Source organism: Pungitius pungitius, chromosome 9 (assembly GCF_949316345.1).
Source record: "Pungitius pungitius chromosome 9, fPunPun2.1, whole genome shotgun sequence".
Classification (NCBI taxonomy): Eukaryota; Metazoa; Chordata; class Actinopteri; order Perciformes; family Gasterosteidae; genus Pungitius; species Pungitius pungitius.
In genome coordinates, this window is record NC_084908.1 from 804,051 (window position 1) to 875,843 (window position 71,793).

Sequence of the window (71,793 nt, forward strand, 5' to 3'; positions counted from 1 at the left end):
TGGTAACGGGGTCAGCCTCCGACCATGGGAGAAGGAGAGGTGCCAAGTTTTGGGCCAATGAGCTTTGGAGGCAGACAGCGGCTCCTTTTGATCCCAGCAGTCGTGTCTCTCTGCGAGGGTCAGGCCTTTCAGATCATGAACGTTCCAAGCTGACGTGGGAATGTGGACATAAACTGCTTTTAATCATCTGTAGTTTTCAAGAATGATGAGACCGTATATGTGGTATCTCACTTGATGCAACGGTTATTACATTTGAATGAACCGGGACACTTTCATTCTGTCCTTGTGATTTTAGATTTATAAAGTCCTGACTCTTTATTCAATTTTCGATCTTAATCATCATTTTTATAGTCGATGCCCCATGTTCTGCTGCCACTGGGAGCAGAGAATGCCAATAAGTTGCTCTTGTTTGTGCAGCCACCGTTGGACCAGTGACGGGGGGGCGTCCCGTCCCCCCCGTCACTGGTCCCCAGAGGGTCTGCATTAATATGTAAATTAGATTAGAAATCTTCCAGGTCACTTGATTCATGCAATTAACAGACTGTAATTTTGCATATTTGCTGACTAAAAAAAATGAAATGAATGTGATGCCACAAGAGATTTGCAAAGCAAGTGTCAATTAATTCCTCGGTGTGTGTGTGTGTGTGTGTGTGTGTGTGTGTGTGTGTGTGTGTGTGTGTGTGTGTGTGTGTGTGTGTGTGTGTGTGTGTGTGTGTGTGTGTGTGTGTGTGTGTGTGTGTGTGTGTGTGTGTGTGGCCTCTGCAGATGCCCTCATTACGAGTGTTGATCCCCTCGCTGCTGTGTGTGATGGATTTGGACAGGATGCACTGTCACTATTCTGAGTGTGTTGGAAAGGTGTGTGTGTGTGTGTGTGTGGGGGGGGGGGGGGGGGGCTTTTGTATATCCCTGGTCCTTTCTTCTCTCTGTTCAGCCCTGCTTCTCTGTTGCCTTTATTGTTATAAAAGTCCCACTGAGCAACATAACTCTTGTATAAGCACTCACACACACACACACACACCGTCTCAGCCCTGAATCCTGCAGTGACCTTCAGCTCTGCTCCTTTCATTCTGAGGGACTCGACCTGAGTGCACCATCGCGGTGACCTTCTGTGTATGTGTATTTCTAAAGGGACACTCAGTGGATTTTGAATTCTACTGTCCTCTATTGTCCTCCCGTGTCCTCTGTTGTAGCTTGCAACTGTGCTGTGTTCTAAGAGACGATACTCCCCCGCCTTGCCTTGCATCTGTTTGCTCTCCTTGTTCATGGTTCCGTTAATGTCGAGTGCTCTATTTGGACGTGTGCTGTGCTAGTAGGACGGGCCTGGGGCGGGACACGAGGCTAAAAGTCACCGTACCACACGATGGGGACGTTTACAGGGCAGGCGATGGCTTCCCAGGAATCACACGTCAATTAGTGGTGTGTTTGTTTGCATGCGTCTGTTTTTAGCACGGCGGGCACAGCCCTGGCACAGCGGCGCTGGTGGTGGAGCGTGAGCTGAGTGGTGACACTGGGTCCACCGTGGTGCCGATCCACAGTTTGCTTATGTCTACTCTGGCTGGGCCACAAATAGTCCCGTGTCTCCTGCTATTGGTTTATGGGTTTGCATATTTGTCAAAACGACCCCAAAATACCACCCGGGACACGTCGATCCCAGTGTACTCCATTGGTCCTGGGGGGTTTGTGTGCAGGTAGAACACCAATCGTCCCCAGCGTCTCAACCCGTCACATGTGACTGGTTTCAGTTACTCGAGGAGCATTTCAGAACGTAACCCTAAAGGAAAGAGCTTTGAGAGGAAATGAAACGCAAGTTGTCGAACAACATTAATACATGTAACTTCTCAGGGGTCATCGATATAAACAATGGGACATTTGGATTTCATTGAAAACCTTTTTAAACATCACTCTAAAACTAAATTAAGTCATAAAAGAACTCTCAGTGCACAGATGTAATGGGCATAAGTCTTCTTTACGTTTAAGTTTAGTCCTTCCAGCGCTTGCTTCCATAGTTCCTCTAACACAATAACTATTTGTGATCTGATTTTCCCCTTAGCATTTGAAAACTGACTCTCACGGCAAACACCCTTTCCGCCTTATCATTTTTACCTCCTGACGGATGGCTGCACACACACGCACACACACACACAGACTTTCCACAGAGGATGTGTCTGGTCGGAGTCGGGGAGAGATACGGTGTCAGATGGGCCTGGTGTCGTGTCACATTGTCTCTCTGCATGGGAAGGTTGTGGAGGCTGTGTTTCCTTTACCTCAGCAGGGATCCATCTTTTGTTTGGTCCCCCAGACGCTCGGGGTGGGAGGTCTCAACATGCAGGACAAGGCCATGTCGCATGTACGTGCACAACGGGCCTCCTGGCCCTTTATGGGCCGGCACGAGCTCGGTAGGTGATGTCACCCATTTTGTGGTCCAAGGGACTGAGTCCTAAAGACGATGTCATCGGTTTGAGCTTCGTTCTGGTGTTTCGTGGCTTCTGGGACACTTTGTGGACTGGATGACAAATAGGCCTGTTGGTCTGTTTAACTCGACATTTTGTGGGTTGGATACCTACGAGGCAACGTTTATAGAAACATCAGGTCGACGTTGGAATTATTCTGCTGCTTGAATCATCTGCTACAGTATGGCTAGAGCAGCCTCTTTAGCTATGCTAGCTGCTAAGCTATTAGCTAACTACCATATGACCCATGAAAGCCTTTTGACCTGGAATTAGTGACTCATTGTGTTTATGTGAAGTGTTATTAAGAAATCTCTCCGTTTATTTGTTCTCTCCAGCTGTTTTTGGGAAGCTGGGTCCGGCCGCAGCACCCTCCGACCGCACGGCCCACGTCACCACACACCGACCCGGTTGGAATGCCTTTGAGCAAAGCACCGATAGGGTATCGGCTCCGGAGGTGCCGCAGCACGGCCGAACGTGACCCCTGACCTCCCGCGGGAGGATTGTTTGCCTGCTTACGTTAGTAGGACACATGTTGTGGTCTTAAAGAAAACGAAGGAAAAGGGAGTGTTTAACGGGCCCGGGTCCAGGAGCACGGCGCCGGAGCTCATCCTTCTGCAGGGCTTTACTTCCTGTCAACACAGCTGTCTGCGCGATCGCTTCAGCAAAGGCCGCGTAAAAGAGCGGCGGGCGGCCAGTATGCGACCTGAACAGCCTGTGAGGTTACCCCCCCCCCCCCCCCCCCCCTTTTATTATACCTGTCACTTATTCAGTGTCCCTGCCGACTGATTTAAGAAGACTCTCCAGCGCTGAACTTGAGTCTGAGAGCTGCAGAAGTCAATAGAAAAGGGTTGACTGCTCTCACCGGGTGCCGCGTTTCTATCTACATCCAATGAATATCTCTGAGTGCTCCGGAGACATTTGTCCATGCAGACAAAAGCCAGATGTTAATAAGTGGTGGAAGTTTTCCTCTTTTTTTATTTTGGCCATTTGGAAAAGTTTTGCTGTGTTGGATCATTTTCTAAAAAAGTTTTATTCAAGGTTTCTACATTTTCCATTTATACACTTTTCACCTTTACCTCACATCTTCTAATATGGCGTTTTCCGTCTCCAATGCTGTGAATAAGTGAAGTTAAATGTTATACAGTGGAACATTGTGTATGTTTATAGGTAGGGTCCCCCTCGTGAAACGAGGTCAGCAGAATGAAGTAAGTTCCTTGTGTTGGGGTGAAACAGCACGGATGTTTCCTCAAAAAGGATCTCACAAAGATGCACATGTGTTTATTGCAGAGGAAATGTGTGTGTGCACACTGCACTTCTCATACTTTACTAAATTATTATCATGTCCTTGGTTCGTCTGTTCTTTCCAGTGAGTCGTTGCAAGATGACATCCGACATGCAGGCATCTTCCTCCCTTCACACGGGCAGAAAACCCCACCCGCCAGGTTATTTTCAGCCAAACAGGTGCAGCAGGAATAAATTGAAGCCCAAACAATCAATCTCATGCTAAATGTTAATTAGTTTGTTCACTCTACATAGTAAAATCAACTTGGCATCTTTTTCTGGGTGAGGTGAGCTGTAGTTAAAAGGAAGTAATTTCAGGGAGAGCGGGGCGCCCCCCTGTTCTAATGATAGGGGAAACACCGCATGTAGGAGTCCTGCCTTTTGATGCCATGTGCTTCTCAGCAAGGCCGGCACGCTGCATCCAATTCAACAGTTAAAGCCGAAGCGAAGCAGTTATTACCTCGTTAAGCCACACCATCACGACGCCATGCTGTCATGGGTGTGTTTACTCTGATTTATTGGGTTTATTTTCACACCTCGGCAACCTCGTAAAAAAATCTCCGCTTCCTTGTGAGCTTCCTGGTGAAGGATCGCGGTGCCGACGGGCCGTCCCACCCTGCATCTGTTCTGCCTCTGACGAGAAGACACATCAACCTAACCGCCTTGTCCGTGCGACGTGAGGTGCTGCCTCACGTGTTCCGTGAATCAGGCTCAAACAGCAGCCCCCCCCCCCCCCCCCCCTCATTCCTCCGGATTAGGTGTCCAACCAGTGAAGAGATCGACTGGGCCGAACCACGTTTTTTCTCACTAAAGAGAAACGGGTTGTGGGGGTTGTTGCGCAACTGTGGCAGGTCCAAGGAGACGGGAAAGCGGCGTCGACTGTCACCTGGTCCTGCGGCGGTGCCTCTCCGAGCCGGCGCTCCCTTGTTGGAGGCCAGCGAGTGCTTACTGTTTACCAGAAGTGGCCTCACCTCACCCCAGTGTGGATTGCGCAACCATTAGTTACAATACCATTTGTCTTGGTTTTATATAATGAGGCCCGGGGGGGGGGGGGGGGTGGATGCTGTGTGGGGCGGACAGTCACATCCACTAAATCACTGTGGCCACTGCAGCGGTCAGCAAGGGTGTTACGTAACTGTGCTGGTTTGTCCTTGTCTCTCTGCATTTCGCCCGAAGAAAAGATGATTGGATGATATGATTTCTTTTTTTTTTTTTAGGTACGGTGCCGGTTTAGTTGATGACCTGAAGCAGAGTTATTTGTTGGGAGTTAACAACGCCGCTAACTGAGAGGCTTGAGCCCAGCTGGGTCAGCTGTTATTTACAAATGCGTAGCAATCAAGCGGAGACCACATTTCCATTTATATAGTTAGAAGTAAAAACACTGTGTATAGAAAGTACCACGAGGCAGCCTTTATAGCAAGGCCCAGTGATGGAGGATTATCCAATTGTGCGCTTCTATCTTAACATGCTTAGCGCTTCACAGAACGCATGCAGATATTTCACACGATCCTTTTATAGTATCACAACCGAAGGGTATCGATGAAGACTCCATCTCGTCACATGAAAACGGACAGCATTTCCCCAACGAGCTTTAGGGTTTGTAGCTCATCCAACCATTCGAGCACTGAGCATCAAACCCTCATCCCTGTGGTTGTTAAACACGACCCACATCTCTCAAATAAGCTGAGATCAGCTCTGCTGACTGTAATGCATCCGTCCGTCTGTCCTTCAGGTTCCACTGATAAGCTTCCTCCTCGGATTTTATGAACAACTGAAGGAAAAACATGCGCGTGGTTTTAATTCTGGTTCACTCAGCCAACCTGTCAGTTTCCACCAAGCCCAGAACATCTGGGGGCATTTTCACATTTCAGGTGCTTTGCAACCTCTCACCCGACTACCCCCCCCCCCCTCCAGTGCCTAACTATTGGCTTTCCTACCAAATATCTGATGTCACATTTTTGGGGATTCACACACTGTTCTTCCCTTTTAACATTTTATTATTTAGGCGCTATTTTGGACCAATCCCAAATTCCCGGTAGCCCGTTATCATCATGATGGAATGCAGGCGCAGCACCCTCGACAATAACAAGTCTCACATGCTATCAATAGCGCTCAGGCTCTCCTACGCGCTCCCTGCTGTTGACACAGTTGGTGTTTTTGCAGATGACATACATGACGGACAAGGGCACAGCCCCCCCTCTCTGCGAAGCGGGAAGCGCTGGGTGAAAACCTGTGTCCATGGGCAGTGACTGGGCCGGACCCAGACGTGGTGCAGGGAGCGTGATGGAAATGCATGCATACAGCTTGGAGCACATGTTTTATTTATCACACCTCCCTTGTGTAGATGAGTCAAACAGGAGAGAAACACAGGCAGAAAAAACATGGATACATTATTACAGGTTCATGCCCACATTAGATAAATGTTTTATTAAATTAAAGAATGTTAAATTTGCTGAGTTACGGAGCACAAGGAGTTTGCAAGCGTAATGCACAGGTTGTTGGAGCCGTGGGACTTTGAAGTCGTGTTTTTGTGTCCCGACTTCAAAAAAGCCAACGAGTCAACAATGTTCTGACCGATTTCTTCACCTCAATTTGTGACGATGTGGACGGATGCAGAAAGCAATAACATTTCTGTGTCTGTTTCTGTCGTAGCTGGCGAGACGTGGTGGAGGTAAGAATGTCACCATGCACCCTCCCTAACTTCTAACTTCTCCAACGCCAAAAAGGTTCATCTGCAATGAGGCTCAACGTGTTTTTTTTCTTGTTTTTGCTGCTCCCTCCTCTCGTGGTTTCCCAAGGACACCGGAGCTTATAGCCAGGCTCCTTTTCTTTCACTGCCCTGGATAAATGGCACCGACTTGGTCAGCGGTGAGCTTACAGACTGCTTCAGGCCAGATGTTTAACTCTGTAGGAGACGAACAGAGCAACAGGTCCAACCGCGACGTTTGTCTCACAGCGACTCGACCAATCACAGACGTGCGATGACACAATGGCGCGGGAAACCCTGCTGTGGAAGGACAACACCCCTTTGGGCTGGACGTTTTCGTACTTAACTTGTCCGTCCAGTTGTCTCTTTGTCCCTCACCCGTCGGTTTGTCCCTTGGACTGTCTCGCTCCCACTCCGTCTTATCTCCGCCTCTGCGTCCCCCTTTTTCTCCGTCACCTTCTATAAGCGTCTCTCTCGTCCTCTTGGTCAGCGCTTGGCCGATGTAAATGGGGGGAGGGGGGGCAGACAGACAATGCAGCACTGCTTGCTGACACGTCTCCTTATGAGCTGGACTCTCTCTCTCTCTCTCTCTCTTTCTCTCTCTTTCACACAGACTTCAATTCAAAAACCTCAATTTGTTACACCAAACATTAAATATAGAAGTGCACCCCCCTAAATACATACAGAGGTGCTAGTGGTGAGGTGCTTAAACATTTTCTAAACTTTGAGGTGCTGATCAGGCAGCAAACGGGGATGCAACAGTAAAGATGAGGACCGTGACGCTGACGGATTGTACTGGAATGCTCCGTAAAAAAGGGTAACTGGTAATTAACACGACTCATGGCCATGATGGAGGTCGACAGCGAGGAAGCACAGAACATTCTGCACCACCTCGGGTAGTCGAGGTGTCCCATGTAACCACGAAACAAAGGCTCAATGAGGGATGGGGGAAAAGAAAGGGCCGGCCATTATTCAGGTTTGGGACGGTGTCGGCCTCACAATGAAGGCTGAAAAGACCGGCTGGGGGCCCAGGAAAAAAAAAAGGACAAAGAAATATAAAACCGCATGACTGCTGAACCGTTTGCTGGCTCCAAACTTTTCCACTGGTCATCTGCTTCCTTGCTAAGTTTGTCTTTTCCTCCTCTCTTTCCTCCGTCTCATTCTGTCAGCGCTTGCTCCTCCTCGCTGTCTCTCCAGCCGTCCTCTGCTCAGCGGGACAGTAAAGACGGCGTCTCCCTTCGCCCTCGTTTAAAGTCTCCGGGTCGTCTGGCTCGGGGAAGGGCCTCGGCCCTGGCTGCCCCGGCCCGGTTGACGTCACGCGGGATGCTCGTAATGTCATTGTGTACAGAAGGAAAATGACTTCTTAGCAGTAGATCGCCCCTCGCCATCGGGCCTGGCAGTTTGGGGGCAGCCAGAAAGCGAAAGCTTCTTAAAGCTCACGTTGGAGACTTGGGCTGCGGTCCAACAATTCCTTTGGGCCACAATTAGACGTGTTGGAGTTGATGAGTGAAGCGTCCCGTCACAGAAGGAGCATCATAACCTGCGTGCCGAGTTCTGTTACATGGGCAGGTGTTAGTCGCTCCACCTGCCGTCACTACGTGGTTTAGGGCAAGCAAATTCCTTTTGCTAGTTGAAGGGCAGTGGTGCATGAATGTGGTTTGGTGGGGGGAACAAACAAAAAAGTAATCTGCATTTTTGTCCTACTAAAAATGCAAAAACAAGTGCTGTGGAATGTACCAAGAAGTGCTGATCCACAGCCGGCCAAATACAGGCAGTGATATTTGCCTTGTTTGTTTTTAAAGTCAATACAAGCTAAAAAGAGAGCCTTTAATGGGGAGAGACACAAGGACAAAATGAGATGCGTGTAGTTGTTGCATGTTCAGGGCGAGTCGGTCATGAATGATCAAAGGCCGGCCGCATTGGACATGCATGATGGCCTAATGATGCCCAGCCCTTCCGCATAGTTTCAGTTTATTATAAGTTAATTATTGGTAATTCATTCATTGTGTGAAATGTTTTGTGGAGTTACGTAACTAATCTATAAATCTATACTTTAGTCCTTCTACTTAAATAATGATGAATGATCGTTGAAAAGTTCAAAATCTGAGCAACTCTTTTCTTTGCAGGCCTGCAGTAACACACACACACACACACACACACACACACACACACAGGTTTGTGCTAACCATTGGCAATGATATTGATCTAATTGGGTTTCCAAGAACTGATGCTGGTTTCTGGTGAAATACAGTACCTATTTTAATTTGATTGAGATGGGGTGTTTCCCTGATAATAAGCAGCTGTGACTCATCAGTCCCGACAGCAGCCACAGGAGGAGTGTAGTTTGTTCCTCATGGGCTGTTTGCTTTGGTTCGGGTTTGTTGGCCCCCCCTTGGCGTTGTGTCAAGAAGAGCGACATATCTTCAGCTTTTTGGCCCTCCGTCTGGTTGCGTTTCTGTTTGAGTGGTTCTGGGCCACATGACGAGTGTCTTATGATCATTGGGGAATGCAGTCGGGTTGAATGTCGCCTCATCTGGAGCGCGTGCACAAATGCATGCGCAGGTGTCACAAAGGCATCCTGGTGCACATACGTTCACGTTCACGCTCCGGTGACCCTGCGCGGCTTTTGTAGTGCTGAAGGGCCACAATCGTCAGCTTTGTGTTCTGACAGGCTGGGAAAGTCGGACCGGAAAAAACACACACACACACACACACACTGTATCTTTCACACGCGCACACACACCCACACACTTTGGCAGTGTGAAAGCCTGTGCACAGTTGAGCCTCAATAGGCTGATTCATTAGAGCCTCCTCATGACACTAGAGGAGGACTTGGGGGTGGGGGGGGGGGGGTGTTTTAGCTCAGCAGTGTGCGGCTGAGGTCTGACGTGACCTGACAGCTTCAGCTCAGTCCCAGCGGAAAAATCCCCCCAGAGGTCTTGTGTTGTTGTGTTTTAGTCCCCAATAGATTTTTTTAGACTTGTTTGTGTTAAATGAGCCCATTCGAGGCCTTCTTCTTATCTTTTATCAATGGAGATTATACACAATGTTTTCCATGTGGTAAACGACAGTTGCCAGAGTGACACATCTTGTTCCTGATTGGCCCACGTGCATACGTTCCTGGAGCAGGTTAGACCTGCAACCTTTATGAATGATTTAATTACATATTATTAAGAGACACATTATGTCATGCACCATAATTTTATTAGCCGCAGATTCAGATTTAATAAAAGGTTTGGACCGCCATAATCACACATTCATTGTCAATGATTTAAAGTCATTTATCTTTGTCATTCATGATAAATCTCCAGTCCAAAGCCTTTTCTTTCCAATAGCGAGCACTTTATTTTATTTTATGCTGTTTTTTTGGCGTCTAATACCATGATTACTGAACCTTGCCCCTGGCAGTGGAAATGCTCCGTGGCGTGGCGTGGGCGTCGTGAGTAACGTCGCTTGGCGGCGTGCTGTGTTTGTCCTGGTCGCTGTCTCCACTGTCCCCCTCCCCCCCCCCCCCCCATCACCCCCTCCCTGCCTGATACATGGGGATCACTTTCACGCTTTTGCTAAACCTATTACTATTAGGGTATTATTACACTTCCAGCACCAGCTTTTTTTTCAGTCCCTTTCAGACAACATGCCTGCATCACTATGGAAACGAGTGTTAAACAGGCTGCGACTGTCGCTGAGGTCAAAGTCCCCGTCGCTGAGTGTATTTTTTTACCAGTTCTTCCTTGACTCAGACATGGAATCATTAGCTGAAACGCCATGTTCACCTCTGTCACATGGTGTTACAGTCACCATGGGGGAATCAAAGAAAACCCCCACCTCCATGGAAACTAGGGCAAGGGTCTCCACACACCACAGGGTGAGTGGACGTCCCCTCAGGACTCGAATCAAGCGAATTCTGTGAATAAACGAGGACGACTATACAAATTTAGATGATTAATGACAACGTGTGCTCAGTGCTGTTTTGTCGTGTTAAGCTCTTATGACGCAGACTTATTCATTAAATGTCGTGTTTTGTCAACGCCTCGATGTATGAAATGAGAAACCTAACATTTGAAAGATCCCAGATTCTTTTATTCCACCGTGAGCACAGAGGAAAGGGGGCTGTTTGCGTGTGAACGGATGCTTGTTACAGCGAGACTAATAATCTTCACCTCACCCAAACCCGCTACTGCCCTCTGTCGCTTAGGTGAAACTCGCCCTGCAGCTGCTCCAGGTGGATGCAGGTGATCTCGGAAGTTACACCAAGCGCCTCAATGTGTGTGTTTGCGGGGGGGGGACCAGTGAATAACTGATGCAACAAGAATTAGGCAAACAAACTGAAGTCACCAAACTGCCCCTGTTTGTTATGCACACTTTGCTCTCTCTTCAAAAGGACCCTGACAAATACAATGGGACTATTTTATTGTTTACGTCTTGCCGTTGCTGCAGTTCTGTGGTTCTGTGTCTTTCTCGGCGTGTTTTGAGATGTCTGATAATGAAAAGCTACAAACTGACAGCAGCTTTACGATTTATAAATCTAGTTCACAGATCATATGTACGCACTTAGCTGCCATCCAGCACAGATTCGCCACTTGACGCTGACTTTAAAGCTCTAAACTCTGCTCTACTTTGGCTGTACAATTACCCGTAAGTGCTAATTAACTTACAGCTTCCCTCCACTTCGTCTTTCTTTTTTTTAAGGTTGTAAGAAAGTTACAACTTGCAATTCCCGCTCATAAATAATCGCGACGCGCATCCCTTTTAATCCCTCGGGGCTGCCGGGCCTGTGCACATTCCTCTCAAATGTGTTCTAATGTTAGACCAGGCCTCCAGAGGGCGAGGTTTATTCTGGGACAGGTATGCACCGTCCCAGAGACGACGTGGTGCCGCTTCTTGTGGTTTTCATCTCCTGCTAAATAAATGCACGTGGAGGAACCTCACCGTCGCCTTCATTTAATTTAAAAGGTTTAGGGCTCAACTGGCTCACCGTCTTCTTCTACCTTTTTAATGTATTTTTGCATCCTATAATTATTTTCTTCCCTATTTTGCTCCAAATTGAATGGTTCTTTTAAGGATGCAGTTGTATACCTAAAGTTATGATGATTATTAAAATGACTCTAAATCTCAGGGAAAAGAAAGAAATGATGTGTACCAAGCAGGCCATGTTTTTGTCTGATGAGAGCACACTTGATGCAGAGGACCTGGAGGACATGGAGGATGAAGATGTCTCATCTGCTGAACCTTTGCGTGGACAGCCTGCAGTGGGAAGTCAACTAGTGAGCCTTTCACATGCTAATTTAGGCTCAATCCTCTGCCCCTCTTTTTATTGCCATGTCAACAAATTGCCACACTGAAACATGTTCATTATTTGTGTCCCCTTTGATGTGATTATTAGGTATGAAATGGAGTCCCCACAATGCCCTCCAACGAGCAGCTATTACCATTTTATCTTTGATATGTTTTTGGGGGACTGAGTAAAAAGTTTCATACAAAGTTCAACACGATCTCTTCCCTCCGTACTCAGAGCTTTTGTGCGGGGGTGAGATCATCAAGCTGCTATCAGGGAAAGTGTTGGATGGAGGAATAATGGGGAGGGTGGGGGCTCTTTATGTCGGACCTGTTGCAGATTAAATTTAAATGAAGCCTTTTCGATCACAAAAGAAAGGAGGTAAGCTTAGCTCAAGAGCAAACGGGAGAAGAATAAAAGAATGAAACAAAATGTTGCCTCCTATCACAGGCTGGATACTCATCTGCAGCTCCGGGAGCAGATAAGGGAGATATTGTCGACTGAGGAGGAGGAGGGAGGAGGAGGAGCATGAAGGAAAGAGGGGAGCCGGACCACAGTCCTACGCTGCGCACGGCTGCGATGGGAGAGGCGTGTTAGAGGGAGCAGGAGAGCCGAGGGACCCGCTGCAGTGCAGGTGGATCACAACCAGAGAGCGAGGCTCCATCTGGCTTCAACAGCAGGTTCGTGCTGCAGATTATTGACGAGGCTAGCCGGTTGTTGCGTGGTCTGTGCCTGTGTGTGTGTGTGTCTTCTGTGACTGATATAATGGAGGCTGTGTTCTCCACGGTCCTGGCTGCTGTCTCACTGCTGCCTTCTCTTCTTGCCCCTGTGCACATTTCCTCCGAGCTGACGGGTATTAAGGAAGCGGACGTAGATTGGGGTGAACTCGTACTTGAATCAAATTTTTGTCCTTGCAGTCTCATGCGTGACGTTCAGGCCACACAAGTGCGAAACTTTTTTTTTTTTTGCTTTGGTCGCTTGATGCTAAATGAAATGGCCGAGGGCCTCTTCCCCCCCCCCCTTTGGGATTTCACTTTGGAGAAGAATGGAGCCGTGAGCAGTGAATGGGTCCCGCATGTCGCCCTCTCAAGTGTCCCAATGCTTTGTGGGTTGATGGAGGGGGGGGGGGTTCATGTGACAGGCTGGGCTTAATGCTGCTAGCCCACTGATAAGCAGCTATTGCCACTTTTTTATAACTTTTAAGAGTTTATTAGTCCCAATGTTTCTTCTCGTCTTTTGACTCCTATCTTGCTCTTTAGCGCCGGGGGGGGGGGGGGGGGGGGGCGGTTCAGTTAAGGGCTTTTGCCGTTCTCATCTAATCAAAGGTGTCTATTTACCATCGAGTGAACAGTGATAAGGAGCTGATTGGAGCAACTTGTTTCTATTTCTATCTGCTGTTTCCTGAGTGTTCCTGTGTACCGTCCTTTCACGCTCAGGACTGACTGAAAGGAGGGAAATGTCTCTGTTTTGTCCCTTTACACGTTGTGCTATGTGATTACCAGCCCTGAATGTGTTGCTAACAACAACGGTTTCATTTGGCTTGGGTCGATGTGGTGTGATTCAGATTGTATTATATACTGAGTTTGTCTTCTTCTTTAAGAGGAATCAAACCACTTTAGTTCAGCTGAAAGTCGATGCATATGGGTATTTAGTGCTGTTATTGATGGAATCAGGTCCAGATACTTTAATTCTACAGTTATTTTTAATGAATATGCATGATGACTGCCCTCTATTGTTTGAAATCTGGCTATTGCAGAATTTGGCTGTTGGCTGACCTAGGGGTCACGTATGTACGGCGCCCGCTTCTGTCACCACCAAAGAGGTAGAGTCCGGTTTAATGTTTAAGTGACATTCACCGAGCTTTTCATGTAACTGTAGCATGAAACGAGGTGAAATGAATACGTTGTCTCGCTCAATAGCCAACAGCTAAATGAATCCAATTAACGTAAGGGAAAGCAGTAGGAAGGGACCTGGCTATTGTCAGATAATCGGTCCCTAACACTGCTTCAGCAGTTATTTAATACGATCCTGTGCACAGAGGAAATCATCTACTTTGCCGCTATTGATATTGAGGTGCGTTCAAATTTCAGCACCACATCACCAGAAATCCAATCTACAAATGCGGGTGTCAGTCCATATAAAACAAACACTTCAATGTGTGTGTGTGTGTTCATTCCTTCTGCGTGACACGTCACTCTTGGCTGACTAGCACAGCTGGAATAACCGTCCAGCTGCTTGCAAATAAAACCCGACTCGCTGTCCAGTTTGAAGTGATGAAGTGTGATGGATTCACATCAGTGAGGGAGACAACTGCGTCTATGGTGCTGCCTCCTCTCTCTCTCTCTCTAACACACACACACACACACGTCTCTTTATTGGTTTTCTCTTCACCAAGGTGCACATTACTTTTAAATAGAGGTCCTCAGAGTGCATTACTGATTACACAATATAACCGTGTATATACAGTCTGTATAAAACGTTGCATTTTTTCCATTGTGTCATTCGGGGAAATGTTTTCTTGCAGAAAACTAGATTACAGGCACAATGCTCAATGCTATTATTAAAGAAAACGGGGACGGTCGGTTCAGGTGCCGTATTCTGCTTCAAGATCCCACTCCCTCTGTAGGAGGGAGGTGTGGTCTGCATACGCATCCTGCTCCCATGGCACTCGCCGCCATGGCGATGGCCTCGGCCCTGTGAAGAATCCTGAATCGTCAAATCCGATATTTGTCCTGAGTTCCTTTGCAGAGAAGTAATAAAATAGGAGCCTTTGCATCAGGCCTTCCTCATTGTTTCGGGGGGGACTGCCTCAGGCCGATTGATTTGCAATCCTGCTGGCTTTGATTTCCTCTCCCGAGGCAGATGTGCATTCATCTGAACTCAACACCACATGCTTGCTCTCGGGTCACAGTTTTAAAACAATGTCTTTGTGTTGCACCAAGACGGATTCCTCGGGGTTACCTGGGAGTTATTGTACTTCTTCCTCAGACATTTATAAGCAGCATGGAGAGGTTACTTTTCCCCCACGCTGAGGGCGAGGAGGTGGAGTATCGTCCCGGTGTTTCAATCAACATCAGTGGCCCGAGCACGTCTCCAGTTCCTCTCCTTATGTTTCCACTTTAGGAGGGTTGATGGAGCCTGCGTGTGTGTGTGTGTGCGCGTGTGTATGCGTGCGCGTGCGTGTGTGTGTGTGTGTGTGTGTGTGTGTGCGTGCTTCCTTGAGTGTGTTTTACATAGAGACAGAAAAGGGGGGGACTTATTGTCCAAGAAATGGGTGTTACTCTTCTTTCTAACGTGTGTTGTAAATCACTGTGTGTGTGTGTGTGTGTGTGTGTTGAATAGCGCTTCTAGTCTGCTTGCAATTATGTCATACAGCATGTGTTCCAATTTGCCGTGTCAGCTGTCTTTAATTTACTTTTCAAAATGTTTTGTGTGTGTGTGTGTGTGTGTGTGTGTGTGTGTGTGTGTTATAAATCAGTACTTAATTGTTTGTATAAAAGTGCACACCAACTCGATAAGCTCTGCGCAGCGTCACCTGTCGGCCCGCAGAGCCGAGAAGCTCCTGCTGTCGGCTTCTGGCTGGTGAAGACTTTTTCATGATGGTGTTTTGATTTCGATTGAACTCTGACGTCCAAATGAATTTGGGCCGCATGTCACTGAGGAGCTTAGAAACGAGCTGTCTTTAGGTCAAATGGAAGGTTCACATGCTCACGAGTCCAAATTCCCAACGAATCATTTTACGAATTATTTTACAGTGAAGATTATTTTATTGAGTAAACACAAACGTCTTTTAAAGACACTCCCAGAGCTCACTGATCCACAATTTCCTTCAGCCTTAAAATGCGATCTTGTGTTGTGTTGACACAGGCCGACGTGCTGTGGACGTCTCCCACAGACGGTTCAGATTCTTGGGAGACGGCTCCAATAAAGGGAGGATTGATGCTGTGTTTCTTGATGGTTGTTTGATCTACGGAGGGTTCGTGCTGCAGTGGATGGTGTTGTCTGAGAAGGCACTGTACAGTGGAGTCACAATGTTCATCTGGGTGATGACATCAGTTCAATGCCTTAGAAATCTCACCTGCACCGACGTGCATCGTTTCCCTTTTTCTCCCTTTTGGTCAGAAGGGGGCATCCCTGTTGTGGACCACGTAGCTACGGTATTTTCAATGGACAGCATGAGTCCCTTTTTGAGGAAACCAAATTCAAATCAACCGCCATTCACGGTGCACTCAAATGGGAGAAATAAGAGATACTTCAACCTTTTTTCCTCCCTCTGCGTATCCTGTTAATCTTTTTCGTCTCCAAAGGTTTAGAGCAAGGTTTTGTACAGTTGTAGTTTCTCTTTTCTATTCCTTATCTGGCTAATCAGGTTTACTGGGAAATCTACTGATTTAATAGACTCTTTGTGGTCGTCTGTACTTTTTGTTCTTCCTTCCTTTTAAGAGTGAGAATGTACCTGTATTCGCAACTACAAGGGGTTTTAAAAGGGTTCAACTGTTCAGATACACAACAGATGGGATTTACTCAGTTCTTTTAATTGTGTTGAGCCATAAAACTCTAAAAATCAAAACTTTTTTTTTGGTGGGGGGGGGGGTTCTGCGGGTCCACTCTCTGAGGCCTGCTAATCATTGAGGGCTTAAAGTGGGAGAACGATGCCAGAATTCCTCACGCGTGACTGATGACGGGGTCCGACGGGTAGAGGTGGAGATTTGCAAGTGAGTGAGCCTTTTGCAAGACAGAGTGACCTGTCAATTTCATGGGGTCAGGGGTCACAATCGCACCGATGAAACGAGCAGAAACGCAGATTAAGGAAGTGGGTCGGGAGGTCAACCAAGCCACGCGTAATGAAAACTACCCGTTGCATGCAGGAAGAAGAGGGTGTGGAGCGTGAATACGTGGGAGGAGGTGTTATTCATCTCTGTTTAGCTTTGCATTGTCAGCTGGCCCCGGGTAGAGAGGCAAAGGAAAACTCAGCGTAAGGGTGTTCCCTGCTGCGGACACATCTGTAATAAAACACATTTTGATTTTGCAATGTGCTGCTGATGAAGGGCGAAGAGGAGGCCTGGCCTGCGTAGTGAAGCAAAGACTTCAAAACTCTCACAACTGTCTGTTTCTTCTTTATTTTCCTTGCGTCTTCAATGGGCCTAAATATTTGGCGTGACGTAGCAACTGCACAGATTTATTGTCTCGGCTCTTGCCAGAGACCGATTCTCTTTTCAGGTCAGTGGAGCCTGACCCCACGATCCGTCATGGGTCAAGGGTCACGACTTCTAACAAACGGTGGGTCTCTTCTGCACCTCAAGCGCTGCCCATGCAAACGTTTCCTCTTGAGATATCACGTGTGCTCTCGTACACACCAGAGACTTTCCAGGAATAGGGTGAAAGGATTGGTTTGAGGTACCGGCTGAATGTCATGAGCTACTCGACTGGGATCAGAGCTCCTGGTGCTTCTCATTGTATCCCCTGTGCACAGGGTTTGGTCTTCATTAAGGCCCAGGGTGCTGTGAGGCTGCTGGTCACCACTGAACACGCATTTAATGTTTGCTTCATAATTTAACCGTAATGGGACATTCAAGGTCCCTGGACATGTATTGGAGCAAATGTATTCTTTGTATTTGAGTGCATTCTGCACATTACAGTAATTTTTACCCACCTTTCTGATTACTTTTTCTTTTTTAGTTTTCTTTTTGTATTTTTAGCTCGGCGATGTGTCTTTATGAAGCTGCTCGGCCCTTCAAACGATCCCGCTCGGCTCACGGAGCCTCGTCATCGGTCCAGAGTCCACCGTTCTTCCCCATCGCTGCCTGCCATTTGGCAAGTAAACGAGCCAAAGTTATGGAAGTCATTAAAATTCCTCGGGAACATGTGGACTCTTGTTTATTTTTCCGCCCAGGCAGGGGGGGGGGGGGTGGAGAGCCGCCAGGACGCTGCGCTGTCCGTCTCTTGGCTAGAAGGAGAGTGGACAAAGTGTGAGAGAGGAGGAGGACCTGGTGGTGGACGAAGGAGATGAGAGACAGATGAGGGGAGACAGAGGACGGACTAGTGGAGGGAAGGAGGGAGAGTGAAAGAGGCAAACTGAGGATGGAGGGATGAATGGTGTAGGTGGGGGGGGGGCAGCTGACAGATGAACGTAGAGGCTCTAGTTTACTGTACAGGAAGCAGATTAGAGACGGATGGACGGTCAAAGCAGCTGGAGGGAAGTATATGAAAGAAAGAAGTATTAGGCTACTTTTTGTCCAAATGCCAAGTGACATTTAGACAGGAATATAACAAAGTTTACTTTGGTGATTTTTAGGACGTGACTTTAAAAAGTAATTCAGGATGAAAGAGCGGCAAACGTGACCCGCTTCAGCTTTGGTGACACAACCTCCGTTACCGATGGCTGTTATTTCTGGGATGATGGTAACGAACCACAGTCCCGCTTCAGAAGGTTTCCTCTCGATTGGGTGTTTGCTCCGTCGCTGTCTATCAAATCACTGAGGATCATTTCCCCCTCACCCACTGGCCTCTGTTAAAGCCATCCAGCATTATCGGCTGCTAATAAGAGCCCTCTGATGGCATCTCATTTTCTCAACCCCCCCCCCCCCCTCATATGAGATCCACAGTCGTGCTTTTCGTCGCCCATCAGCCAGCCATAAATCTTCCTTGGCTTCATCTCTAATGTGGAAAGCACCCTTGGTGCTCGTCGTTAACCACCAGATGGAAGAGAGGCTTTAACCTGATGTTTTGAACAGAGGGGATGACTTAAAGGCAGTGTTGCCAAGGGGAAACTAATTCAATGTCACAGGCGGGTGCGTGGCTCTGTCTGATCCATCAGGCACCTTGTCGAGTCGCCGCCTCCGCTTTCCCGTCTGCTGGCGATATTCTGTTAACCATCTGGGCCGAAAGAAGCTCGGTACTAGGAAAGACCTACGAGGAGGCTGACTGCTGAGGAGTTCCGCCATCTTTCATCCGACCACCATTACTAATGGATGAGGATATTGTACAGGCACCACAGGTGGGAGGGGAAGCAAAAAGAGGGATGCGGGTGGTGCTGTCAGCAGAGGCCCACGAGGAGTAGCCTCTGCATCGCCTTGCATACCTCCGGAAAAATGGATCCCAGCACTCCGTCCTGCTGCTGATCCTCCCCTCATCCAGGTCCAGCACACAGATATTTCAGCAACAGGCATCGAGTGAGGTCACTCGCCCCCGCCGGGCCTCTGGCCTTCTCTTTTCCTTTTTCCATTTCCCGTGTGTTTGATCATGCTAACGGGCAGTGACAGTGCCACGGAGGCCCCGGGGGGGTTGATCCTACCTGCCCCCGGCAAATCGGTGGCTAATTGAGGCGTAACGCGAGACCCTGCGTCTCCCTCCAAAAAAAGGCTGTGGCCTTTGACATGGACCCAACTGTGGGATCACATGAAATGTAAGATGCCAATTTGAATCACTACTTTCAGTACTGTAGGTCAAAAGCCTTCAAAGATCGCTTTAGTTACCAAAGACGGGGAGAAGATCTGAGATGGTTAGTTAAGGTTATTACTTAAAGACAAATGCCAAATGGGCTTCTGGTTTTATGGGTACTCCGCGCCAAGGTTTATGAAGTCAAAGTTGACCAGCTTGAATCCTTAAGGCCACAGCGTGATGGGGTCATCTAACATCTCCACCAGTGTGGATAAAAGCGTGGTTGGTGGTTTGAATTGCAGATGAAGATGAATTTTGTACACGTTGCGTAGGGGCAAAGCTGTCAGGAATGGAGGGAATAGGGAGTTTATTAATGTCTTGGATCTTCCTCAGGTCCAAATGTTTAAACACATTGGATGAACCACACCTGCCACCATTGAGGTTGTGTGTCCGTTTGTGTGCATAATAAATATGGCAGTGGTTTTCCCAACATTCAGACATTGTGTGGTGTGCAGGTGTTACCCTTTCCCTCCACCAACAATCAATAAAAGGGCTTTTTTTGTTTCTAAAAGTGATCTCAAAAAGTTATCGGCATCGATCGGAGCCATCGGAGTAATTATTCGCCTGCTTTGGTGTTCCATCAAAGTTTCTGATGGTTGGGGAGATAATGTCTGGTGTTTATTAATCTCATCAATTGCGTAATCTTTCATTCGTCTGCTTCGATATATCTGTAATATGTCAGGCCCGATGTATCCTGTCGGCCTCAAATCGAGAGTGACTCGTGTGAGGAGGGGTACAGGCTGCAAGTCGGCCATGAAGAAAAGATCCTCCCGTCAAGATGTCAAACTGATAAGAGACCCAGGCAGCGTTTATAGGTGATCAGTGTTAACTCAGCGGCAACACAAACTTCCCTAAACCCGTTTTGGCTTTTACTGCTGGTCCCCATCTTGAGGATCGCTGATCAGGAAATCCTTCCCTGAAACATATACCTGCTTTTATTGTTTAAAGGTGTCATGATCCCTTCAGCATAGTCACAATTGTCAGCTCTCATGGAGAATTAACTTCAGCAGCCAGCCGTGATGATTGTCAATGGCACAGTTCTCCTCACTGATTGCATCAAGGTCTCTGTCGCCGTGGCGACGTTGAATAACACACTAGTTGTCAGGAACAATAAATTGCCATGATAATAATGGCTGCTTCTCTTTGGATATCCCTTAAGCTCTTCCTGATTGGGGAAAGGTGTGTGTGTGTGTGTGTGTGTGTGTGTGTGTGTGTGTGTGTGTGTGTGTGTGTGTGTGTGTGTGTGTGTGTGTGTGTGTGTGTGTGTGTGTGTGTGTGTGTGTGTGTGTGTGTACCCAAGGGTGTGCAAGGAAACAGCTGCACCTACTTTCGCACACAGAAACACTCATCCACATCCAGTTGGATGGAGCAATGAGGTCAGTTATTCTGCATTTGTGCAGAAATGGGTTTGGTGCCTTTTAAAATAGAACCATGCTCTTGTGATTTTTCTAATCTTTCGAGCACCTTAGACAGACAAATTTTCTAAAGGTTTTAAAAACGTGTCCGTTTGCCTTAAGCCACGCTGTCATTGTTTTTAAGGCATAAAAGTAGATTAATGGCAATGATGGTCCGATGTATTTGCAGGAGATGTCGTGATAGTGGGATGACAGCCAGACATCGACTGAGTAGAAACAGTCATTTTATCATTTTCCGGACTATTCTCTGCTTCTTGGTGGTCTAATTACATACGTATACTATATGTTGGGGAAGCCCTCACTGTGACCGTGGTGCCGGGGGGGGGGGTTCACCTGGACTTCATGTCAGAAAGCTCCACCACGGCAGGAGCCCCCAAATGTTGGAGAACCTAGAAGAGTTTCCTTCATTCAAGGAAATCAAGTGTATCCGCTCAGCGGTGCGAGCAATCACAGCGTGGACATCTGCACATGAATGGGTGTCCCACAAGGACACACACACACATGGACACGGACACACACACACACACACGCTGATGCATTTGTTATTTGGCAGAAAGTTGTGACTCCTGGCAAAGGGCCACTGTCCCTCTGCTGGACCCCACATCCTGACAGGAAGTTCTTCCTTCATGCACGCTTTCGCACACACACAAATAAACAAATAAATGTGTATGTGTCACACACAGAGAGGCACTGTTACACTGCAGCGATAAGGAGACGGATCACAAATGAGGGGAAATGGATAATTAGCGACTCCACGACCCGTTAACAAAGAGCAGGGATCTTAGTTCATTCTGGTGGCTCTGCTTTTAGAAGGTTTGTCATCCACTGGCAGACCTGAGATTTACTGTGGTATTTCATTCCAAGGTGACCTTGGGAAGTAGATTTACAAAAGCAGGAAACCAATTGAATCCTATTTAGAAAGAACACTTGATTTAAGCGGGGGTGTAGAGGGGAACTCGGGGTGTGGTCAGTGCACCCTGACATCATCACTGGTGGGTGTGGTTGCAGAGCAGACTTGTTTCCAGCTGCTACAAACACCAGGGTAACTACACGTCTTTGCCACATCTTCTGCTGTTGGACTCTCCGTGAATGGACTGTTGGCAAGGGAGAATCCGGGTGGGTGGGGGGAGGCTGGGGGGGGGGGGCAAGGACAGCAAAGTCCCTGACCTCCTGGATGTCATCAGCATCAGTTGTGGCCACTTTCGGTCCCGTGATGGATGCTTTGTATGGATTTGTGTCGCAACCCCCCCCCAAGGGCTTGGATCTGACAGGCCCGGAAACGAGCTCTCACACACACACACGCACACACGCACACACACGCACACACGCACACGTTGGAGGCTGTTTTCCACCCTGTTCCTGACAGCATGTCATCGAGCGGTCAGACGTGATACAACGGGTCAAAGCAGCACAGTGACAGTGACTCATTGAGAGGAACTCTGCTTGTTTCCTTTCCTGTTGTGGGACAGACATGCTGAGATTTCCTTTCAAATGAAACGAGAGCTCATCAAAGCCCAGCTGGCCCATTTCCACTCCGTGGAGACCACACATTTCATAGGTCACATGGGTCCGTGCCCAGAGGGCACCAGCTTTGGGGATTTTTCTTTTTTAAAGTTCCATTTTTTTATTTTACAATCAACACTTTAGATGACATGGACACTTGAAAAATCATTTTTAAACATTTCATTAGGCAGCTGAGCCTCAATAGCCGGACATCACTTTGATCCGCAGCTCCTTTTGGTTGGTTCACCATGCTGTTTAATGAAAGTTAAATGAAAAGGCCTTTTGTACAGGAGGGAGGGGGGGGGGGGGTTGTTTTTGTGGTCACTGCATACTCCGGCTGTGACCCTGAGATTCTGATGGGATGAGATTATTTCACAATTCCTCTGTCTTCTTGCAAAATACAAATATATAAAACAAGAGAAATGAAGTTTATCAAAGTGGAGGATAGATTTAGGGATCGATAAGCCTTAAAGACCTTAGTATGCAGTTGGTGATCTTTTTTTTTTCTGTGCCTGCCTTGAAGGACAGACGAGCACAAAGTGAAGTGCACGGGGCGGCAGCGTGATGCCCCTCATTTTCCCATTCGCCGTCTCTTCCTCCTTTCTGCAAGGACCTCCTGAGCCGGGTGTTTGTTTGCAGTTGCTCCAGTAACGCATGAGAGCGTGTTTGTGTGCCTGTGTGTGTGAGTGTGTGTGTGTGTGTGTGTGTGTGAGAGATGGGACTGCAGTTCTGCTTCGTGCGTAATGACCTCATCCAGACCCCGAAATGTTGGATCCGTCTGCTCTGTTGGATTGATTGTGTAATGGATGGACACACACACACACACACACACACAGCTCTCTGTGCCTCGTTGCTCCACCACAGATGACCCGCGGGTCTCTTAGCAACGACAGTCCAACTCCAGCTGACAAAAGGAACGTAAGGGCTTGATTTCTGGATAATCTCATTTCGTACCGAGCTTGAGGTCGGAATTGGATTCATTTCGTTGAAACGTCTCTTTAGAAACGGCGTTGAAAGGAAGTTCACTCACAGTCAACCCTCGACCTTTAGTATCGAGGATGTTTGAAATGTTTTTACAAAATCCCTCCTCCTCCCCTCGTCTGAATCCCTGGAACTATCCAAGATTAGAACTGAATCCTCAGTTTGGAAATGTGGAAAACGGCCCAAATGTTGATGTGTACGTGTTCCATCCAGCAGTCACAGTCAGTGCTGAAGAAGAAGTTCTGATTCATTAGACAAAGACTTAATCTTTGCGCATACTCATCTTTTTATTGGCCTGCCATGTGACTTTGGCTGACTTTACAAAAATAAGCTTTAAAAAGGGTTTGATAAAGCTAAGAAACCCACTAGAATACTACTACTACTCATCGTGGTAACTTTACAAGACTGATTTCAAACTGCAGATGTTCGACATTGGAATGAATACATAGAGAAGTGAGCGCTGCACAGAAACCCCCTGAAGCGTCTTTCAGCCAGTCAGCCAGTGCTTACCTGCTGCAGAGGGCTCAGGTTGGTGTGGAGGGGGTTGGCACAGGAACCATTTTCCTTGGAATTGGGCCGCTAAGCTTTTATGGCGCCACAGCCTTTCATGAACGGTTTAAAGCAGACGTTTGTTTTTTCAGTTTCTGTTTCAGTGGCATCAAGGACAAACCTTTTTGTTCTTTAGTGCTTCTCGCGGTTTAATTTCTTGGCCCGACACACAGAATGAGCCCATGAATTGCAGATCATTTATCGAGGTTTACTGTCTGTGCTCCAGTCCCTTGCTGGTGAGAAAGCAACAGCGACTTGTGTGTTAGTTGTAAATCAAGTTTATTCTGGTCGTCCTCTGCAGGGACTTTAAGCGTCTGCAGAGTGTCAACTTCCCACGGCCTTACAAATATAAAAAGGGTCATATACGATTTGTTACGGCCAAAGAAAACTACCTGGTTCAATGTTCAGTCATGACAGACGGGTGTTGCTCATTTTCACAAACATTACTTTACATGGTGCACATTAGCCCAAATGTAAATGTAGATAAAAAAATGGTCTTTAACCACAGTTTGTAGACCACACCCTGGCAGCTGATTCCACTTCCTGTTCACAATCCCTAGAGCATTACGGGAACTTGCCTGTGTTCATTAAAAGCAACAGTTTTTAAGCAGGTGCCATGAAATCCTTTCCACTCTTTGGTAGGAACCATCAGCGCTTTAGTTTTAATAAAGACGCCAGACTCGCATCTGTTTTTTTTTCTTCAGTCAGGCATTGATGCCAGTAAGAGCTTTGAGGAAAATGTCAAGTTATTCACACAGACACGGATGCAGCACACAGCTCTCCTGTAAAAGTGCACATTGTGTTTAGTGTAGCCGTGACCGCAGGGGGGGCGGGGGGGGGGGGACACACGGTACCACTCAGCAGCTGTGGCACCCGGCGGTTAAAGCCACGGGGTCCTGTTAAGCTGTGTCTCTCTGGCTCTGTCATTAGCAGCTACAACCAAAGGGTGATTAGCAGCCGTGTGTGCGTGTGTGTGTGTGTGTGTGTGTGTATAGAGTTTACTCTAAAATGTCAGTGGGGTTTGTGTAGTTTATAAATTGCTCAGACATCAATGTCAGAATAACTTAATGCCCAACGTGACAAACATAAATGACCTGTGTGATTATCACATGTCGCACTGTGCTGTACAAATGACGGCCATGAAGCTCAAACCCGTGACTCCTCCCCCTGTCCCCGGGCCTTCCAGCCGGTTGGCTGAGCGCAGCATGAAACGGTAGTAAACAAGCCAGTTATTACCCCTTAACTACCGAGCTGTTGAGTTGATTACCTTTGAGCATTGCCAGACTTGTCGTGACCCTCTTTATGCTAAGCTAAGCTAAGCTGAACGTCTCAATGCTGCAGCTTCCTATCCACACGGTGTCACGGATCTTCCCACATAACAAATCAGTCATTTGTCGATCCAGCAATGTCCACCTGCGTTACAAAGTGTGTAACAGTAGCGGAAGCTAACCATTGTGTCGTAGCGATTTACCTGTACACTGAAACCCAAATGCACAAAAGGGGAGTGAAGGGCAAAGTTCATTTAGCTTAAACAGTATAAACTGTATTGACCCACGCTGGGGCCACAAAGAGGGCACAAACACATTCTCCAGATTTGAAGGCCGTCGCCTTCTTTCATCGGCGGTCAGCGTCGGAGCGATGAAGGCGGCGACCCGCTTCCTTTCCCGCCTTTGATCGGCTGCGATGTGAAGCTACAAAGCACCGTTCTCTCTCCTGAATGTTGGTGGGCGCTGCTTTCATGTCCCGCTTTCCATTGAAGACACATGATGATGGACTCGTCTCTCACCGGCGTCAAACGCATCCGCAGTGCGCTTTCTCAAACTCATCTGCAGCTGTAGGTCAACATTAAACTACCAAACTACGTGTGCCACTAGTAACCAACGTAACGTTTTGAAAAAATAAGTTGTGCTCAAAATGGTTCCGTCTGAATCCTTTTGAAATGCGAGTACTGCAGGACAAGTATGGACCCACCTAATTCAATTCAATGTGAAGGTGTGTCCAAACTTTTGAATGGTACTGTGTGTGTGTACAAACAAATGAAAAGCTAAATTTACAACTGGAGGATGTGATGTTTGGTTCCCTTTTTCTGTTGACTCAAGGTGTGTATTATCTTTATCATCCTCTCGCACACAGGGAGTGGAAAAGGTGTGTGTGTGTGTGTGTGTGGGGGGGGGGGGGGGGATCTGATATGCTGTGGTTGCTCTGGAGTGATGACTCTGTTTAGAAAGGGTCTACACCCTCCACATGGGATAAGAAGCCCAGGTAGAGGGGCTTTTTGTTCAACTTGACCTGCAGTGGCACATTTGACCCAGGAGGCTTTTCCATTGTGACTTCCAGCCCTCTTTTTAAAAAAAAATCTCTGTCAATGAGGATAATAAAGGAGTAACAACGACTTGTAAAAACATGCGGACAAAAGCGCGCTGCTTCCTGTGTCTCTAAAGGAGCGTGTTGTCTCTCTACCTGAACTTTGACGCAGACTTACCAAGTCACGCTTCAGAACATCCCTTTAATGATGTGTGTGTGTGTGTGTGTGTGTGTGTGTGTGCTCCTCCACATGCTAAGCTGCACAGACAGGGACAGCATTGTTCCCAGTGAGCGCTCCAGGAAGTGAATCTGAGCACGTCGCAGTGCGTTAAACATTAGCTGCTCTCCAAATGCCCCTCAAACATGGATTAGAGGCTCCTTAAGATCACCCGCACACAAGCGTAAAACTAGACAGGCTGTTAAAAGCCGGCTAAACAGAGGATTGACAGTTTTACTTGGTGTGTGTGTGTGTGTGTGTGTGTGTGTCTGCTCACGCAGCAGGTGAGGCAATACAGGCCGTTTTTCCAACCCTGCAGGGTGAAGAAAAGGTGAAAAACAGAGAGCTTTTACATCTTTACAAACGAAAGACACACCTCTTCAGACTACACCTCGACTAAAAACGCTAACACATTGTAGCACTTAAATTGTACTTATAAGTTGTAAATCGGCTTATTTCATGAAATTGCACTTTCTTGTCTCTTGTTCTTCGGAGTTTGTATAGATGGTTGAAATCACTTTGGATAAAAAGCATCAGCTAAATGACATGTGATGTAATGTAAGGCCATGTGGAGACAATTCCTCCAACCCCACGTAGCCCGTCCTTCAGCATGAAACACCGTAAATACCGTAAATACCGCCAGGAGCCCCGTCAGCAAGGAGAAGATAGATCCTCCTCTGCACACCTAAAGGCCCCCAGCTGCTCTGTAGAGATTTTCGAGCTGTCACCAGTCGAGTCATTTCGCGGGGCGTCACCTGGCTTCGCGGGAATCCGCTCGACCTCCCCTGTCGTGGGGGGGGGAAAAGGCGGATGACGTAATAGAAGTCAAAACAAGAGTTGTAGAATAAATACTTCTAAATGTCAGCGGGGTTGCTTTGCAGCCATTAACTAAATTAGTTTTACTTCCGTTGGCACAACCACATCTGTCAGTTCCCAACAGAGGGGGGGGGGTCTCACCCACCATGTTTTCCCTGTTCTTGTGAAGAAGAAAAAAAACACAGCCCAATAATGAGTTCAAGTGTTTGCACATTCCTGAAGGGTTAGCGTGGCCGCTCGCTCCGTTCCGCTTCGCTCCTAGTGCTCGTCGTTTGGGAAGCGCTGATAGCGGGGGGGGGGGGGGGGGGGGTTGGGGGGGGCTTTGGCAGGACAGATGCTTTCAGACGGGGGGAGACGCTTGAGTCTCCCTCCTTCGGTTGTGTTTTTGTTTCCGTGCGTGGCTCATCGCAGAGGTCACGGACGGGGCGATTCCCCCAGAGAGACGGTATTACTTGAGAGCAACCCCCCCCCTCCCCCCCCCCCCCCCCGTCGCTTTATGTGTCATGCAAGTCGACCTGACGCAAAAACAGTGATTTGGGTTTCCACAGGGTCATGATTAGCTGTCTTCAGGAGACGCGCCTGCTGTTATTAAGGCAGCGAGACGCAGCCGCTCAGACGCCGTCCCGGGACCGCCATGGCTTCATTAGCCCCGCCCTTCTTTGGGCTCAGAGGTTTGGGTGAGACGAAGGTTGAGTTAGCGGCATGACAGTTAGGATGTCTGTTACACAATCCATAGTGTGTGTGTGTGTGTGTGTGTGTGTGTGTGTGTGTGTGTGTGTGTGTGTGTGTGTGTGTGTGTGTGTGTGTGTGTGTGTGTGTGTGTGTGTGTGTGTGTGTGTGTGTGTGTGTGTGTGTGTGTGCGCGCTGAGTCTAGAGGTGTGGCGTTTCTGTGCCAGTGTGTTCTTGGCATACACTCTGCACTGCAGATGAAAACATTGTGTCTAGACGCAGGGCGATGCAGGGAAACCTCACATTGTGGCGTATCAATATTTGACGAGCTTGCAAGTAGATTTTTTTTTTTTTTTCTTACTCTCATTTCAGCATTCGTATTGCAAACCAATTAGTTCATCCTCACGGTATAGTAACACTATAGCGTCATGGACAGCGTCATAATGACACAGCTGCAGGTTTGAGCTGACATCAGCAGGAATACCAGTCGCCTGGTGTGTGTCGCCGCAGGAGGAGGCCGTGTCCACCTCAGATGCAGACGTGGTGCCGGTTCTGAGGAGGAGCGGCTGCTGAGGCTGCAGCAGGTTGTGTGGCCCCAGTTACGCCGCCGCGCCAGACTCGTAAACACTGACCTTTGGTGCGGCCACCGGGTGGCAGGGAGGGTGAATGAGGGATATGAAAAGAGAGGAAGGTGGAGGAAGAGTCGGAGAGCGAAGAATGAGGGAGGGAGGGAGGGAGGGAGAGAGAGGGAGAGGGAGAGGGAGAGGGAGAGAGAGGGAGAGAGAGAGGGGGAGAGGGAGAGAATGGATCAGAGAATAAAAAAGAAGAGAGAGAGAGAAGGCAAGGGAGGAGGGAGTGGTGTGATTAGTCTGTGTGAACCTGAGCTCTGATTGGTCGAGCAGCCTGTGTGTGTGTGTGTGTTGGCCTGAATGTGTTTGTGTGTCTCTAGCCGGTGGGCGGGGGATTAAGCCAGCATCACGTGGTGCCCTTAGCTTCTTTTCCACACACACACACACACCCTCAGTCGCAGAGGGCACACACACATCCTCTCACACACACACCCACAGCTGTTGAGGCGTCTCTGTGATAAACGCCGGGGAAGCCGAGGAGCACAGACTGCGGGATTCTGGGAGAACCAAGGAGCCTCCGGTTTTGGACCTTCTGGTCGGACAGGCGCGCCGATTGCAGCTCGGATCTCACTTTCGGTCGTCCATATCCCGCTCTTTTTCTCTCTCTCTGCCCCCCCCCTCCCCCCCCACCTTTGCCCCGGCTCCTGCCTGGGACTCAGTGTTGGAATCTGAGCGCAGACTGCAGGCAGCGGAGGAAAACAGAGACATGTGTTTGGGCCCAGCTGCTCGCTACTACGGCCTGAAGCGTCCCATTCACTGAGCGGGCAGCAGACACAAGGTCGGTGGGGCTCGGCTTGTTTGTTTATGGGCGGGTTTCTGGTGTCACGGCACCGAGGTTCTGGATTTACCTTTCTTGAAAAAGACCCAGAGTCTGTCTTGTGTTGTTGTGTTCACACACGCTTTCCGAAAGCATGACTCAAGCTCCCAGGCCCCTAAAACCCGACGTGTCGTTTTTAGGGGAATTCCATGTTCTCGCGGCTGCAGGCGGGCGCACACACACACACACACACGCACGCCCACACACTCTCCTGCCCTGTTAACCATTGCAGTGAGTGAGCACTAGAGAAGATTAGCGGCGGGGTGAAGAAGATCAGAGGTTGCATGTTAAGGTGGGGGACACACCCTCGATCAGCAGTAAAGGGACTCAGAGTCAGCTTGTTTTTGTGTGTGTTTCTCCACAATAAGGTTTCGGAGAGTTGTGTCTCCATAGTAAAGCTGCTGCATAGGCTGTAAGCTGCTTGACACACACACACACACACACAGCGTCCTCCTGGTTCACTGCTGGTTGTGCCATGCAGGCGTGTTGGGACACACTGTGTTTTTGGGCTGTTTGTTCAGGTTCCTACGCTGCGTTTGGATGTCATGAGCCGACGTACAGATTCTTTCCTGGTATTGTTGCCGTTGGGGTCGTAACGCGGGTCTGTTTTTGTCTATTTTTGGTGACGGAGACACAAGCAGCCCCACAGCCAAGTTCCCCCCCCCCCCCCCTCCCCAGGCATGATAAAGATAAGAGGTGTGTTTGTGTGTGTGTAAGCCGGTGTTGACTGCTCACATTACTGTGATCTTTTCGCATGCTCCAGGCGGGTTGAACACAATCCTTCTGGACAGAACATTCATTTTAACACCAGGAGACCAGAGCGATGGGACCGGACCCGACAGAGAGGTGGAGACGCAGAGCGTTGTCCGTGCCAAATGTCAAATGAATACGGACAACTGCAACTGTTTCGACGGGTTAAATATTCTTTTTCATTTTTTTTAGATTTTGGCCAATTTATGGGTAAAAGTTGGCTGCCTCTCAAATGTAAGGATTTAGCTTTTCTTTGTCATACCTGGAAATAAACCGAATGTATTTGGGGTTTGGACTGTTGGTAAGATAGTGATGATAATAATAATAATAATACAAAACAATAATAATGATAATTTAAAAAAAGGACGTGTGGAGCATGTTTGGGTCGATAGCAGTGATGTAGCACTCTTAAAGTAATTGTTTTTGGACGGGAAAGTCTTCATGAAGAAATGTTGAAGAGGAGAATGTCCATGCATAGCTGAGAGATGAGGTGGGGGGGGGCAATAAAGGTCACGAGTATGGTGGTAGTCTAGGGCCACACACTAATGGAGCTTAAATCAATCACAGTGCAGCGCTGTGATGTCTTTTAAAGGGCAGTTGCCTCTGGAATGTTGGAACCGCTGCGTCTCCCTGGATGAGGGGTTTTCGAGGTGTAAACGTTGGAGCCGTCATGTGACCGATCAGGTGTCACTCTTACTCCGTTTTCTGAGTGTGCTCAATTAATCTAACACCCCCTCCCCCCCCCTCTGCTCCCAATCCTCCCAACCAGTGTGAACGGGCCGAGAGGATTCGTGATCTATTGAGAGGGGCCTGGCGTTGGGGGGGGGCTCATGCTGAGGCCCGCTGTAGTCGGCCTTGCGACAGAGTGTGTGGGTGCGGGTAAAGGGAGGGGGGTGTCACTTTATTTTGGTGCGGCTACAGCTGTTGCATTCTACGGTAAGAATTCCACTCATTCAGCACATTTCAGGGTCCTTCCTCCTCAGATGGGTCTCTGAGCTCCGGGACTCGTGGATTTAGGAGCGATTAGACGCCTTGAATAACGTGAGCGCGTTCAATGAGGTAAACGGTTCAAAGCTGAGAGGTCTTTCTTCTTTCACCCGCCATCACCCAGCCGCCCGGCGGCGGTTTCCTCCCGACCCGCCGCGTGCAGGGCGAGAGGGAGGACGAATTCAATATCGGGGGTTACGTAACTCTTCCCTGTGCAGCTGCTTTCCTCTAAAGAGGACTATTGGGGGGGCGGCTTTAATCGTGAGAAGCACAGCTGTGGTAGTGCGATCCGGCGGCGAGCGAGAGGCCTCGCTGCGATTCTCTGCGGATCCACCAGCACAACAGTGTCCTACTAGAGGGCGTGAGCTGCTGAAACATCTCCAGTACACGTTGCTTGTCCTTGAGCAAGGCATTGGACACCTGACTGCTCTGTGTGCAGCATTGGTGTAGTTATAGCGGGGTCAGAGCAATGGGCGTCAATCATTTGGAAAATACATGTAGAATGGCTTTCTTGAATGTTTGACTTGGTCCAGCAGAACGAGTGTAAATGTCAAGTCAACACAGTGGGTTTCATCACATGCTACATGCAACATGCCACGTGTTGATCAATTTTGAGGGATGTTTCTAACTTTGCTGTTTGTCGGAGTCACTCCACTAATCTAAAGTGGATTCTGAGTGAGTAGCTTAGCGGCATGTGCGGACCAAACCACCTGGAGGATCCCCCTGTTTCCCATCGGACAGAGTGCAGAGGAAAGGGGAGAAGGTGTGAGTCCCGGTGGAGTAACCACGACGTCCTGACCCTCCTGCGGTCTGAGGACCGCCAGTCTTCTGAAAGCCAGAAAGCAGCGCGATTCCTTTTCTTAAAGTCCCTCTCTCTCTCTCTATCTCTCCCCCACTCTTTCATTCCCTCATTCCTCCCCTCTTCAAGCCAATACACCATCTGTTAGAGCTCCCTTAAGCCCCACCTCTCCCTCAAACAGCACCAGCTTATCCCTCCTGCAGCAACAGCAGCCTTGTTGCAAGGCGTCCTGGAAAATGCAGTAATATGTGTGTGTGGCCTTTCTATTCCAGCGAAGTCGTCTTTGTATTTCAAACTTGTTGTCCATTTGATCTCTTGTATAGTAACTAAGTAAAGTAAGTATGTATCAGAAAAAGGTGAATAATCGATCTTTTTCACTTGGTGATGGTCCCACATTGACGCTCAATGTGCTTAAATCAGAAGAAATCCTGTTTCCTCTAAAATGCTCATTCACACACGGCACGAGCCTGGTCATGGCTTCAAATGTATTTTCTTTTGTTTTATTTGGCCATGTCCCTTTTGGCGGGACACCAAAGGGCTTTAGGGGTCACTCTTGTTCCTGCATCCGGCAGAGTGCTTGATGTTTTGCCAGCTGACCTGAGAGCGAAGCACCTCGCCGGCCGAGGCCTCGACGATCAAACAAAGCCGCTCACGCCCCCACTTGTGCGCGTCGCCGGACGCTCTCTGGACCCGACCACGTGCTGCAGTGAACCGATGAACCCCGCTCAGCGCCCTGATGATGTGCTGGGTTTTGGATTGGTGGTTATTCAGCAGAAATGAGGCGGCAAATGAATGAAAACGGATAATAATAGACATTAGTCAGTGGCAAACGTGTTCCGTTTTGCATGTTGTGTTCTAGAAGCATATCTGCTTTGCATTGTGATCGTTTGCATAGCACCTTGTTGTAAATGACTTTGGTTTGAGTCCTCGGGCTCACATCTGAGTATGGAGTAAATATTACATTTAAAATGGAATACCTATAAATGAAATAATCTTGTCTCTTCTCCTCAGGCGGGAGTCGTAGCGGCACCACGCAGCGAGCGAGCGAGGCGAAGCAGGCATGAGCGCCCACGGCCACCAGGAGGTGGTGACCACGCCTCCCCCGCCGAGCGCCGGGGCAAAGGAGCGCTACTTCGACCGCGTCGACGTCAACGATCCAGAGTACCTGAGGGCCAGGAACATGTCACCCGACCTCCGGCAGGACTTTAACGTCCTGGAGCAGAAGAAGCGCGTCACGCAGATCCTGCAGAGCCCTGTAAGTCCACCAACTGCTTTCTCTCCAAAGCAGGGGAAATGCATGGAATCTCTCACGGGGGGGGGGCGGCGTTCAGAGGACAAGGGTTGTGATGGAAAGCTTCTTACAGTGGTTGAAGAAGAAGAACCTGTAACGGTACCTGCTGAGGCCAAAGCTGACTGGTCCATAGTGGGCCTGTGGGGTCTCTATGGAGTCTATGGAGGAGGAGGAACACACAGAACACGCAGGTTCTGTTTCCATGATCACTTCAGGCGAACCCCCGACGGGGCAAGACCTCTTCACCCTGCGGGGGTGTTGGTGCGCGTGATCGCTTCCCCTTTTCTCTGCTGTCAGTTACGATTCCCCAATCAAGCGATTTCCAAAAAAAACGGCGTTGCGCCATCGCGCGCGCTCGTGTTAAACGTTGCGACACCGGCCTCAAAAATCAAAGGCGCCGCGCCCCTGTCGTGCCCCCCCCCCGGTGACCACGCCCTCGCTCAGGCTCACCGTTCAGTGAGCATATGTCAGCCAGCGCGGGTTGTGGTCCGATTGTCCCTTTCCCTGGAGGTCCGGTTGCCCCAAACCTCCCATCACTCAATATTTGCCGTCCTATGTAGATCAACTCACCCATGAGCAGAGTTAAGCTCATTGTTGTCTTGTTGTCTTGTTGGTACTTCACCTTGAACAGAGGATTTACCACGAGCCCCCTTTGTCTCCCAGCCCGGCCCACACAGTATTAGGATCATTTACTCTGCTCTATTGACTCCAGGCGGCTCCGGGACCGAAGTGCTCCTCACTGTTGACGATGGGATCTCACGTGGGCGGTTTGCTCGTGTTCAAGTGTGCAACAACAAGTGTGCGTCACCAGCTGCTCGTGCTCACGTGCGCTCTCTCCCATGGCGTATTTTTCTCTGTGGCTTTCTCGTATTCAGCTACAAGAAACAACATCAACAGCCGGCGCTCTCTCTCTCTCTCTCTCTCGCTCTGTTTGTTTTGATTCCAGTGTTATGGAACCGGTGGCGGCTCCAGATTACATGGTTGTAGCGCTCGGATTGCAGGTTGTATTTAAAGTCGGACCGATATAGATCAGGCGGGACTGAATAAACAGTCAGCTGACATTCATCCACCGCCTCATTCATGCAGCAGTGTTTACTTTTTAGAAAGAAGCTGAATGTTTTTCAGTATATTATTTTGCAGTGTTTCGAATGACATGCAAGGATTACCACTTGCCTTGAGGTGGTTTGTGAGGCACACTGAGCGATGCTTTTCAAGGGCTGGGATCCAGATTTGGGCCACGAATGTGAGTCTCGTGATGTCACGGCTGTTAAATCCTGATATTTCATTGTTTGTGTTCAATCCTTCGGTTAAGCTCCTCCCTGGGATGGGAACGGGGTTGACGTGACCGCTTTTGCAGTCCAAAAAGTCAGAAGGTGGAGCTGTTCCTTCGGGATTAGAGGTTAATATACTGAAACGTTACCAGGTCCAAATGAACTCTCGTATGCAACTTTAAAAGGATAGGCGAAAAAACGTGCACGTGCACGTGTTACTGAAAAAATAAGATTTGCATTGAAATGGCACTTTTGCAGCAGCAGAGTCCACGATGAGCCGAGGTCAGGCGGCGGCTCACTCTCACAAACGCATGCGACGGACCACATGACCAACCTGATTGGAGGAACTAGGGACGCCCGGTCGGTATCCGTTGCGGTGCTGACCTGATTAAGTGGAATGGGTATTGACCGTGATGTTAACAATCCACATGTAACAGTGAACTCTGCAAACACTGACACCCTCCAAGCCCCCAGAACTAAGCTCTGCAGCACGGGTGTCATCTGCTGCTCCGAGTCTGTGGAACACCCTCCCAGATCACCTTAGGGCCCGCAGACTGCAGATGCTTTTAAACGTAATCTTAAAGCAAATCTTTTTTTAAAAGCTTTTAATTAAGTATTGGTTAGAGGGCCTATTCTAATTCTCTTTACTTTTATCTTGTTGCTGTGGATGTGATGCTTATTGCTATGTAGCACTTTGAGATTAAAAAATATATAAATGAAATTTATATCAGGCACAACCGCCCTCAGTTTTACATGGGACAGTAATCCCTGGCTTTGTGTTGCTGTGCATTAGAATTATCCCTATAAGCTTCATACAGTAAAGGAGTGTAGCACAAATTCAAAATTTGCAAAAATCAGCAGTGCTACCAAAATGGTGCTTGGCCAATATCCTGAGTGGACATATAGGAAGCATTTTCGGTCCAGGTAGACCAGCTGGGGTTGGGTACCAGTTTCCCTGGAGCAAACTGGGGTTACAGGGGAAATCAGTGGCTCTCTAACCCTGTGACAAGGTCCCATTCGCAGCTTAACAAACCGCATTGTGACATGAACAGGGAGGCTGAGGCTGAAGTTACTGGATGGATAATGGATGTTTTTACCTTTTGTTCTGTCTTTACATGGATGTCTTTAGCTGTCACGGTATTTGAAATCCATTGAGATTACTTTAAATTGTTCAGCCAGTTAACAAAGTTTAAACTTGGATGTAATCGCCAAGGAGCCTGAAAAAATACAGGTCGCTGTGTTTCTCAAGTTGAACTGAGACGCAGTTTTTGTTAATCCTAACCCACTTCAGGAAAGGCCTCCAAGGCATCCAGATAAAGAAAAGATTAGGCTCCGTCTGACACACGCTACTTGTGAGTGACGTTTTTATCATACGCTGCTAATTTGAGTCAGTTCAACTGAAATAGTTTCATTTCACACGAGGACACGTGGAATGCATGTGAGGTCATGTTGAAACTGTCTCTTCTTTTGATGAGTGTGCAGGCACCTGCGTGCAGGATTGGCACCGCTCCAACACAGAAATAACTGCCTTCCTTTCCCACAGCGGGACACGCGACAATAAAAGCGTCACCTGCTACAATAACAGACCGAGAGAAAAGGACACAAACTCTCGAAAGGCTGCAATCTTCCTGTCGTAGTTCGGGTTTCTATTGTCTCCTGGAGAAGTCTGGCGAGGCCGCTGTTTGCAAGCTTAACGTTTGCCATTTGGGAGCAAATAAGCTGTCCTTATTTCTCTGATAGGATCACATTTGTTTGATTTCAGACCCGCTTGCCTGTCGCTGATTTTCTGCCACCTGAATACTTTGGCCTTTGTTTCCCCTCCAGAGGCTGCAATGATGTCATGTTGCTTTGAAGGTTCTCCGGGTTGAATTGCGAGTGTCGTTAGTTTAAGTGTCACCGCAAAGCAGCTAAAAAACACCCACTTCACAGATGTGTTTTGTTTGTGCTGCAGATGTGGGGGGGGGGGTTTGAGGGGGGGGCGGGGGCTCCAGAATATGAATGCTAGGATCTTCTGTAGGCACCAGAATTAATCTGTTTAGATGATGAGAATAAAATCCCTGCCGTCATAATCCTCTTGGAAACACCCACAAATTGCAGACCAGATGCCTGCGTGTGTGTGTGTGTGTGTGTTTAAATCCTTATTTAGCTTTTTTAATAGGCTTTCTTCCAAAACATTTCCCGTCCACTGACCAATGACTGGACAATAAAAAAAAGTCGATTCTGGAGAGGTTATTTAGCTAATTTGTTGTTCTTATCCTACAAAATTTGTGTTGCACTTGGCTCATGGTCAGCCACAGCAAACAGCTGTTTTCATCAAAAAGCTCCAAAGGTCCACTGTACGCAACCTGCAGCAGACAAAGCAGGTAAATAACGGAGAATTAAACGGCTGAAGAGAGAGGTAGAGAGTAGGTGGGGACCAAAACTGAGCTAAAATAACAGAGAAGCTTAGACTTGATGTGTAAATAAGCATCCGTCAGTTTAAAACTTCTACTTAAGTCATGTGATAAGTACTGTCATGTCTAGGTCTTGTTTCTGTTAATGCAACAGAACTGTTCAAACTGATCAAACCAGAAATGCCCCAAAACCACAACAACGACAACAGCAGCTGAAAACAAAAACCTGACCGACCACTGTCAGACATCCGCATCGGGCTGGTTGCCAGGGCAACCTCGCCTCTAGGGACCGAAGGATTTCTGGCTCGGGTTCAGAATCAGCGGTGCTAAGTATTTAGTATTCCAAACTTCCTGGGGGGGGGGGGGGCTTGGCCCTTGTTCAATGGGAGGGGGGGAAACAGTGGATCGCATTGAGGAAATGTCTTTTTCACTCTGAAGCTATACCTTCATTCCCATTACTGATATTGGGATTGTATACAAAATATATAGATCAATTTGAACCCTGAAGTAAATTGATCAAAACGTACGCAATAGCAAAGCCCCTCAACCAGTACCATAGACATAATAAAATACATAAAAACAAAGTTAAAGGTGAACATGCAATGGAAATCAATAAAATGCTAAAATCATAGTTTGTTGTGGGGTGAGCTGTATGTATATCTTCTTCCTGACTCATTGTGAAGCCGGCCCTTCCTCATCCAGCTGGATTGAGCCCTCTGAGGACGATTCAGATTGACACCTGAGGGGAATGTCTAATCCGTGATTAACACGTCTCCCTCGTTAGTCCTTCTTGTCTCTGTTAATTTTGCCACACGTTTGTACCCTTTCATCCCTCTAATCCTCCGCTCTCTCATCTCCCACCGACTCAAATCAGTCTCACCATCATCCTCGTCCTTTCAGATATCGTTAGTTATACTATTACAGTTAGGATATTTCCTGACCACATCTCCTCTCGCCTCGTCTCTTCCAGGCCTTCAAGGAGGAGTTGGAGAGTCTCATCACGGAGCAGCAGCGGATCGGGAACAACACCAGCGGCCTGCTGGCCCTCAGGCAGATCGCTGACTTCTTCATGTCGACCTCGGTGGGCGGCTTCAGCACCTCCCCGCTCAGTGAGTGCTCACAGGGTGCAAATACGGGAAATCCACATTCCCACGTGAGGTCGGGTGCTCGGGGGCACAAATACCCAAAGACGACCCAGCCCCAGACTCCGGAAGAGCTGTGCATACCTTTCTGGGTTTTGATCTAAGAGTTCTGCCCATATGTGAAGTCTGCTTCCAATCACAGCGCTGGAATGCACAACTAATGCCAAATTACACCTCAAACGCAATGCAGGAATTCAGTGCCGATTTCTTAAGATGTTACCCCCTAATGAGAGAGGCAATGACGGTGAACCTAGTATTGTTTGAAGGGCTGCTTACATTACTTTATTACAGTGTCATTCATGTGGAACTCAGGCTCAGTTCCTCCACGTAGTCCAAGTCGTTAACCTGGCGGAACATTTCGTCTGTCGCCGTAGGGATGACGGGATGAAAGTGAGTGTGTTCCCTCGACAAATATTCCGTTATTTCCCTTTAAACGGGATGTTCCCGTTGTTTAGGTCTGGGGATGGTCACTCCCATCAACGACTTGTACGGAGTGGAATCCACCACCATGGTCAAAGGCGAGAAGCTGACGCGCTGTAAACTGGCCAGCACCTACAGACTGGTGGACCTGTTCAGCTGGGCCCACCTCTCCAACTCCTACATCACGGTGAGGAATTTATAATGGCGTGACCCTCATCAGGAGAGAAGTGAAAGACATATTTTGGACACAGCTCTGAATGTTGATTGAATAAATGATGATTCCCGTTTCACTTTATTATTACATTTATATTTTCAAATGATGTTGTCAGATTTACATCCATTTGATTCTCGCTTGTCTCAGTGTCGAGTCAGCAAGGAGCAAGACCACATCCTCATCATCCCCAGAGGGCTGTCATTCGCTGAGGCATCCGCATCAAATCTGGTAAGAAATAGGAGAAGCTGTTGGTGCTTCCCGACATTTCTGTGCCATTTAGTTCTAAACTAGTATTGTGTACAAGGAGGAAGAATTGCATAAACAGTTGAGCTGATTTCACTTTACAGCAGGTTAGCGTGGGGCGTGCCGCGGTAATACATGTTCTATAATATGTGTAATACTCTTGTGTGCAACCTCCTGCCCTAAATGTGAGTTCCCTCTAATTGTAGATGTCTATTTTCATCCTTTCCGTCCGTCTCTGTTCTCCTCCTGCTCTTCTTTTTCCCTCTGGGTTCCACCCGAGTGTTTGATACATCAAAATGAGAAGGAATGGAGTGATTCAAACGATAGATAATACAACATACTATATGTGTGCTGTGAGGGTACAATGATTTAGTTTCATCATGAATATTACCCTGAAAAATAGTTGACAAATGCAACTTTGTTTCCATATTGGAAGTCGTGTTTGTGGACGGTATATTTCTGTCTTGGTTTGACACATAATGTGTGAAATAAGATGCGACACTAAAGCACTGTAACACAGACCTTCTCTGCAGCAACACATTCGTTTGATGCTATTCAGGAGAAATATTTATACGCACGTCTCCAGCAAAGCCACCTAACTCCCGCGTAATTCCCTTATTATGTTTGGGGCTTTACTCAAAGGTTTTTCTCTGCTTTGTTGTGCTCCACCTCACATTATCTCCAACACCTGTGTAAACACACCTGTGTAGTAGCGTGTGGCACGATGACGCAATGAAGAAGAGCAATGAAACTCTGCGTAGAGAGTAATGGATAACGCTATACCCAGTATACCAATGCAGCTCTCACTGTAACTGAAATCTTAATCTCATAGCTCATATTGAAACATTTTTCCAGCCTCTCGTTATTGTAAAAAGCTCTTCTTCTTCTTCTTCTTCTTCTTCTTCTTCTTCTTCTTCTTCTTCGTCTTCGTCTTCGTCTTCGTCTTCGTCTTCGTCGTCTTCTTCTTCTTCTTCTTCTTCTTCTTCTTCTTGACCTTCATTTAATGATGAGGTCAGGAGGTTAAAGAGTTCCAGCTGCCCACACCCCCCCCATCGTGTACTTTCCATCCAACCGAGTCACATTTCAGATTCCTTCTGACGGCTCCTTTGGCATCTTTTTATAATTAGAAGTGCTATGTTTGTCAGAAACGCCTCACAGCACCGGGGGGGGGAAATAGGGGTGGGGGGTTACTGAAAGGAGGCGGGACTTAACACGGTGAACTCGTACTGTACTGAACACGTGACTCAAAACGATCAATGTTCGATCACCTGAGAGCGGCGTGTGAGAGACAAAGATGGCGGTAGTTATTATGGTTATTTCACCTTTCTGTGCTGGGTCAAGGGTCAGTAGAAGGTCATCCATCCAAACATCCATATGGCTGTTAAAAGGCGGAGCTTCACCCATGGACGTGTTTCTGGATCTTCAGCTTGAGTTGATGTAGAGATGGCCTGCTGTTTTAATGTGTCAACGTATTTCTATATCAGCATATTTATATATATACGCATGTAAAAGGAAAACGAATGCGTTAGTTTGGGATTGAAAGAACAGCCACTAAAATACCAGAGAAAAGTACAGAGCCCTTTTCTCCCTGCAGAACTCCACCCTCGGTTCATCCTCTGCTTTATAACTCCTCACGCACTAAAAACATGAGACTTCAGTTTGGACTGACCTTTTTAACGTGTATTTCATTAGCGTCAGATATGACGAAGGGTGCCCTTTGCTGTCATGATAACACACACTTGGATTCATCTGGTTGGTTCTGGTGTGTGTCATTAAGTCTAAGTGGGAGACCTTGTCCCCTTGTCCATCCTCATTCACTGTGGAGATGTGAAGAGGTCTCCACCTCAATCTCTCCCTCCATCGCTCGTCTCTCGTTCCGTGTAATCTAATAAGCGCTAACCAGCTGGTAATGAAGTTGTCAAAGTAAAGGACGCCATGTCCACTCCACAACTGTATTACGCTCCCATCCGTTTCCTGGAGAGGAGGATATCGCTGATAATGCAATTTCTGTCATGATCCTCATTGATTTTGACTTCAGTCTTCTAAGTTTACGTTGCAGAGTCACCAGCTCTGTGTGTGTGTGTGTGTGTGTGTGTGTGTGTGTGTGTGTGTGTGTGTGTGTGTGTGTGTGTGTGTGTGTGTGTGTGTGTGTGATGGAGTGGATCTGGACATGTATGTCACATGCTAATTTGATTACACTGATCTGGGCATGGTTAGCTTAACAGAGCACCTCCCCCCAGGAGAGCCATCCAGGAGATGCTGCTGCCAACGTTCCATTAAAAGCTCGTTCAGCTCACGTTTGAGTTCCTCTGCTCCAGGTCAGAAAACCAAATATTTGTCTCCATGGAGCACTCAGCGTCTCCTCTCCTTGTGTTTTCCCAGTTGAAGGTCAACATCCTCGGGGATGTGATGGAACAGGGCTCCACCAGCCTGAGGATCGACCCGGCGGGTTTCAGCCCCCACGCCGCCATCTACTCCATGCGCCCGGACATCCGGTGCATCCTACATGTGCAAACCCCCGCCATGGCCGCTGTAAGTCATCCAACGGCCCGTAGAGGCTCCCGATTGACCACTACTCTACAACACCTGAAAGGAATGATCATGTGTAGATGGACGTTTCACACAGACAGCGAAACCTCAATGTCCGCTCCCCTCCTCCCACTCGCTGCAGGTGTCATCCATGAAGTGCGGCATCCTGCCCATTTCCCAGGAGGCGTTGATCCTGGGGGAGATCGCCTACTACAGCTACCAGGGCAGCCTGGACGACCAGGAGGACCGCAAAGAGCTGCAGAAGGCCCTGGGGCCCACGGCCAAGGTGGGGAGAATAGCTCCAACGTTTTCCCATGACTAAGAAGAAAATGAATCTTCTCTAGATCAAAAATAGCTGACAAAATTAAAACTGATGAGAAGATGCCACTCTTTTTTTCTTTTTTTTTTTGCAAGAAAAAGCTAAATTATGAGGGTAATTTCAGAAATGTCAAGGTATTCGTTCAACTAGCCAGACAAATGGTTCTGATTGCGGAAGTAAATTTCCCATTTATTGATACGGTTGGTTGAACAAAAATATAATTGACAAATGGGTTAAAAATGCATCGCATCAACCCTTTTCTGTTTTCTATGAGCGGGGCTATCATTTCAATCATTAGTACCGGTCATGGTAATCCATGACTGGGAAAGAAAGTGAGCTAACTGTGGCGCCTGTGGAGCTCTGATGATCATGTGACCGTTCCGCTGTGCCTCATGAAGCTGCCTGGGATCGTTCTGTCTTCCAGGTTTTGGTGCTGAGGAATCACGGTGTTGTTGCTCTCGGGGAGACCGTCGAAGAGGCCTTTACCTACATGTACACCGCCCAATATGTCTGTGAAATCCAGGTACACACACACACAGACACACTGGGTAGTTGCTGCTGCACATTCAGTCTCCCTTGCACATGTATTAGACCAGCAGGCCGTAGCTTTGACCACTAAATATGGTCTTTCTACAGCAATTTTTACATTTCCCCACTCACTGTTTTTGCAACACTCCATAAGTCATATCCTCTTGCCTTGTGGTACATGTTGGCTGGTACTCCATTGGGAGTGATGAAGGGAATAACAAGCTGAGTTGTTGTTTTTGATGCCTGTCCAGGGCAGCACTTGGAGAAAAGGGTTGTTCTTCCTTTTATTTATGCAGCCTGAAAGCCAAAAGGGATTTCTGGAAGTCTGGGGCGATGATACATTTCACATATTAAATCAGTACCGGCTGATTTTCACTTTCCCAAACGTATTCTGACCCAAGTTACGAATCCTAAAAATCAACCAACTCAACGAAAACCTCCACAATTCAACTGTATGAAACAGCATTGTTAGTGGTCAAATAACATTTAGTTTAAAATCTTCTGCAAAGACAAAAAGAGATGAACCTTGATGGCGAAGACGAGAGGGGCGTCACATGATTACAGCGTTGGGATCAAAGCCGTCTGACATTTTATTGTTATCACTCGCTCTGACACACATCCCAATGAGGCGGTTTCTCTGGCGTGTCTCTTTGTTCACGTGCGGGGGGGGTTTCGGCTAACTGTAACGGGCAGACCAACCCTCCCCATTGACCCTCCCCATTGACCCTCCCCATTGCCAGCAAAAGAAAACATTAATCCATCCTGCAAAGCCCGGCTTAATTTCCATAAATAAATCCCCCTACCACGTGAGTGGTTGTACGTCCTGTGCAGTGCGCTATGCTGCTTGGTAGCTTCAGACTGAGGGCTAAACGAGGCTTCGTTATGGCGATGGATGTTTGTCTTTTTTGTGTTGCACGAGCGATCCGGTCTCACACCTCCCTCCCTCCCTCCCCTCCCTCCCTCCCCGGTGGCTGCAGGTGAAGGCCATGGCGTGTGCCGGCGGGGTGGACAACCTGATAGTGCTGGACTCGGCCAAGTTGAAATCACAAGTGCACACCGTTGCCAAGGACGGGTCTGTCAACATGGGTGCCAGCCAGAAGTGGAAGTTTGGCGAGATGGAGTTTGAGGCCCTGATGAGGATGCTGGATAACCTGGTGAGTCCATCATTCGGGACGTTTGTTAAATGCTTGCGAGCATGGAGCAGCGTTGAAACACATACAAGTCATCCGTCACGCTGACCCAAAGCTGTCCTTCTAGAGCTTCGAGTCATATAGTCTAAGGTGACAAACATCTGTGGAAGATACCCAGATCCTGCTTCACAGATCCTCAACATCTGTTCACCCCAAAACACTACAAATCACTTCAAAAGTCACAAACTCTCCCTCCACTAAGGACATCATTTGAATTTTCCCAACAGTTGCCGTTTCATTGCAATGAACTGCAGGGGGACTGGGTAACGGCCCGGTGCATTGTGGGAGAATAGAGGTGACGCATTTAATTGGACACAGTACTGGGGGCGTGAGCCCTCTCACAGGCCCGTATCCGCCGGAACAGCCGGACTGTGTGAGGGTTCGGAGGGAGGGAGGGAGGGGTGCAATACAAGGATGGAGGCAAATGGCTCTGAGAAACCCCCCCAGGGTCACAGCACTGTTCGTTTCTTCCATTTGACTTGGAGCTGTGAAGCTGGCAGCTGGACCAAGGATGCAGGAAGGAAAAGCCACGGGCCATCCTCGTGGACCGGGGATCCCCCTGGTGGGGTAAAGAGGATGCTACAACAATGAGACGGAGGAGTAAATGCTAGAAACACACATGTGCATGAGTTAACTTCCCGTGGGGCCTCAACCCGTTTGTTCGCCGCGAGGAGAAACAAAAAGCCGGGTCGCCTCGGCCCAAAGGACTCAAGCTGTTTGATGTGGTCCGCAGGGCTACAGGACGGGCTACACGCACAGGCACCCCATCGTCCGGGAGAAGCCCCGGCACAAGAGCGACGTGGAGATCCCCGCCACGGTCACGGCCTTCATGCTGGAGGAGGACGGGGACTGCAGCGCCACGCGGATGCCCTTCAAGTTCCTGCAGCAGCGGCAGCAGAGGGAGAAGACGCGCTGGCTCAACTCGCCCAACAGCTACACCAAGGTCAGCGTGGAGGGCGGAGAGGAGCGCTACAACAGCCGGACCACCACGGTGAGAAGTGTGTGTGTGTGTGTGTGTGAAAGCAACAGAGACATTTTAGTGTGTATGCTGATATCTGCACGTGTGAAGCCGAACTGACACAAAGCTCTTTCCAAAGGTCCTATTCTGGTTCTATCTAGTCACATTTGCTCTTTATGTTTGGGTGTCACATTAGTCTGAAGGTGTTTGACACCTGGTGTCAGGGCGCCATCTACAGGCGGAACGCAGAACTACACTGGGGTTTAGCTTCAGCCGCCATGTTTTGTCCAGTGATGTGGTATTGCTCTTCACTTACTGTATCTTTAGGGGCTTTAGGTTTGTACTGATGGTGGAAGCCACTGTGTGTAAGTTCACTATAAATAGGATTACATGGAATGTTCACAGTAGATCATTTGCATATGTGTAGCGTGCTTGGTTCTTTTTGTTATTTGGCTTTGATCTTTGACCTGTGCTCGCCTCCTTTCCTCCGGCAGTGGATGAAGGCGGAGGAGACGGGAACCCCGATCCGCATCGAGGACCCCAATCAGTTCGTCCCTCTCAACACGGACCCCACTGAGGTGCTGCAGAAGAGGAACAAAGTGAGTCCAGCTCTTCTCTCCCTCGAGGGCAGCGTTGCTTTCGTCCCCCCAGCGATGACATCACTGTGTGTGTGTTGTCCTATCGCAGATCCGAGAACAGAACCGCTTCGATCTGATGTCGTCAGGGCCGCGCTCTCAGCACCTGGCAGGAATCCCCGTTGATGAACCGCGACGGGTACGATTTCATTTCCGCTTTGGTCTTTCTGGGCAACAGAATTCTAAATTCAGTGTGTTTGCTGTGCTTTGGGCCTGATGTCAATCAGTTCTGTTCACTCACTGAGGCAGAAGGAAGTTGTCTACAGTTGGCCCGTTACACAAAGAGCAACAATATGGACCTATAAATACTGAATACCTCAATTAATGAAGATTAGTTTTATGTTACAGCCTGAACTGATTACGGGTTATCCGGCACCAAAGCTAAGGAGATATATAATATTTATATAAACACAACCCACCCGCCCCTTCAGGTCCAACCACTCATTTATTCAGTTTGTGCCTAGTCAAAGAATTCAAAGTATTAACGGAATAGAGACAGTCCAGGAGATGACACACAATAATATATGCAGAGTAACAATATATAATATAATATAATATATGGTTATTGAGCAATGACCCACCACGTGTTTCTGATTAGACACAAGTGGAAACACCTGCGTGGGCGCTGCGTTAATCCCCTTCCTCAGCACATCGTCATCATCATCATCATCATCATCATCATCATCATCATCATCATCATCATCATCATCAGCAGCAGGCAGCACAGCCACAGTAGTGACGCCTCTCGTCCACTAGGTGGAGGCCAGGCAGAACCTTTGGGAGCCCCTGGTCAGGAGGCTGATAGTGGTACTTAGTTATGGGGATAAATAGATAGAAGGTGACGCACACATTAGAAAGGTTGAGGTGAGAATGTTTTCGATGTTGATGACTGTGGGTCGTCTTGTCTTGAAGGATTCGGGGCAGACAAAAGTTCTGGTAAATATCCGCAAATGTTTTCCAGTTCATGTCGTTACCGTGGTGTTTTTTTATTTGACACATTACTGCCCGTTTGGAGCGTCATGTTGCATGCGTTCATTAATGTGCCGTTTTAAGATTGACACCCGCTTTATTTCCGAAAGAAGACGAAACTGCATTGGTTTCCTGTGGTTGACTCTGTTGTCTGTGCACACGTGTCATTTTCTTTTTTATGTGTATGGCGGCGCCCATGTAGTGTTAACAGCATTAGTGTGTCTGTCGTGCTTGATGTTTATGTTTCGACAATCTGTGAAAAAGATCTCGGTTCGCAGACTAATTGGTCAGTGATTATACAAGTTCTGTGTGATGTGGTCAGCACTTTTATCTTTTATGAGCTGTGTGTGTGTGTGTGTGTGTGCGCTCCCGTGATCACCCCTCTCCCTGTCTCCTCCCCAGCCGTACGTGCCCAGTGAGGAGGAGCAGATGGCTCCCTTGCCTCCTAACCCCTTCAGTGAGCAGGCCGAGAGGGAGATGCAGGAGTACTGCACCAACGTGGAGAGGAGACATCTAAGCCCCGGTGGTACGATACACACACGTGTACACACACACGCATTAACACACACACACACACACTTGAGAAAACAGGCAAACTCATGAGTTAATGGACTTGTGTGTTTGTGTTGGTTCATAAGTGTGTGGATTTGGGGGTTTTTGGAATACTTTCACGCTCAATCCATGAGGGTCCAGTCCCACTGCGAGACATATGGACTGCTCACACTGATACACACACACACACACACACACACACACACACACACACACAGTGACTTGCATTCAATGTTCTATGTGTGTGGGCAGTAAACAGTCATGCAACTCTCCGAAGGCTCATTTAACAACTCCCATTTGACACGTTTCAAGATTACTAATCAATCAATAATCAATACGCAAAGCCACAACTTCAAAGCTCCCAGGAAGAGATTTTACCCGGGATTAGAGTGAGCTGCAGGGCGTTTTGCTGTCTTTAAACGATGTGTGCTCACGTTGATCAATCACAGATATCAGTTAATATCTCCCAGTATTCAATTGCAGCAATATTAGTTTTATAGTTGTTATATAATTGTCATATTTGACCTGAAGCTCTAACAGAGCAGATTCCTCTCTCTTAACCCGTGTCAGTGTGCTCCCTCTCACTCGCATTAAAGACCTCCAACTGCAGAAAAGACGAGACCCTAAAAGCCAGATGTGAGCGTGTTCTGCTGAGTTAAACTTGTTAACGAGCACCATGTGACGTTTTCAAGTGCTCCGAATCGGCTAAAAAGCGGCTAAGAGCAGATTTCATTCGGAGCTCTAAAACAAATCTGGAAAATCTGTTCCCCTCCTCCTCCTCCTCCTCCTCCTTAAAACCTTTGCACGCGTATTGATCACTGCGTGTGATGAGTTTGCGGGTTGGTTGTTAATAATAAGGTCCGCGGCGCCGCGGCGGACGCCCTCCCGTGTTCTGAGTGACCGCCTCGGGTTTCGCACATCGACGCGCACCCATGAACCTTCTATCATGAGGGCCTCGCCCTGCAGGCTCCACTGCTGCCTTCATCTGGGTTAACACACACACACACACACACACACACAGTATTGTCAATGCTAATCATATTATCCCGCTGTCCCACGGTCTTTCAGACAGGCGGGGGAAGGGGATCAATAGTGAACATATAGCGAGGGGGAGGGTTGACCCCTGGTCCTCGTTCCACACAGGATCCTGCCGTGTTGGGGCGAACGTGTGCGTGCACCGTGCGAGCGTGTGTATGTGCACATGTGCGCGCACGAGAGGCCGGTATGACTAAAAGACGGCAGACCGGACAGACAGCAGGTCTTCACACCCGCCACATGAGCGGAGCCCGTTGCTATGACACTGTTGCCTCCACAGGCCCACAAATCCCCCGATGGCCAATCTGGATGCAAGCTGGAGACCGTCTGTCATGGCCCCATATATGCCCTATATAACACACACACACACACAGATTTACCCTCTAATTAGTAGAGTCCAGTCCCCTCTAGGTATTAGCTTCATAAAACGTGATCTTTTTCTTAACATTAAAGGTAAAGAGAATAAAATGTGCATATAGGTTGAAACAGTTGCATTGGAGTCGGTAATTTTCCACGCAATGAGACCCATGCAGCTCTTTGTATGTTTAAAAACGATGCCGTGACCTCAGACCTCGTCTTTGTGCGTGTAACGTTTGACAGAGAACAGGTTGGCACTGTGCAGACTGAATGAGACGCCGCAGCAGTCCGACTGTGCAAGTGAACGTGTCAAAGGGAAATGGGAATAGCGTTTATTAGTACTAATGCACTCACATCGTTTGTGTGTACAAACGTTAAACGCTCCTCTTGAGCAATTACTCTTAAGTATTTAAATTGAACGTGTCTCTGTTTGTCAGCGGGACATTAAGGCAGCAAACGTTACAGTGCCCCCCCCCCCCAAACCAGCACAAAAACAGACAACCAACAAGGATTTGGGGAATTTTTGTGGAAAAGCAGCTGTGCATGGCCTGATTCTAACATGTGTGTTACCACTAATCTCTCAAACCTACCCCCCCCCCCCCCCCTCCCCCCCTCCCCCATGACCCTTCCTACCAAATCCGCCCCCACCGTCCTCTCATCCCACTCACCCCTGCTGTCGTCCCACTACTTCAATCCTCTACACCGCCCTGCAATCCCCCCCCCCCACAGATGGAGAGCACGAGCTAACCTCTGACGACGGCTCCACTCTCTCTCAGTCTGTGTCTCTCACCCAGTCGCTGCAGAGCACTCCGGCTAAAGAAGGTATCGCCCACCGCCTCGCTGCATGTCGGTGACTGTGTGAGTGTGTGCGCATGAGAGGCCACATTGATTGTGAATTCTGCATGCGCCGCCCCCCCACTACTGATCCGTCCTCTGCATTTGGACGCCACTAATGATTTTTTTTTTCCTGTGAAAACTCGAAGGTCTGCAATAATGTCCAATCCCCTCCGAGAAATGCAATGTTGGGTGTTGCAACACGTGATGAAGCCAACGTTTGAATCTCTTCTTGCTGCGTTACAGCTGAGGGCTTTTCAGTCACAAATCAAATGCATATTTCCGGAATCTAAAATAATCGCTTGTAAATAATAGCCTTCATCCTTGCGTCGTGCTCCATTGCACCACAAGCTAGAAGAGTTGAATCGAGTTCACACCGGGACGTTGGCGTGTGTGTTAAACGGCGTGAACGGCGCTACGGTGTCACATGATTGGTGGGGAACGGCGTGGTCTCTTATCTGTTAAAGGTTGGAGGCAGAGATCACCGCGGCCTCCTCACAGGTTGTAAATAATGACACAGGTGGAATCGACTTCCTGTCAGCAGCCGACGTGCACAGAAAAAAATGCAAAACCACACAATGAGGAACAATTAACTCGCCTCGGCACATCGTCTCTGGGGAAACGCGCTTCCCAAGACCGCTGCCATGAGGTCAACCCGGGTCAAGTGCTGCATGTTTTCTTTGGGCAAAAACAACAGAAGAAGTCATCTCTGTTTACATGTTTTACATCCCCATAAACTGCGTTTGCAGGGCGGAGAAACAGATGTGACACCTGCGGCCCGGTTCTGTCAACATTGGAGTTTCATGCTTGAACTACATGCAGAGCACCAGGACGCCACGTCTCTTTGGGAGAAGCATTGAAGGCACAGATCTCATAGCATTAGTGCGTTTGGTGCAGGACGAACCTCGAAGCCTCACTTGATAATAAAATATACAGCTGTCCAGTGCAGCAGGGGTCTGCCAAGGTCCCCCAAACTGACGGAGCAGAGACCCCCTATTTGGACCCCCCGCTTTGGAGACGTTACCAGGGAGTTAAATGCATCACTGCAGGCGGGGGAATTGTGTTCAAAGTGCTCTGAATCTTACGTATCGGTAACCTTGGACTTGAGGGCGCCGTCTGTACATAGCGCGTCTTGTCCCCCTGCCTGTCCTCGACCCAACCCCCCGTCTCACGTCTCCTCCCTCAGACAACCACGCGGGCCTGATGAACGGCAAAGACGGCCACGGCGCCGCCGACGAGGGGGAGCTGTGCCGGCGCGTCAGCCGGCTGACCACCAGCGCCGAGAGCGTGGAGGCGGCGGTGCGCGGCGGCGAGAAGAAGACCGAGGAGACGGCGCTGTATCCCGAGAGCTCGCCCTCCAAGTCCCCCGGCGCCAAGAAGAAGAAGAAGTTCCGCACGCCGTCCTTCCTGAAGAAGAACAAGAAGAAAGAGAAGGCGGAGGCCTGAGAGGCGACAGGAAGAGCCTCCTCCTCCTCCTCGTGTGTTTCATGTCTGTGTTTTTATTTTGTCTTCGTCCGCCGCGTCCTTTTATGTTGTTACCGTTTTATCCAAATCTCTAACAAAAGGTTTTCATGTGCAAAAGGCAGAAGAACGGATCAGATGCAGAGAAAAAGAAATTGGTTATCAAGCATAGCAACAAAAAAAAAAGAAGAGGTTTCTCCTGCTGGAAGAGGGGGGGGGCATGTGGGGCCACAGCTTACAGCTGCAGCAGATTTGGGGTGACTGGGGGGGGTTTTCACAGGGCTCCTGGATGCCACTTGAGAAGCTTTAGATCCTGAATAACTGGCTCCTCTCTGCACGCTTCACGCTTCAAAGTCCGATTTGATCCGACGGCACCGGTGTCCTTAAACTGCTCAAAATGAAACCCTTTGTTTTTAGGTTTTGTTTTTACATCCGGGCCGCACGACTCCAAAGGGAAACCGAGAGGTCACATGGCGCCTGGCGTCACACAGGAGAACCGGTCCCGGGATTGAGAGCCAAGCGTTTGGCGTTGATTGACAGGTTTTCTCTTTGGCTGATTTCGGTTGAACTAGAACAGCGAAACTGGACAACGTAGTGAGGACGAAGGCTGGCGGTTTATCACAAATAGTTTAACGTAATTGCAAAGACGCTGACTCGCTGAAATGATTTATGTAGCATTTTCACATCTTCGTTGTTGTTGTTGTTGCCAAACTAAAAACCAAGAAGCAATCTCATCTCAGCAGAGCGTCCCCTCACTGTGTCCTTTGTCATCTCATGAAATGTGATCTTTTATTTTTTTTATTCAATACAAATTTGGTATTAATCCACGCTGTTTTGTACTCGTTTGTAAGCTTACAAAGAATTGCAGGCGTCGAGCACGTTTTCTCTAAAGTGAATTTATATGGCTGACTTTGTTCTTTAGTGATGCCTGAATGCAGAAATCCTATTTTAACATGCAGAGTACACACATTTACTTATAACACAGATATATGAAAACTGGAAATGTTGGCTATAGATTTTTAACTATATATATTTTTTATTTTATTGTGCTGCACTTTTCTTGTGGTAAACAAACCATTTCAGCTGCAAGTGGTTTCACCGCCGAAGGAGATTGTGAAGTCACTTGATAAAAGCAAAGCCATGGAGTCTGAGAAGGTTCAGGACCCCGAAAGTGAGTCGAATGAAGCAGGAAAGTCTTTCATTGGAATCGCACATGAGAAAATCATCTCCACTCCTCTACAGAACAGGAAGTGTGGTGTCAGAGGAGCAGGTCCAAATATCTGCGGTCGCCAGCTGGAATGAGTCACGGGTTGCGGAGCGGTGGCACATTTCTAGTTTACTGTGTTTTGTTTTTAAAACAATATTCAAATTATTATTATTTTTTTTCATTTCCTCCATTATTGTTTATGATGAGACAAAGGTTGCCGTTGGCGTCCGCCTGCTCGGGCTTCAAGGGCCCAAAAGAGAACGCTGTTGAATCTCCCCAGTGACTGCATCGACACCCTCAGGGTCCCTTCATCTCTGTTCTCAGCTTCATTCTCCCCTTATTTCCTCCTGGAGGTCGTGTGTGTGTGTGTGTGTGTGTGTGTGTGTGTGTGTGTGTGTGTGTGTGTGTGTGTGTGTGTGTGTGTGTGTGTGTGTGTGTGTGTGTGTGTGTGTGTGTGTGTGTGTGTGTGTGTGTGTGTGTGTGTGTGTGTGTGTGTGTGTGTGTGTGCGCGCACCTCTTCACACACACACACATATTTTAAATGATGATTTGATCCCGGTACTCATTGCAGCATCTAAAGCTTCCCCTCTTGTAATTTCTCCAGTAAATACAATCGTGTTGTAACTGTCTGATGACCCACAGTTGAACCCTGCAAAGCCAAAGTGTAATGGGTCCCCCCCCCCCCCCCCCCACCCCATGGCAGTTTAACCAGATATACCAATATCCCAGCTAGCAATGTGAAGTATTGGATTTGAGGGGGGGGGGGGGGGGGGGTTAGGGACACATGTGTAAAATGGCTAAAGAGCTGCTGAGGTCACACAGCTGAAGAAAGATGGGAGGTTTGGAAATGGAGGTGCATTGATATATACTTACAGTGTATGTATGCATATATCAATGTGTGTGTGTGTGTGTGGGGGGGGGGGGGGGGGGGGGACGACTCGACACTGACGCACCATCTTTTCCTCATTTCATACAATCTCTCCTCTTATTTTCATCCTCCATGTTTACTGCAGTTCCCTTTTCTCCTTTTCTTTTAGTTTGCATTGGGTGCCAGGCTTTTTTTAATTCATTTTTTTAAATCAACCATTTATGAGCAAATCGCTCCCAGGTGAACTGAATGTGCATTTGATCCTTGTTATTTTCTTCACATTTGCTTTACAAATGCTCTTTATCCACCTTTTTCTGTAAAAAACAAAACAAGTTTAGCTTTGGCGTGCCAGAATGAGCCGAGCTACTTTGTGACCTGTGAAAATCTTCTATAAATGGTTATCTAATGGAGTTGCTTTTAGATGTATTGCTAATCAGTGTAAATTCACAAATAAAGCTGTATTTTAAGAAACGGAAGCTCATCTTTCATGTTTGTTCATCACAATTTGCGTCATTCCTCAAAACAGTTTTTAAGTTTAACATAATCCATCCGCACTCATTTTCCCCTTTTTCCTCCCCTAAAGGTGGAGAATTAAGCTGAAATACAGTCACTGGGGCCTTATTTGAAATCTTCATTCCAGATGTTCCAATATCCGAGTTTAAATGCACGCGTGAACCTTTCAATCAGCAAAGTCGTGACTCATTTATGGCAAAGATTGACTAAATGCACTTATGTGACAGTGAGGACAACGATCCAAACGAGGCTCAAGAGTCGTGAAGAGCGAGCACAATGACCCTTAACCCCCGTGATATCTGCATGGCAAACAAACCCAGAGGAAGCGCTTTGTCCAAGAAGCTGTATTTCAAAGAATATCCATTCGGAAAGTACAGAGAAAAGCCCCCTTGAATGTGGGATGTATTTTGTTTACAGTGTAAACTTGTGTAACCTGACAGCATTCTTTAAAACGGTGGTTTTCCACTCGGTGTTGGGCCACAGAGAAAAAACAGAACAGACTTTGATGCGTAAGGATGAGTTTTTAAAGCGGCTGCTCCGCTGTCCTCCTCCGTGTGAGCAGGTGAGCTTTAGGTCTGCCGTTGCTCTGACGCGCCCCCAGATGCCCTCTCAACATTTAGCGTCCCACGTCGGCGCCAACCTGCCGCAGCCGGCCGCCACGAGGCGTCTGTGCTGCAGGGCGAGCACGGGCGCTCCAGGATACTTTGTGTGCATGTGAGCAGCCAGTGTGCCTTCACCGTATTTACACCCTTGGATGCAAAACATAAAATGCAAATCAGGACGTTGTGTGCTAACGTTCCCGTGAGAGGTCAGAAGATGTGGTGCAGATGTGGAACTAGCTTCTAACCACTAACCTTCAATGTCCTTACAGTGAACCTGTATCACGTTGTTTCCCCACATTTGTATCGTAATGAGCTCCTGTAAATACTGTTTGTGACACATCAGGGACATGAGGTGAAGTCATGAGGATCCTTTCTGTTTTCAAGCATTTGCACTCCTGTAATCATGTGCTGCCCTGAGTGATTGTGTTACAGCACTTCCATTTCGCAATGTTCCTGATATGAACAATAAAAAGCATATGACCAATCCTGTGACCTGCGTGTCTCAAGCTTGTGGGGATGTGACTTGTGTTGCATGGAGTCGAGTGCTGTGGTGTTAATTCGCTCATGTGTTGCCATTAAATGTACGGTTTGTAGTTCACACTTCAACTGTATGGAAGAAAAAAATGCTTATTTTTAACATGCTACAGTATGCAGTATTGTTAATTCGATCAATTCAGGAAAACAAACTAATTGTTTAGACATTATCAACCAAAGATTAATGGCAAATACACGTTTTTAAGTTATTTTGCAATATTTCAGATTAATTTAGTCACCCTTAACACTCCAGAAAGCACATACAAACTTCTGTATTAAACTGACAGCCAAAAGAAATCCAACCCTTAAAGTGAGGAACCACAACTGAAGCCAAATGACATTCGTTTAAAGGCGACTTTAATAAAAACACAACGGCCACATTCAGTGTCGTTTTGTCATCATCAGTCGTCTTTGACTGGATTTGTTTGTCTGCGTTCTGAGCGCCAAGTTGGTGAGAAGCTTTTGTTCCTGTGATGCTATCTTTTCTATCTGCGTGCTTCTTCGAGTCGCCCCCCCCCCCCCTACCCCCCCTTGTTCTTTCCGTCGAGAGTCCCACCTCAGCTTGAAGCTCGTCAACACAGACGTGGACGTCACACACAGACACATCCGTCCCATCGCATCATGCGCCGCGCCGTGAGGGAGGTGCAGAGGGGTGTCCTCCTCCCCAGACAGCACCACGCTGGGGGTGTCACAACAATGAACCTACTTCTGTCCAGATGGATGCTCTGGAGAACCCTACTATTCTACACACACACACACACAAGCACTTACCCACCCCGAACAGTCTCAGAGCTCAGCTATCAGAGGCCTCTGGGATGAATTAAGGACTCATAAACAACACGAGAGGTCAGTTAGGTCTGAGTGCAAATACACACCCGTGGGACCACACACACACACACAGTCACACACACACAGTCATACAAGCTGGGGGTCAATTTGGTTCATCCAAGAAGCTCCCTGTGTGAGAGAGAACACAATGTTTGTGTTTCATGATGTTTCACCCAGCAGAAGATGCTTCCAGAAGAAACAGGCCTGTCACAGCGCTCAGTTATAGCTGCTGTTATAAGTGCAGACGCTGCACGAATCAAAAAGCCTCTAAAAACAGCTGAGGTGAATTTTGCTGTGGAAATGCTGGACCTTAAATTGAGCTGTTGATCGTGTGCCACATCAACATAAAACGAGTAATCGGTGGGTTGACAGCTGTTTTTTGTGATGAAATGATAATAATCTACGGCCTTTTACTGAAGTAATAAAGTCACGTTGTCTGTAAATGTGTCATGTGACTCGCTGGCGCCCGTGCAGAATACCAGGAGAACAGTAACGCTGTGTTATTGGCTTGAGTACATAATGGTGACCTCATAGCACTCCTGAGCGTGTCAGTATGTGTGTGTGTGTGTGTGTGTGTGTGTGTGTGTGTGTTGGGGCGATTAGTGTGTGGAGTCACCGTTATTGATCAACTGCTCCATCAAATCCTTGAAGATGTATTATGTTCATTTTGTGCAGCGGGGCAGCAAGGATCTCACTTATGGCCCCTTAATCTTTAATTCATTGGTGGCGAACATTATGGACGTTGTTTTGGGAACCAAGACACGGAGATCTGCTGAGCAGCACTGTCTTGGTGTTTTATCACAACATTCAACATTCCAAGAAACTTCATTGGATCTAGAGGCTGATTGGTACCGACAGCATGACGCCTCATGAGTAAACACAGGCTATAAACAGGTTTTTTTTTTTTTTTCTCCACAGGAGACTAAAATTCAGCAAGAAGTCAATCGCTGCCCTCTGAAATGATCGTGTTATTATATTATGCACATGGACTGTCCTTAAACAAGACGTCAGCTTTGGAAAAGTATGAAGTCTTTGACAGCAGATTGATCCAAGAGACGGAGCGCTGAGAGAAATGAGTGGCATGGATTGCCTGTAGCCAGAGATTCATTAGTTCTGCTGTCCATTGACTCCCTTCTGTGGGTAATGGCCCACTTTGTCACGTGCCCCTCCCACCGTCCTATGAGACCTGCATCCTTTTACTAAATCTAATCATCCGATGGAGATCGATAGCCTCCTATCTCCTCTCATCCTGTTCCACTTGTCAACTATTAAAATAGATTCCTAGCGTGGACAGGGTGATTGCTCAATGTTTTAATTAAAAAAAAGTAGGATTTATTGGATGCCAAACCACAGACGATGATTCACTGCGGGTCAAAGCGAGCCTTCCTGTCGCCTGCACCACATCACCTTGACCCATGTGACCGCCTCTGAATGGAGCTTCAAACGGTTTGTCCTTTTACACTGGGGATGATACCAGGACGTGTTTGTGCGTCCTCTGCAGAATAAGGAAGAGCTACGGCCACTCGCTGTGATCTATAGACCTCTGACGACGACCCAAGGCACACGCTGACCCGTGAGCTCTTTATCGCCACCAACCACGGGTCCAGGAAGGAAGTTTCAAGGGCTTGTTTCGCCTCTCGGGTTAAGAAGAACTGGCAAGACGTCTCTAGGGTAAACAGGACCAGGCTGCGGTGTGAATGGCTTCGTTGCCCTGGGATCGACTGAAAGGGGCTGGACTGGATTTGACTGGACCAAACTGGACGGACACAAATATACTTGACTGGAATTGTACAAATATCTTGAAGGAGTTTTAAAGAGGGAACGCTTTGTCAGACACAGACACAGTTCGTGGCTGTTGTTAATGTTCTTGGTAGTTTGGATCTTAACAGTCAAACAGTCGCTCAAGCTACATTTATTAGTGTTTTGAGTAACAGTAAGCAAATCTATAGGCACAAGCTGTGGATACAACGTAGCACACTGAAGCAACATGTCAAACCCACACTCGCCTTTTAGGTGGCAGATCTTCAAACCATTAAGGGCCGCAGGATTAATGAGATTTACTGGCTTTTACATTTCTAAAGAGCGATATGCTCCGATCCGTAGGAATTGCAGAAATAGTCCAACTCCTGCTAAATACGAAGCGATCCGTGTGTGTGTGTGTGTGTGTGTGTGTGTGTGTGTTTCATGGGGTTGCCTGGATAACATCCCCGTCGCTCTGTACCAGGGTTACGAGGCCTTCTGAAAAGTGGGTGTTGATGTTTGCTGACATGTCTTAATAGAGACACAGTATGGTTGTCTTTCTCTCTCTATTATCCACCAGGCCTCACCCCGCTGAAGAAATTGGGGGTTTGGGGGAGCAGTGTAGGACAACCGAAACAGACGCCTAGCCCCCTGCATCTGCCATAAAGGGGGTTAATAAGGAACCGACGGGGCCACTGTGAGCTGCATCGTGTGGGCTGATCCTCCTCTTTTGTGTCGGCCGCTATCTACAATGGGCCGCTGATGGGAGGCTTGGATTTCCATAAGTGACATTGATTAATGGCTGAGAATGCAGCCGGATAATCCTCCTCCTTATCGGTGGAAGCCCACTTATTTAGACTTGAAGCATCAAGTGAAGTGCTACAGCCACGTCTATGAAAGTTGAACATAGTGTCACGGAACATATAAGCACAACTCTGACATGCTATGCTTTTGTTAGTAAGCAAGTAAACATTTCTTAACCTAAACTTCCATTCATTGTAAAGGTCAGCAGGGGGTACAAAGGGTAAATATGATAAAAGTGTCACAAGGTGGCTGCTGGTGCGCAGGGAGGCAATCACGGGACAAGGCAGGAAGTGAAGCTGACCCAGGGACACAAGAGACATGAAACTACAAAATAAAACAGGAAGCAGAAGCAAACCGTGACAAAAACCACAATTGACATTGTTCCATTCCTATAGTTGTTTGGATCTTGACGTTGTTTTATTGTGAATGGATCGGGTCGGGGACGGATCATTACTGCACGCACACGGCTTAGAAGTTCATTCTCCACAGCGGCCCAATGGTTCCCCGCCATGTGACGTCATGGGTCCCGTAGACTTACATTCAAACATCCAACATTTAACATCCACTCAGTCCGGTTTCCGGCCGCCTCTGGAATTTATCTCCAACATTCACTCCAACAAATACATTTTTTTTATATGTTTGTCAGTACAACAGCATCTTTAAGCAGTTATACCTTGATTAAACTGCAGGATGTTAACATGGCAAATCATAGAAAGTAATGGGATGTTCGGCCTATGTCTCAATAGTTAAACAAGCACAATGAAACGTCAAGCTGTTTCAAGCTGAAAGGTCGTCCACACGAGAAAATCTCAATGCTCTTTTGTCATTTCAACGGGTACCAATCAGATGGGTGGGAAGCAGAGACGTGCAGCGAGAGTGTCGTGATGCTGTTCATCTCCAGCTCTTGAGACGTGTGTTGTGTACACACAGACACCACATCGGCCCCTGGGAGCCGTCAATCGTTTTGTCTGGCCTGGATCCCTCTTTTGTCTCCCTCTCTCTCTCTCTCTGTCTCTCTCCCTCCTCTCGTCTCCTCACCCCCCCCCCCCCCCCCCCCTCCTCCCAAAGGTCCCAAAACCTGATATTAAAAAAGGATTACCAAAATAACAACATGGGTAATTTCCTGCAGCCCTAAGAACTATCCCCCTGGAGAGGAGACTCCCTCTCCTCCCTGTCTTCCTTCTTTATGCTTTTTTTAGAAATTTGAAACGACAAACAACAGCGGGGGGGGGGGCGGGGGATTGATGGGGTGAGGGTGGTTTCGGAGGGGGAGGCAGAGGTCTATTTCTTTGTGTCTGCCATCTTGCTCTCACCCTAGTCGACCGGCCCCGAGATTCGGAGGGCAGCAACAACAGAGGGGGGATTGTGAAGGGAGGAGGGAGGCAGAAATGTGACTCCGAGATGGTCACTGCTGGGGCGAGAGAGGTGAAAAAAGAGGGGAGAGGTGGATGGAGGCGATGAAGGGCGCAGGGGGAGGAGAGATGTGAGACGTGGAGAAGAGGAGGGGGGGGGGGGGGGGGGAATATGGATCGGGATAAACTTTCTGCTCGGTCTCGAAGAATTTGAACCCCTGCTTGAAATGTGAGCGGCATGGTGACAGAAGTGTGTTTTAGAAATAAAACCGAGAGGCCACAGGAGAAACAGCAGTTTTATTTTTTTATTAATTTATTTGGAAAAACTGTTCTCTTTAAAGCATCACTCAGAAAAGAACCTTATTATTTTCTATCCAAAGCAAGTACTAAGGTCAGCGGTTCTCTAGATAATTCATTGGACACCTGGATGGTCAAATGAATGAAACACTCAGGCTGACATATCAATGGCAATAAATAAAGAAGAATGAAGGCAGAGGGTTAAATATCAAATACTGCCATAAAAATGAACATCGCACGACTAATTAATGTCACATTAATTAGGGATTTAATGTGGATTTTCATTTTGTAATCACGTCTGCTGGCAGAATTTTCCCAATTTCATGCTTCCCACAGGGGAAATCATCTTCATCCACACAATAAACCCTGTGTTTGATGTGGAATTGGGCAAAAGCTTTCAACCCATATTTGATTGATAGCTCGGAATGTCACTCACGCCAACATAAAGCGATCTCAGGTCATGGCCGGAAAATGGTAAATTATGATCTTCTAGAATTTGAATGCAGTAATTTGTGATATTTTACCATTTGTCTTCATTTTCATTTAGTTTTTATTTCAGGTCTTTTACTTCTGGCTTTCCTGCTTCAACTATAAAGTTGCGTTACTTGGTAAAGGATGAGTCCTTCGCCATTGGCTACAAGGCAGGGCTGTGACTGGAGATGGAGGGAGTAGAGAGATAAAAGGGGGGAGGGAGGAGAGATGAGAGAGAGAGAGAGAGCTGTTAATTCATCCTCTATCCATCATGTTTTCCTCTCTCCTCCCTACTGTTGAGGAATCACACTGACCTCCATTCACAGGCTACTAACAGGGACTCCATGTCTACTGTAACACTACACTCTGGGACTCCATACACACACACACACACACACACAGACTGTACAACTGCAACACAAAACCTTGTTATGATCCACTTCTACTCACTCATTCCAGTTACACACAATGTTTTCATGCACACAGTCGTGACAACAATCCGTCCTTTATCCCTAGCTCACTTTACCATACACACCCATGTGCAGGCACACACACACACACACACACACACACACACACCAATGCACACATGCTGTACGCATCAATGTTTCATATACGTGTGCATGTGCTCCTTTTGCCTCAGCAGGAACCGGTTTAAACAAGCGTCAGTTGTGTGTGCACACACAGTGTCTCTCTCACACACACACACACACACACACCCATTGTCCCCATGCACACTTAAGCTTTTAGACATGATCTCATAAAACAAACAATGCGCACATTGCGAACAGCGTAGTATTTTTTTCTCTTTTATTTGCATTTCACAAGCGCACACACACACACACACACACACTCTTACAAAGATGCCCCCAGCCGCCCACTGACATGTGCCACGCAACACATGCCCCCTTTGACTGGAAATTAATATATTCCACCGCCTTTTCCATCTTTATTACGCGCACACACTTCAAGTTGTAAACACCCGTCCCTCTTTCTTCCTCCAGCCGCACACACACACGCACGCACACACACACACGCGTGTCCACCATACTTTCCGTACAGTGCGTGGGACAGCTGCCAGGGCGCCTACATACATCCCACTGCCCGTTATAATGCACACATTGTGGTCAAATCCCCCCTGGATCAGGAGTGGGCTGACAAGCGCCTCACTGTGCCTGAGGTCCCTCCCGATAAGCCATTGTAAGCCTTTCAATATCACAATATAGGCTCTGCAAGACAGGATATGGGTCATTGGGTCGAAGAACTAAGTGCTGTGTGTTACATTGGAATTATGAGTGTGTCTCCTCTTCCCCTAGCCACCACAGATAATCACCTGCAGATTATCCCTCATCCAATGTTGCCCTTAATCAAACTGTGCTTAGGGAAAGTAAACGATGTACGTGGACGTGTTTTGATGTAGCCTGAACGCGAGCGGGATGATCGGATCGCCACCAATCAGCAACGTTGAAACGCTTTGACCGTGTGATCCCTCCAAAACCAAGAACAAGCTATCTGAAGTGGGGTGAATTTAAAAAAAACAAACGAGGCACCCGAGTTCAAGTTAAGGAGACATCAACACAAGCAACGGAACAAACGAATACAGCTAACAGGCTGTTAGCTTAGCTAAGCATACAGACATGACGCCATGTGAAGCAGCTGCACCCTTGCCGAAATATCTGAACTTGACTAATTACATGTTTCATATTGATTGTTTAATTCTAAAAGGTTTTTAAGTAGAAACACACATTTGTGGGTTTGCTGGAACTCTTTCTGATCGTGGGTAGGTTAGCTAAGCTAACTGCTTGTACCTTCGATTTGGTGAATGAACAAGAGGAGTTGGCCTAAAGATCATCAAAATAACCATTTATTGCTGTGACTAAGCTGTTGTTTTAACCACTATTTCCACTTTCCTTAAACTCATTGATAAGGAAGTGTTTTACAAATATTCCAGCTGAGCAAAATCAGCTGGTGTTGCAAGACAGTTAGACGAGTTATTTTTGTTTCACGGCCCGGTTGCGTGCCCTCTGCCTCCTCGGCTTCGGCATTCCTCCCACCTTGGTAACCGCGCATGTGACCTGGTTGGGGTCAAGGGTCACGGACCAGTAGTGAGTGGGCGTCGGGGCGTTGAGGGAGAGAGGGGGGAAGGCCGTTCGGAGTCTGTAAGCCCTTCTTGTTATGAGCGAGCCCCCCCCCCCCCCCCCTGTCTGCCGTCTCTTTCAGTGGAGAACTGAAATGAACTCCATGGGAGGGCACGGCGCTCCGTCGCAGGCGTCTGCTTCCACCGACCCCACCCCAGAGCCGAGGAGGCCAAGCCATCTGCGCCCTTTGTCTTCTTTTCCACACACACACACACACACACACACACACACACACAACTACGAGAAGGACAGCAGTATTAAAGATTTTCTTCAAGGGGGAGGAGATCTGACCCGTCTCGGTCTCTCTCCACCTTAAGAGAGAGAGAGAGAGAGAGATGGACAGAAAGGAAGGAAGACAGGAAAAAAAGGGGCAGGAGACACGTCTTGTTCCCTGCAGCTGGCTGTGTCGAGGTCTGCCCCCCCCCACCCCCTCATTCCCCCCCGCTCACTCAGAATGAAATGTAAACTTTTCTCTCGTCTTTCTCCTCTTCGGCCGCTCCGCTGGCACACAATGAGAGGCTGGGAGTTACCGATTGACTTGCTGAAGTTGTCACATAGCTCATTGTCTTTTTGCGGGGTTTGTGGGGGGGGGGGGTGGGGGGGGGGGGGGGGGGGCAGACACCCCCTTGAAAGATAATGTTTGAATTATTCAACGGATTAATAACTTCTTACCACAGTCGTTTTCAACCAACAGTGGATTTCGGATTGGTTCATCTGAATATCAAACATGACGCAAAGGAAGCAAACAAGAAAAGAAAGAAAGAGATCTACTTGTAACTCAGTTTCACGTCCGGCGAGATGAAGAATGGATGAAATAGCGGCAACAAGGTGACATCGGACATGTAATCAGCCTTGGAAATGCGATACTTAAAGGCCCATTCTACTTATTATTTGAAACCTCCCTGGGAGTAAAATATCACAGAACAGGGTTCACGACCACAGAGCTGAACAATAGCCATCAAACGGCCTTTCAGGGGCTGTGAGAGTGGGAGATGAATGGAGGAGAGCGCTTTGCTTTCGATGAAGCACAGATGTTCAGTGGGGACACATATTTAGCTGCACCGGACCCACAAACGGGGTGCAAGCCTCGGCTGTAGGGCCTCCTTCCGTCTGTGTTTGTGTGTTTAGGAGTGTGTGTGTTTGTGTGTGTGTGTGTGTGTGTGTGTGTGTGTGTGTGTAGGTTCCTCTCAGCGAAATCAGAGCGCGCTCGTGCACACGCGCCTTAAACATTTATACAATTCATACCATCTCTTCATGGCCATGAAGTCCTCCCTCGCTCCCTAACTCTCCCCCATCCAGGCCCCATTGTCTGTGGCTCAGTGAATGGAAGACCTAGTTTTGGCAATAGAGGTTGGAGGACCCTTTCCTCCACTCTTTCCAGTTGGCTCCTATTGTTTGGATGGGCCGCTTCATCGCTGGAGGCCCATCCTGGACCTACTTACCCCCCAAAAAAAACAGCCAACTGCCACGGTCACCCTGTTTCCACTGGGGGGTCAATGGGAGCACACAGAGTAGTTCAGATGAACCTCATCTTTTATGTTGAGTCGAGGTAACTTCATTACAATAGCGATGCAACTGGTTGGGCTTGACTATTGTAGTTAATTTACACGGAGAATTAGTAGGCAACGTTTTAACATTGCATCACTGGAAGCCGTTTGGGATGTCAATGCACTAGCGCCATTGGCTGTGGCTTTTACTGAAACAAACTTTATTTGCTATAGTAAGTAAGAAGTTATTTGGATGGCCCGTTGGTTAGAATACAGGTGTTTTTTTACTTGGTAACTAGACCTTATGGTCCTTGGAGAATGAACAATTAAAGAGTCTCTGGATTCAAATGTGCAGAGAGGTTGCAAATAAAGATAGAGTGGTTAGATAATCCACTGCCGAATCATAATTATGAGCAACCCCTTTAGCTATTTGATTCATTGTGAAGAAATTGGATTGATTTACGCAGCTTTATTTAACCCCATCTAAAAATTGTTTACACCAAATTCATGGAGGGCTTTTCCTGAGAGACACCCAGCGAATGAAGAGCAACTAAACCATAATTACTTTGGAGATTTTCGGCTGTTCATTGAGGGGTTTTTATGTTTTGATTCTTGTGCTTCTTCGTGAGAATTTAAACTTAAAACAGTTTGAAGGAAAGGCGCCATTCTAGTCTTGATGCGGCCTACTACTCTAGAACAGCTTGTATTGAAACAGGATTGGAGTAAGGGTTAAGTGTGTGTGTGTGTGTGTGTGTGTGTGTGTGTGTGTGTGTGTGTGTGTGTGTGTGTGCGTGTTGTCACTTGATCTTAATTTCCATGGTAACCAAGAGAATAACAAACAACATGTTGAAGTTTCAACCCTAATTTCATTACTCAGCTATTTTCTTCATCTGCGTGCGAGTTCCACCACTCCTCCCTTCCTATGATACTTTTATGGCGCCTGCCAAATATTACGCTGTACACACATATCTCCTCTGATCAACACTTTCTTGACCAGGGCAACAAACTTGTCCCATTTTTTCTGCTGAGGGGAACCTGGAAGTGTTAAAGCGATAAGAATTTTGTTGCTGCAGTCATGAGTTTAGGGGGAAAGGCTGTTTGAGCCAAAGGGCACTTCAGGGCTGAATAACTGTGTGTGTGTGTGTGTGTGTGTGTGTGTGTGTGTGTGTGTGTGTGTGTGTGTGTGTGTGTGTGTGTGTGTGTGTGTGTGTGTGTGTGTGTGTGTGTGTGTGTGTGTGTGTGTGTGTGTGTGTGTGTGTGTGTGTGTGTGTCCATAACTGTGGCTATGCTTGTAAATGGCACCGGGATGTATTAGTGTACGTAGTACATGCTTACGTGTCCCAACTCCCTTGGGTATAAATGAGCGTTTCACCCCCCCTCCTCTTAGCACACAAACACACACAGAGCCGACAAAGAGGGCCCTAAATGGGGCATTTAAACTGTCAGGGGAAGGAGTGCAGGGCGGGAGTTGGGCTCCAGACGATAAGTCGCTGAGGTTCACAACCCTTTTCAAGATGATTCATTGGCTGTTACGATCCTCTGCTGCGTCTGAGGTAGTGAGTGAGATAAGAGACGTGGCCCATAAATGATCAGTGGGGAATTAGCTTGTATGTTAGCTTATATATACAGTGTAATACAATAATATATATACTGTATATACATGTATGTATATATATATGTATGTATCAAGTTGGGTTTCAGCCACTTCAGATGACCCATTGGCTTTGCTTACTGGGATTTGAAATGCAACAGAAAGCCGATCATGGAACTTGCTTTGAATATTCAACCTGTTGCTAAAAAAAGATGTTAAGAGGTTCAAACCGTTTGTGCGGGAAACACAACCGATGAATGGAGCAAAGTACAGATAGCTGTGATCACAAATGGGCTTGGGGCTTGGGTAACCCCTCAGACTGATAAACGATGACATGAAATATTAAGAGCAGCAAAAACAAAGCTTTAATTTCATGTCCACATGTCTGCAGTCGAGGTGATTCATCTCACCAACATTTGATCAGAGAAGCAAGGTCTCCAAACTGTTGACAGTATCACAGATTGATAAGAAATTACAGTGATACTCATTTTAGTTGATGGAAAACATTTGAATCGTCAGCTCTACAGTCATGGACTGACTGAACTCCCAGATGTTAGCTCACATTCTCAGCTTGGTCATTTTAATGAATTATACAGCTCCAAAGTTAAAAAGTCAAATATCAGAACTAAGACATTCTCAATTTAGCCCCCTCTGACAATCCTGGTAAATGTAGCCCTGCTTAAGTTCAGGCTCTTATCCTGCGGGACACCCACTCAATTTACCCCCCCCCCCCCCCACACACACACACACACACACACACCCAAAACTCCCAGGCAGCGAGCCCTCTCCTGCTGGGCCCCGTCTTATCCTAATGGGATTGCTACGGTGGAAGTCTCCCAATAATGAAAATAATGAAATCAGCAAGGACCCAAAGAAAGGTTACTGCTCTTCTTGCAGGCGGGCGGCCTCCCGAGCCAGACTGCACCCCCCCCCCTCCCCCTCCCCTCCCCCCCACCTTTGAAAACAGACAGAAAAATAGAGGGAGGGGGGAGGAGAGTGGGGCGGGGGGGATTTGCAGACAGAACCCAAGGGGAGGAAGGTAAAGGCCTGAGAAAGGAAATGTAAAAAGATGGAGGCCAGAGGAAGGTGCCTGAGGAGAGATGTTCTCCTGGGTCGGCTGGTTGACCCGATCAACGTCAGACAAGACGAGGATTTTAGAAAGTGTGTTGTCAGAATTTATGATCAACGTGACTCTCTCAAGACCACAGAGTCAGCTATTTTTAGAATTCAGACAGAAACACCACAGGTATTTAACTTATTTAGGAGACCAGGGGGGGGGGGGGGTATAAACAAAGAAAAAAAAGGAGAATTGTGGGATGTGTGAGCAGATTTCCTCTGGGACAGGAAATGGGAGCAGTGACAACAGGAAGCCAGTGGGAAAACGACAGAGGGAGGATTCCCACAGCAGCTCCTCTGCTGTCTACCACCCTTCTTCTTCTCCTTCTTCTTCTTCTTCTTCTTCTTCTTCTTCTTCTTCTTCTTCTTCTTCTTCTTCTCCTTCTCCTTCTTCTTCTTCTTCTTCTTCTCCTTCTTTTTCTTCTCCTCTCACCTCACCTTCAGCATCTCAGAGTGCACACCATCCTCACACCACGGCGTCTCCAGGGTTCTGAGGCTTGTTGTTGTCTACTAGAAAGAGGAAAGTGTTTCTGTGTATCTGTGTTTTGGGGGAAAAAAAGGATTGTTTGTGATTTTTGCTTTAACACTTTGTGTGGTTTGAGGATATAATAATGTTTAATACTCCCATCGAAAACACAGAAAAGCCATTTTAATGTGCAAACTAAACATCTAGGATTTGGACAAACATTCCAGAAAATAAAGAAGAGCGGGAACCGTTTTTCACGCAATTATTCGGTGGCCAACTGCAACTCGAGCGTCACACAGTGTGTCTTCATCGTGAAGATCACAATGCACTTCAAAATACTGCGGAAAAACAAAGTTAAAAATAGAGCCCGTAATTTAGCTGCTGCGTTGCACTAGTTGAAGCGTTTCCTTTGTGACGATGAACACAGACACGTAGTTTACTTTGAATCCATCCGCACGCGTTGTTCAGCTCGCTGTGGATGCATCAAATGTGTGTCTGAAAATGGTCCCCAACAAAAACTGCAGTGCACATTTGTTTGAGGAAATGATTTAAACCTCATAACAACAAATAATAAAATACTGTGTGCTCAGCAGGACCTGAAGGTCTGGTGAAGCGTTGACATGTGACACATTGACGTTTTTTTACCCATTCGCAGGATTTGGTGACAATATTTAAAAGAAATGTTGAATTTCAGAAGGCTATTTTTCTTTTACGGTCTAATGTGTTATTTAACAAATGCAAGTAAATCGGCTCCTGGGGCTCCGTGATGCTTTCATGTTCACCCACAAGCAATTCTGATCCCTCTGCTAAACTGGAGTGTGCCATAAAAGAGGAGTGGCGTGTGGTTTATTGTCAGTTGTGATAAAGAAGTGGATGCAAATAATGACCAGTCGACCCATCTGGTTGGTGAGCTCCGTCCCAACGTCAGCACATCCTGCTCTGACCTGGCTGACCACTTTGTGTCTCTTTCTCGTCCTGTTTCTCCATCGCTGCCCCCCCCCCCCCCCCGCGCAGGTCATTACCTCTTTGAACCTGCAATCTCTCTCTCTCTCTCTCTCTCTCTCTCTCTGTCCGGCGCCCCCCCGCCCCCCGCCCCGCCTACGCCCTCCTCTCTCCCCGGCCTCCCTCTGCTCTGCCTCCTCTAATTTGCAGAGGAGACACGCCGCCCCCAGGGCCTCCTGTCTAATTTGGCAGCATCCCACATCACAGCCACGAGGTGAAGCGGGGTGGGTGCGGGCGTGGGGGGGGGGGGGGGGTCGTAACGTTTTAGGGGACAGCGGTGCCACACCTCCGGTGTCCCTGCAGGGACGCGGAGACAGCAGTCTGAGGCCCCCGTCGGTAAATGGCAGGTTAGCACGGAAACCAGCGGCAAACAACGCTCACCGTGGTGTGTGGTTGCCATGGGGAAGGACAGGCCGACTTCACGCTCTCACTGGGTTAAAACGTGTGTGTGTGTGTGTGTGTGTGTGTGTGTGTGTGTGTGTGTGGACGTGTGCTGTTGTACACGTGTGTGCTGGTTTTATGTCTAATCCCTCGAACTGAATGAGAATGACTCATCTGCATCACTTTGTGTGGCTCTGCATGTACCCCTGTGTGTGAGGGGTGTGTGTGTGTGTGTGAGTAAGTGTGGGCGTGTGTTACTCTGTATCTCACCCCACCTATGCCTGGGGAAGTGTGTGTGTGTGTGTGTAATTGTCTGCAATTGTGTTTGTTTGTCTTATCATTGTGTTTTTGATTGCACTCTTGCCTCTGAGTTCCTTTCTGTTTAGAGATTTAGAGATTTTTTTAGAGTTTGCTTCCTTTTCTGGGTGTGTTCATAACTTTGTACACAACTTGTTTGTGTATTTACCAGAGTTTGTTGGTTTCTCTGAGGTCTACAAATATTCGGTATGTTTCTTTATGAGTGTGTGTGTGTGTGTGCACTCTCTTTTCCTCGCTCCAGCCATTGTCACCAGATGTCGGTGCCTGGGAACAGAGGCAAACAATGGTCCCCAAAAGCCAAAGGGCAAGTCGCCCAAGGAGGGTCAACACCAGTCTGCCGCCTGAGCGGTTTGTTTTTCACCCTCCTCGTCGTTTCATCAGCACGTTTGTGGGTGACTTGGCGCTGGGGGGGTGTTGTGGGTGTCCACGACACTGCCGTGAAAGAATCAAAAGTAGAAGAGTAGTCCAAATATGCACTGGGGAGGGTGCTGAGACAGGAAGTGAGAATTGAGATGGAGAGGTGCAGATGTGGGCGCATCGGCGGCGCTGATTGGAGGAACAGGGCGGGGTGCGGCTTGGGTAATGTGTTGTTTTGATTCTGTATCACTAGGAAGGACCGAAAATATCCTGCAACGGAGATAATACGCAGGAAGCCTTTCCCGAGCGGAGCGCGCGGTTCAAGCCAAACAAAAGAACAGCCCCACTGCAATCTCGATGGAAGACAGATTAGCATCTCGGACAGAAAGCCCTGACAAAGCAGACAACCGCGCAGCTCGGGGCCCTCGGGAAAATAAGCACACCGACGGCAGCGTGCAGCCGGCGGTGTCAACGTGAGGTCAGCCCGAAAAGGCTCCCACCAAAGACACAGATAAAAGCGTCCGTCACTCTCACCCGGCCCCTTTTCCCCCCCATCTCATGCGCAGTGTTCTTAGCAAAGCAGCAATTACGCCCGGGCACCTGTGCGAGCTTGCTGTGGGTTTGCAGAGCGAGTTTTGTACAAACACAGCGGGAGCTGGTTTCTGGTCCGGGTACCTTGGGACAATTCAATCCGGGATTAGCAGATTTGCGTGCGTTTGTGATGTAAAGAGCGACAACGGTTGGTTCACATGAAAGCCAGCAATTACAGTAATTGATCTATGGGGTTAGGGGGGGGTGGGAGGGTGCATGACGAGCATTCAGTGTTTGTGTGTCAGGCTTGACCTCCCATGGAGAACAAATACTTGTTGTGACTGATGAGGGGAGGACGTAAAAGGTTAAGGATGAGCGTCCCTTTCAGAGGCCTTGTTAAACACACCAGTGGACAGAGGCCTGAACAAAAGGGAGAGGCTCATTTAGGGCGCATGGTTCTGCATTCTACATCAAGCATCTATATTCAGCGTGGAAGTGACCATTTAGAATGTATTTCTGAACGTTACATGCTATGACATGCTGTAGGCCTTGTTTTGTTTCCTAACGTGCTGCTTCACTCATTCACCTTGTGGAAACAAGAGGCCGACTGGGTGAATGAGGAGCAGAGGAGTTCTTCTGGTGTTTTGCAAAGCTAAACAGACAAAGGTTCAGGGCCGTGCACAATGAGCGGCCACTCTCCAAATCCCTCACGCCGCGGGTCGGCGTCGGTTTAAGAGATTCAGTGATATCGCCTCAACAATTACTCAATTTCTTTAAACCGTTTTGCCCTCTTTCCTTTTAACTCAGTCACCCGTTTTCCGTTTTCTGCCACTTTGCCTCCCCGGTTGCTGGTAAAGTAGACGTTGCCTAATTACCCGTGGACTCCACCAGTTGATGTGGTCCTCCGAGAATTATGTAAATCTGTGATATTTACGAAAATGTCAGTGATTTTTCAGGGGAAGCAACGAGGGACGTGAGAGACCCTTTATAGCTTAATAGCGGTTTTTATTTGTGTCTCCCATCCCGTCTTTACCGGCTTCAGAAGACTTGACAGGTTCATTTTGCCGTGTGCTCCAATATGTCCTGAACAGATGATGTTTACTCAGGGATGATGCAAGATGGCTTCAATAAACCAGCTGTAATTTCTCCCAGGGAAATCATAATTAGATCAATATTCATTGTTCCTCAGTTACACATCTCCTGAAAACAAATAGTCACAAAACTAGGGGCTCTTATTGTCGTCTTCATCATCGGCATCACATTATGATCTTCATCCTTGTTGAAGATCTGCCATCCTCACATCCCTGCTTGTTTTTGTTCTCATCGTAGCGAGGCGCGTGTGAAATACACACCAGACAATGAGGTTGTCAAAGGTTGCGTGTTGAGTGAAACTTATCTTATATAAAGGTTTATATGGAAGACCTCATGTTTCTAAAGCATCCAACAACAACAAAAAAAGGACATTCATTGTAAAATCCTCAGGCATGCTTTCATCACTAACTATTGCTAACTTTAGTTAAGGCTACAGTCATGTCGGAGAGGTTTTGATGGTACACACAGGAGACGGGATGTTTTCACTCAACACGCAACCTTTGATGTAAATGCTCGACTGCATTTCATTGAAGGCAGTTTCGTAGACCTTCATTAGGATGTCGACAGTTACTTACTGACTGACTTCCTGCATCATGATTTTGTCCTGGCATTTCTGAGCGTAATGCAACCAACACCATGAGGAGCATTAACACCTTTATGCACGATGGTGGCTGACATGCCGTCTGTGCAGGAGTACACCACAGCGTTGAGAGAGAACAAACAAAGCCCTATTCTGTGAGGCTTGAGGCACAGCGTAGCTTTTGAGTGCTAATGTCACCATGCTAACATGCTAACAATCCTCCTTTGTGAGCAAGCGCCAAAGCCGGTGGGATTCATTTTTTGGGGAAAATGAACAGAATTTCTTGGAATCACAATAATTATACTGTAGATATTTAAATCTTGACCTAATTGTAGGTGGAACTGTCCAACATTGCCATCCCTAGAGCCCCCTTGCATTACTAAAAGCACCAAATCCACATCCTCCAGTGGGAGGACGCACTGCTTCTCAGTTGTGTAGAGTGAATGCATTTGGTCAGATCAAGTTAGGCTTATTGAGTTTGTGAACAGTTTTCCAGTATTACATATATTTCTGGATCATCGGCAGATTAAACAACGATTAAGTTTACCAAAGACCTAATTCATACTGATAATCAAAGGTTAATTCCCTCAACGTGGCCTTTCATTTCATTTTAATTTTGGAGATAGAAGCATTTCTTTTGCCATTAGCGGCTTTCCCTCTCTGCCGTACAGCTGAGCAGGAGGTTGTTGAGGTTTCCCCCCTCAGGCTCAGAAAAATGAACTTGTTTAAAACGTTTGACCTCGACCCCCCCGTGCCCGCTTTGGCTTTAATCTAAGGGTGTGTTGACATGTGTGTTTGCCCTTCCATGGCTCTAATTGTAGAGACAGCGTAAGGAGGAATGGTGTGTCAGTGGGAAATGACGTACTCTTCTGATATCTTTATCCTCCTCCTCCACCTCCCTCTATTCTCCCTCAGTACTCACTCACCTGTTGGGCTCGCGACCCAGTGTTGTCCTTACCGAGAAGAGCCCTCACAACATCTCATGTCAGTGAACTGATGGGTAGTCGCCCCGAGGGGGATGCACTGTAAAGGGGTGAAAATAAGCTGAAAAGCGCAGCCAACAAGGATGCACTCACTGAGCTCGGATGGGGAAGCTGGCCTGACACCCTGAATCGGGCGTGACCGAGCCTCGTGCCAATGAACCCCCACATGGGAGTGCTGTGCGTCAGGTTTCCTTCCTCTACAGTCTCCACTCACTGGAGGTGGAGAGGTAGGACATCAGACCTTCAGAGATTCCCTTGTGCGTCCGACTTGAAAGTTTCTGTCTGTGTGAACTTTACATCAAACGGTCATGGGCTGCCTCTGGCCTCTTTGAAGTTGCAGAGAGGGGAGGGGGCGTCCGAGGCGAGTACGAGGCTCTGCCTCGACATGTTCCGGTTAAAGAGCGGACCGTGCAGCTCTGTAAGAACAGCTCAGATAAAGGTCTGGTGAGAATGGCATGAGATCAAGGCTCAGCACTTTTCTCCCTGCTACCACTGCTGTCTCAAAATGAAACATCTACAGGCTCAACAGTGTTATTCTACGCATAGTTGGAAGGATTATTGTTTCTACTGAAAGGCCATCCAGGGTGGGATGTGGGAACTACTAC

The 71,793-nt window shown here is 47.8% G+C and overlaps 1 protein-coding gene across 5 annotated transcripts; it reads left to right on the forward strand.

Moving 5' to 3' along the window:
• The first annotated feature begins 12,208 nt into the window (after nt 1–12,208).
• add3a (adducin 3 (gamma) a) lies at nt 12,209–53,604 on the forward strand. Of its 5 annotated transcripts, none has more exons than XM_037470858.2 (16): nt 12,209–12,393; nt 32,601–32,844; nt 37,515–37,653; nt 38,142–38,293; nt 38,468–38,548; nt 40,946–41,095; nt 41,235–41,378; nt 41,836–41,934; nt 42,917–43,093; nt 43,863–44,120; nt 44,582–44,686; nt 44,775–44,861; nt 45,635–45,658; nt 46,094–46,217; nt 48,365–48,457; nt 49,656–53,604. In XM_037470858.2, the coding sequence occupies exons 2-16, from the start codon at nt 32,650–32,652 to the stop codon at nt 49,913–49,915; spliced, it is 2,088 nt and encodes a 695-aa protein (XP_037326755.2). In that variant the 5' UTR covers nt 12,209–12,393; nt 32,601–32,649; the 3' UTR covers nt 49,916–53,604. The 5 variants fall into 5 exon arrangements, with proteins under 5 accessions (XP_037326755.2, XP_037326759.2, XP_037326758.2 ...); XM_037470859.2 differs by lacking the exon at nt 12,209–12,393 and adding an exon at nt 28,608–29,014; XM_037470862.2 differs by lacking the exon at nt 48,365–48,457 and having other exon boundaries at nt 12,211–12,393.
• The last annotated feature ends 18,189 nt before the right edge of the window (nt 53,605–71,793 follow it).

Coding starts and splice junctions, on each gene's coding strand:
- add3a (XM_037470858.2), top strand. CDS start 32,650: ATGAGCGCCCACGGCCACCAGGAGGTGGTGACCACGCCTCCCCCGCCG. Junction 41,935..42,916: donor AATATGTCTGTGAAATCCAG/GTACACACACAC, acceptor CGGTGGCTGCAG/GTGAAGGCCATGGCGTGTGC. Junction 45,659..46,093: donor CGGGGCAGACAAAAGTTCTG/GTAAATATCCGC, acceptor TCTCCTCCCCAG/CCGTACGTGCCCAGTGAGGA.